The 69,962-nt window shown below is 38.9% G+C and overlaps 7 protein-coding genes across 10 annotated transcripts; 5 read left to right on the forward strand and 2 right to left on the reverse strand.

Annotated features, from left to right (window-relative positions):
* Positions 1–20,897: 20,897 nt before the first annotated feature.
* LOC121751098 (NAC domain-containing protein 83-like) lies at positions 20,898–22,039 on the forward strand. Its single transcript, XM_042145815.1, has 3 exons — positions 20,898–21,150; positions 21,223–21,476; positions 21,557–22,039. Exons 1-3 carry the CDS (start codon positions 20,970–20,972, stop codon positions 21,716–21,718), a joined length of 597 nt encoding a protein of 198 aa, XP_042001749.1. The 5' UTR covers positions 20,898–20,969; the 3' UTR covers positions 21,719–22,039.
* A 536-nt stretch (positions 22,040–22,575) lies between these two features.
* LOC121751823 (pyruvate dehydrogenase E1 component subunit beta-1, mitochondrial-like) lies at positions 22,576–26,520 on the forward strand. The gene is made up of 15 exons (XM_042146617.1): positions 22,576–22,769; positions 22,887–22,962; positions 23,125–23,187; positions 23,475–23,555; positions 23,653–23,679; positions 23,765–23,827; positions 23,913–23,999; positions 24,351–24,476; positions 25,072–25,205; positions 25,297–25,369; positions 25,447–25,512; positions 25,633–25,671; positions 25,785–25,909; positions 26,010–26,124; positions 26,202–26,520. Exons 2-15 carry the CDS (start codon positions 22,912–22,914, stop codon positions 26,250–26,252), a joined length of 1,101 nt encoding a protein of 366 aa, XP_042002551.1. The 5' UTR covers positions 22,576–22,769; positions 22,887–22,911; the 3' UTR covers positions 26,253–26,520.
* A 170-nt stretch (positions 26,521–26,690) lies between these two features.
* LOC121751822 (probable serine/threonine-protein kinase At1g54610) lies at positions 26,691–30,982 on the reverse strand. 2 transcript variants are annotated; one of them, XM_042146615.1, is made up of 8 exons: positions 30,772–30,982; positions 30,111–30,473; positions 29,654–29,938; positions 28,240–28,557; positions 27,875–28,102; positions 27,531–27,631; positions 27,335–27,458; positions 26,691–27,216 (listed from the first exon to the last, which is right to left on the reverse strand). In XM_042146615.1, exons 2-8 carry the CDS (start codon positions 30,411–30,413, stop codon positions 26,863–26,865), a joined length of 1,713 nt encoding a protein of 570 aa, XP_042002549.1. In that variant the 5' UTR covers positions 30,414–30,473; positions 30,772–30,982; the 3' UTR covers positions 26,691–26,862. The 2 variants fall into 2 exon arrangements, with proteins under 2 accessions (XP_042002549.1, XP_042002550.1); XM_042146616.1 differs by having other exon boundaries at positions 30,824–30,980.
* Positions 30,983–34,897: 3,915 nt separating this feature from the next.
* LOC121750666 (DNA-directed RNA polymerases I and III subunit RPAC2-like) lies at positions 34,898–36,628 on the forward strand. Its single transcript, XM_042145246.1, has 4 exons — positions 34,898–35,120; positions 35,700–35,804; positions 35,983–36,059; positions 36,292–36,628. The coding sequence occupies exons 2-4, from the start codon at positions 35,704–35,706 to the stop codon at positions 36,447–36,449; spliced, it is 336 nt and encodes a 111-aa protein (XP_042001180.1). The 5' UTR covers positions 34,898–35,120; positions 35,700–35,703; the 3' UTR covers positions 36,450–36,628.
* Positions 36,629–37,851: 1,223 nt separating this feature from the next.
* Positions 37,852–40,781, reverse strand: LOC121753235 (ubiquitin-conjugating enzyme E2 27-like). The gene is made up of 5 exons (XM_042148449.1): positions 40,437–40,781; positions 39,885–39,933; positions 38,447–38,606; positions 38,178–38,261; positions 37,852–38,098 (listed from the first exon to the last, which is right to left on the reverse strand). Exons 1-5 carry the CDS (start codon positions 40,615–40,617, stop codon positions 37,991–37,993), a joined length of 582 nt encoding a protein of 193 aa, XP_042004383.1. The 5' UTR covers positions 40,618–40,781; the 3' UTR covers positions 37,852–37,990.
* Positions 40,782–44,009: 3,228 nt separating this feature from the next.
* LOC121752976 (protein DEFECTIVE IN MERISTEM SILENCING 3-like) lies at positions 44,010–49,269 on the forward strand. 3 transcript variants are annotated; one of them, XM_042148092.1, is made up of 8 exons: positions 44,010–44,186; positions 45,122–45,259; positions 45,410–45,524; positions 46,868–47,096; positions 47,407–47,598; positions 47,713–48,036; positions 48,257–48,482; positions 48,965–49,269. In XM_042148092.1, the coding sequence occupies exons 1-8, from the start codon at positions 44,136–44,138 to the stop codon at positions 48,989–48,991; spliced, it is 1,302 nt and encodes a 433-aa protein (XP_042004026.1). In that variant the 5' UTR covers positions 44,010–44,135; the 3' UTR covers positions 48,992–49,269. The 3 variants fall into 3 exon arrangements, with proteins under 3 accessions (XP_042004026.1, XP_042004027.1, XP_042004025.1); XM_042148093.1 differs by having other exon boundaries at positions 45,410–45,491; positions 48,959–49,269; XM_042148091.1 differs by having other exon boundaries at positions 44,011–44,186; positions 48,959–49,269.
* A 4,632-nt stretch (positions 49,270–53,901) lies between these two features.
* On the forward strand, positions 53,902–58,687 carry LOC121751887. Its single transcript, XM_042146696.1, has 7 exons — positions 53,902–54,108; positions 54,631–56,304; positions 56,402–56,653; positions 57,057–57,137; positions 57,477–57,582; positions 57,720–57,928; positions 58,435–58,687. The coding sequence occupies exons 2-7, from the start codon at positions 55,063–55,065 to the stop codon at positions 58,489–58,491; spliced, it is 1,947 nt and encodes a 648-aa protein (XP_042002630.1). The 5' UTR covers positions 53,902–54,108; positions 54,631–55,062; the 3' UTR covers positions 58,492–58,687.
* The last annotated feature ends 11,275 nt before the right edge of the window (positions 58,688–69,962 follow it).

Here is a 69,962-nt window from a genome sequence, read left to right on the forward strand (position 1 = left end):
ATGAAGTATGATGAACTCTTGGCTCGTTTAGTGGAGCTGGAGTCCAACAATAAGGACTTAGAGTGCATAAAGAAAGATCTGGAGGCCGAGCTGAATACTGTCATCGCTGAGAGGACTGCATATGAAGATTTCATCTGCGGGCGCGGGGGAATGACTATATCTGAAGTTAGAATCAAGTTGATGAACTGTGGGAGAAGCTTCATGTACTCCGGAAGAACAATGTGCTGGAGAGCTCGGCTTGCCAACAAGTTGTGAAATCATTGCGGCGCTTGGCTTCTCTGTACGACATCATTCTTTCCCGGCGTCCCTCAATCGAGAGATTCCTTAGCCGTTTCCCGCTAACAGATGCTCACAGTCCAACTCAAACCTCTAATCCACTTACTCAAAATTCTACTCCAAATCAGCAACGGACTCAGGAGCAACCGGAAACGTCAAGACAAGAACGCCCTGAAGTTCGTAGAGGAGTTGTGAATATGAGTGAGCAAGATCAGCGAATGCTTCGTGAAGAGACTCTTCGCCGCCGAGGTGCTAGAACTTCCCGGACTCAGGGAAGAGGCGGTAGGTCGATCAGAGCATCTCGTCCACCTACTTATTCTTCAACTGCTCGGAACGCCCGAACTCAGCATCATGAGGATTTTTCGGATAGGTGGCTCAACTTTAGCAATCGTAGACAGTAGAATAGTCCTTTGTAATGGTGTAACGCATTCTCGTAGGGCAGCGGAATTGTATGCCCAACAAGACTTAGTAAATGAAATTTTTTCATTTCGCTTCTATCACTGCGTATTTACAGTTCAGCGATTTTTTATTTCATTTATTGTACTCGTCCTCGGTCTTATGAAGTAAACTCTTCTTTGACCGGACTTAGTTAGTGTCCTTATTTGGCGAGTTTTATCGCTTGGATTGGACTTTCCCTAGTTAACCGGAGTGGTTTTCGGCTTATTGCAGTTCGTTTCAGACGAATTGCTTGTTTCTTAAGCTGAATTGTGGAATCTTGTATCTTCCTTAGAAGCTTGGACTCACAATTGTCTTTAATACATGCTCTAAAAAAAGGGGATCAGCCTTTAAGGAGCAATATACCTCAGTAACATTTATAAGAGACAAAACGCACATAGAGAGACAAATAAAAAGGACGAAAAAGATTTTAACCTTTTAAAAAACGACAAGTATAAAGAACAATAAAAATATGAAAGCACATAACCCTAGGACCGAACTAGACACAAGACTGACCGGACCTTGTCTCTTATAAATAGAACTTCTTGAGGTTGGAAATATGCCATGTTCGGGGTACTTGTTCTCCTGACATGTGAGTTAATTTATAAGACCCTTTTCCCAGGACTTCTGACACGATACGGACCTTCCCATGTGGGTTCAAGTTTGCCCAGCTTTTCTGCTCGGCTTACTTCATTGTTTCTCAATACGAGATCTCCCACTTGAAACTGCAGCTTTTTCACCCTTTGGTTATAATACCGGGTTACTTGCTCCTTGTACTTGGCTTCTTTTATGAAGGCCAATTCTCTTCTTTCTTCGGCAAGATCTAGTTCGGCTCTCAGTCCGTCGTCATTCAGTTCTGTTGAGAAATTAAGGGTTCGGGGGCTGGGTATGCCGATCTCAACCGGAATTACGGCTTCAGTGCCATACACTAGACTGTACGGAGTTTCACCGTTGGAGGTTTTTGGTGTAGTTCGGTAAGACCATAGGACTTGAGGAAGATTTTCTACCCATTGTCCTTTGGCTTGTTCTAACCGAGTTTTTAATCCTTTCACCAAAGTACGGTTTGTTACTTCCGTTTGTCCGTTTGCTTGTGGGTGAGAGACTGAAGTGAACCGCTGTTGAATATTCAACTCTTGGCACCAATTCTTGAATGTTTTGTCAGTAAACTGAGTCCCATTATCTGAAATGAGGATATGGGGTATGCCAAATCGGCAAACTATGTTCTTCCAGACAAAATCTAATGCCTTTGAGCTTGTTATCGTAGCTAATGGTTCAGCCTCCACCCACTTTGTGAAGTAATCCACGGCAACGATCAAGAATTTCATTTGCCGGGGAGCTTGTGGTAGTGGTCCTACTATGTCTATGCCCCATTGCATAAAAGGCCAAGGGCTTTGCATAGTACATAGATCAGTCTGCGGCGTCCTTGGGATATTTGCATGGATTTGGCATTTCGTACATTTCTTAACTAGCTGTACTGCTTCTTGTACCAAAGTTGGCCAATAATATCCCCATCTCAGAACTTTTTTAGCTAATGCTCTAGCTCTGATGTGGCTACCGCAAGATCCTTCATGAACTTCTCTAAGGATGTAATCCGTCTCTTCTGGTCCTGCACATCGCAATAACGGTTGAAGGTAGGACTTTCTATATAGGACTCCTTCATGAAGTTCATACCGACGTGCTCGGCATGTGATTTTCCTTGCTTCTCTCTTATCCTCGGGCAGTTGTCCTTGATCTAGATACTTTAATATTGGCGTCATCCAGTTTGGTGAACTGGTTACTGAGTGTACTTCAGCTTCATCAATGCTTCTGTGCGGTAATTCCTCCACCTTTGAGCTCGGATATGAGGCCAACTTACTTAAAGTATCTGCTCGGCTATTTCCCGCTCTGGGAATGCGGATTATCCGAAAATAAGAGAAATTTCGGCTAATACTTTGCGCTTTGTCCAAGTATTTTTTCATCCTTTCACCACGGGCTTCACTTGTACCCAGCATGTGATTCACTATGACTTGTGAATCACAATGAATTTTGAGAGATTTGACAAGTAGACGTTGCGCTAACTGAAGTCCGGCAAGAAGGGCTTCGTATTCGGCTTCGTTATTAGTGGTTGGGAATAAGAACCGAAGTGAATAAGTTACTTCGTGTCCGTCGGGAGCGATAAGTAGAATACCAGCTCCACTTCCTGTCTTATTCGAAGCTCCATCTACGAATCCAATCCAACAGTCCGGCGGCTCTACTTCGGGTTTCTGGGGCTGTGTTAGTTCATCATTGGTAGGATTTTTCTGTTCGGCAATAATAGGGATTGCCTGATCGAACTTTGCCTCTACAAGAAAATCTGCCAAGGCTTGTCCCTTGATGGCTTTCCGAGGTAGATATTCTATTGAATGTTCTCCCAACTCTATGGCCCACTTGGCAATTCTGCCTGATGCTTCTGGCTTAGTCAAAACTTGCCGAAGTGGAAGATCGGTTAAGACGCATACTTTGTGAGCATAGAAATATGGCCGCAGTCTCCTTGCTGCATTTACTAATGCCAGAGCAATTTTTTCCAGAGGTTGATACCTTGTTTCGGGACCTCTTAATGCTCGGCTTGTAAAGTAGATAGGACGCTGTTTTAGGCCTTCTTCTCGTACAAGCACCGCGCTAATGGTTTGATCTGATGCTGCTAAATATAAGAATATCACTTTGGCATCTGTTGGAGCAGAGAGAGTAGGAAGTTCGGTTAAATAACTTTTGAGTTCGTCAAAAGCCTTTTTCTGTTCGGCTCCCCACTCAAACTTTGGTGCCTTCTTCAAAACATTGAAGAACGGCATTTGCTTTTCGGCTGCTTGGGAAAGGAATCTATTCAGTGCGGCTAGACATCCAGTTAGCCTTTGCACATCATGTATGGACTTCGGCATTGCCATGTTCTGAACAACTTGAACCTTTAGGGGATTTGCCTTGAGTCCTTCCTTTGAAACCCAACAACCCAGAAATTTTCCCGAATCTACCAAAAAGGTACATTTTTGGGGATTGAGTTTGAGGTTGGCTTTTTTGAGCACGTCGAGAGTGGATTTGAGATTGTTTTCGTACTCCGAAGTGCTTCTGCTTTTAACAACTATGTCGTCAACATATACTTCAACCTCTTTTCCGATCAGGTGCCGAAATAGCTTATCTACCATCCTTTGATATGTGGCTCCGGCATTCTTTAAACCAAATGGCATCTTTTATAAGCAAAAATACCGAAGTCAGTAATGAAAGCCGTTTTTGAAGCATCATTCTCATCCATTAAAACTTGGTGGTATCCTTTATACAAATCAAGAAAACAGAAAATTTCGAAGCCTATCAGAGCTTCTACTTTTTTATCTATGTTGGGAAGGGGGTAGCAATCTTTAGGACAGTGCTTATTTAGATCCGTAAAATCTATGCACATCCGCCATCCTCCTTCTTTTTTTCTTGATCATCACAGGATTGGCCACCCAAGAAGGATATTTTACTTCAAATAATACATCCGCTTTCAGTAATTGGCGGACTTCGTCATGGATGACTTGATTTCTTTCTGCCGCAAAGAGTCTTTGCTTCTGTTTTATAGGCCGGACTGAAGGATCAATATTTAACCGATGTGTAATTACCTCGGGAGACACTCCAGTCATGTCCAACGGAGACCACGCAAAGACATCTTTGTACTCTTTGAGGAGCTGGATGGTCTTTTCCCGGAGTAGAGGTGTTCCCGCGAAACCGATCTTGACCGTTCTGGATGGATCATCTTCGTATAACTGAACTTTCATCGAGTTCGGCTCCGGTGTGACTTCGTTCATTTCGCCTGCCTCTGACTCCGGCTGCTGTGATTGCTATGCTTGATGGTGCCGATCTGATTGTTCGGCACTTTTAAGCGCAATCTGCAAACATTCTTTTGCTCTCTTTTGATCACCTCGGATGACTGCTATCCCTCCTTTAGTGGGGATCTTGATTGTGAGGTGATAAGTAGAGCAAATGGCCCGAACTGTGTTGAGCCAGTCTCTTCCCAGTATAATGTTATACGGGGATCGAGCTTTTACCACAAAAAACTCGATCACCGTACTGGAGCTAGTAGGCGCTCTTCCTACCGTAATCGGAAGGCTGATAATACCTTCAGGGCGGGTGTCCTCCTGGGCGAAACTTTTCAGAGGAAGTGGGGCCGGACTGAGCCGAGCTGGATCCACTTCCAGTTTATCAAAACATTCTTTAAAAAGAATGCTAACCGACGCTCCTGTATCCACAAACACTCTGTGGATCAGTTTGTTTGCCACTCCAGCTTGAATGACAATAGCGTCTTGATGAGGAGAAATGGCCGGGACGGGATCTGCATCTGAAAATGTAATTACTTCCTCCTTCTTCAGCCTTTTATGTGTTGGCTCCTCTCGATTGAAGCCTCTGCGCTCTGATTTTAGAGACGATTTAGTCTTCCCGGCTGGGAGAGCGTCAATAGTCTGGATTACTCCATCATATTGCGGCTCGTCATCGTCTTCGGGATCCTGTTGCCTTTTAGGATCCTGAGGAGCGCAGTTCGCACTTCTCTGTTTCTTATTCTTTTTCGGCGGCTTGCTTTGGTATTTTTTTAACGTCCCTGCTTTCACAAGAACATCAATATCGGCTGCCAAATTTCGGCACTCCTCGGTATCGTGACCGTGGTCTTGATGGAAGGAGCAATATTTATCCTGACTTCGGCGCGTGGCCGATTTCGTCATCGGCTTTGGTTTTTCGAACATATCAGAATGCAGTTCGAAAATTTCCGCTCTCGACTTGTTCAATGGTACGAACTGAGCGGGTGGTTTCTCAGGATTGAGACGTGGTCCCAATCTGTCTTGTACCGGTGCCCTTTGAATTCTTTCAAAAGGAGTTCGGCGAGGATGTCCCTGATCGCTATGATCGGGCTTCCTCTTGTCTCCTCTGGAAGAGCTGTCTAAAGACCGTTTCCGACGGTCTGCCTCATCAGCACGAGAAAACTGGTCCGCAATGTCCCACATCTCTTGAGCTGTTTGCGGACTGCATTCAACGAGCTTTCTGTAGAGAGCTCCTGGCAGAATTCCATTTTGGAATGCCGAAATGACAAGTAGATCATTGAGATCATCTACTTGTAGGCATTCCTTGTGGAATCTTGTCATGAAGTCGCTAATCTTTTCATCGCGACCTTGACGTATAGAAAGCAGCTGAGCCGAAGTGATTCGGATTTCAGCTTTCTGGAAGAACCTCCTATGAAAAGCATCTATTAGATCTCTGTAAGATCTAATGCTGCCTTGAGGGAGGCTATCAAACCACCTTCTTGCGTTCCCGATGAGCAGCTCGGGAAACAGCTTACACATATGAACCTCATTGAGACCTTGGTTCGCCATATTATACTGATAGCGTCCCAGGAAATCATGAGGATCCACTAACCCGTCATAAGTCACTGACGGAGTTCGGTAATTCTGTGGCAACGGAGTTCTGGTGATATCATCCGAAAATGGAGTCTTCAGCGCTCCATACATAGCGAATCCGACATCTCTACGGTATGGTGGAGATGGAGTTCTCCTGTGATTTCGGTAACAAGGAGGAGAAGGAACATATCGGTGGTGAGGATTCTTTCTCCTGGAAGATACGACACTACTGCGGTAGTGACTTTCATGTCTGGAGGGGGAGGGAGAATCCGCCGTTTTCTTCTCCGGCTTCTGGCTCTTTTGCAGGAATGTTAAGAACTCATCCTGCTTCTCAGCCAAGAACAACTTGACAGCCTCATTCAAATCGAGCTGCTGGGGAGGCTCGGTGCGATGACTTTTTGAGTGGTTTGTTCTTTCACCGTGAGAACTGGAGGCAGATTTCTCCCGAGGCTGTTTTCCAGACCTACGGGCTGGACTAGCTTCCTCACGTTCATCACGGACGGAAGTATGGGTATTATGTGATCTGGTACGCATTTTTTGGTGGAAGAGGATCAAAAACTCGCTTTTATCACAGTTTTGGTTTTCTGTGTTCCCACATACGGCGCCAGTGATGATTTAGCGAATTTTTGATGGGAATAAATGCAAGTAATAAATGAAGATCACAACACTGAAAATTACGTGGTTCGATTTACTGAGGTAAATCTACGTCCACGGGAAGAATAGAGGGCAAATTTGTATTGCTTGATCTAGCTTACAGATTACAATACTGATTTGCTATATGAACTTCAGGATCTAGAGAACTTAACCCTGGTCTATCTGATCTAAGTTCTATTTATACATTCGAACTAAGATCGTGGTTTGCAGCCCTGGTAGGGGGGGTTGATAACTGCTTAATACCACTAAATAGATCGTGGGTGTAATGGAGGTCGTGGAGATCCTGCATGGGTCCACTATCTCCTTGTTCGGTCGAATACTGAGACCGAACTGCTGAACTTTGCCGATCAGCTTTTGCCGATCTGAGAGTTGAGCTCGATTGGTCGGCTTTTACCGAGCTATAGGCTGTGACCGAACTCTTTGGTTGTGCCGAACTGATACTCTTTCTTGGGTTTTGGGGTGATGGGCCGTCACTGCTATTGGGCTCGCAATTATTGTTTAGTTGTTTAGTTCATATCCCATCAATTATATACCTTCATAAACTACACCGCCACACGCAGTCACAATTTCCCATTTACGATGAAGTGCATACTTTTGCTAAGTAATGATCCATTGAATTGGAATAAAATATTAAAATTAAAAAAATTATATAAATGAAACAAAACAATGAAAATACCTAATTTTTATAGTGCATTTTGTCTCAAGTACTTATGGCATACCACATATAGATAGCACTAGTACATCAATTATATACTATTGGAATATGTAATTTTTATATAGTTGTTTTCGTAAATAATTTTAAAATGTTACTATGTCTTAGGCACATTATTACTAGACAAACAAACATACCTGAAACTGATACCAGTAAACAAATACACCCACACGGCTACACATAGGTGACAGGTCGACAAGTCGAGTTGTTACTAATTAATTAGTGGTACTTGTCTACCTGATTCTCATTAAATTAAAAGTGAGTATATTCGATATGTACTTTTTAAATTTCGTTGGCACGATGTTTGATCAAGGGCATCCACAGTGGGGCGCCCTATGGCGTGCCACGTCAGCAGTTTTATCCTCCTACCCTCCCACCTGCAATGACGCGCCCTATATGTTTTAATATTGTTTTATTAATTAATTTAAATGTTTTTAAATATATAATGCAAATTAATTTAAAAACACAACAAGTAACCAAAAACCGGCAAATATTGCATTAATAAATACACAAAAGTTACACGATTCAAGTTGGCTAATCTACGCAATTCTCAACTTCCGACGCAACTCATCGAACAACACCCGGAGAATTTCAGCTTCAGCGGGGTCTGTACACTTCTTGAGGGCCTTGTGCATCTGCAACAACGTCTTCGCCATCGAGGCTGCTGCCAACGACTCATACGCGGCAGCCGTCGCGCTCGGGGTCGGGATCGGGACCGGGATCGGCGATGGCGCGGCGGCGGTCAAGGATGATGTCGCCGCCGCCTTCCCCTTGGCCTTCGCAGCCTTGACGCCTATGGGACGCAGGGAGGACATCGGTGTGCCGATACTATCGTCCTCCATGTACGTTCGATTGAGGTCCACAGGACGAGTTCCGCTTTCGCTGCTCGTGTAATCACCAGCTTCGGTGGTCTTCGTCCTCTTTGTCGCCCCGGTGTGCAGAATCCCGCCTTGGAACTTCTGCTTGTCCCTCAAGAGCGCCCAGATGGCCTCGTGCTTGAAGTCGTCGTACATGGACTGGTACGACAACAGCGCTTTAGCGCGCACGTCGCTCAAGCTCTCGCCGCTCCCCTGCTCCCTCGCGCACTTCTCGTACTCCGACGAGAACATGTTGATTTGTTTCTTCACCTGGTCCCAGTGCTTGCGGAGCTGCTCCCGTTAGCGCTTGTACTCGCTCGGCGGCTTCGCCGCATTGTAGCATTCGGCGATGCGCTCCCAGTACGTCTGCTGCCTCTGGTTGTTCGTGAATATCGGGTCCTCCGATATATCCACCCAACACCTTGCCAATACGAGGGTTCCGCTTCTTTTTCGCGGGGCGGAAGCGGATGGGTGGCGTCGGCGGCGGCGGATGGGGTGTCGGCGGCGGCGCGTCGGGAGGGGGCGACGGGTCGGTTTGGTGACGACTCCATGTCAGACAAACCGTACGATTCCGTGCTGAATTCAGGATCGTACTGTGCGTTGGCGTCGAACGGCCGATATTTGCCGGGTTATGTACCCGGCCAACGCGCCTCCCCAAACATCGGACTGTTGGGACTTGCATCCATTTCATCGAAATAATAAAAATGTGAGTTTCGAGAGTGAAATCGTGAAAATGAAACATTACAAATGAATGTGGGGTAGGGGTATTTATACAAAAATTAAAAACGCGTAGCATCGTCCGCGACCATCGTCCGCCGATCCCGCAATGGGGCGCCCGATGGCGAGGACGATAGCCCATCGTCCGCACCCATCGTCCGCCGAGCCCATAATGGCGCGGACGATAGACCATCGTCCGCACTTCAACCGCGGACGATGCATCGGGCGTGGGCATAGGGAGCGGACGATGGCGGGCACCCACAATGGGGTGGACGATGGCAAGCATCAGGCGTCCGATTGTGGATGCCCTAAACACATTCCAACTCAACAGTATTTTCTCTATATGTTATCAACTTTCAAAATAAATGTGAATTTTCTTGCTCAACATCAAAATTTATGAATACTTTAAACATTAAAAATAACTATACTGTAGTGTGATTTTGGCTGAGCAGAAATTGAGCTTTAAGAACACATACAGACAAAATGTGGTTTTTATATGTAGTTAGTAATCCTTTAGCTGGCTGCCGGAGTGGAACTGGACTCTTTTTTTTTTATCATTTAAAGTGGGTCCTATTTGGATTCGTGGGGCTTTTACCCGCAATATAATAAAAAGATTAAAAAAACCCTTTATTAGTCCTTATGTAGTAGAGACATTTCTTTTTTACACGAGATTTAAAAATTGCGTTAAAAGTGATCAATTTGTCAATATTAAGATGATATGATTCAAGAATACGATAAGGATAGATGTAGGTGTTCAAATAACAACAAATAATCATATAGTATTATTTTTTGTCATAAGCATATTATACGTCAACTTCTATGTTGACCTTCATATTTAGAAAGTTTAAGGGCCCCGTTTGGATTTGGTGGGCTTTTGCAAGCAATAAAATACAAAGAAAAAATTATGAGCGACACAAATTAATTTTGGCCAGAAAAGGCAATATCCACATGGATGACACTTCTTAATCAAATTATGACTGCTAATTTAACTAAATTAGACATCATATTTCAAAGTTAATTAGTTGCCCAGAAGCTCAAGCATAATGCGAAAGACATTGCCTAATTTAAGTCGTCATTTAATTTATTAGTTTTTTTCATTATTAAATTTTTTTTCGTTTAGAAGGAAATTTTCAACGCTAGCTAGCCCTTGTCGATTATTCAACCCCCTCATAAATAAAATAGCAAGTATATTCACCAAATCAACACACGCCATGTATTGAAGTTTCTTGTATTACTCTCTAACCGTGTGTAATCCTTCCCAAATACAACTACTAGTACAATGTATCTGTGTGTGTGTGTGTATGTGTATGTGTGTGAAATCTCTTTAAACCTCCTAACCTCAAGGAAATGTATGCCCTCACAAAAACACTTAAAATGTATTTGTGTGTATGTGTGTCAGAGAGAGAGAGAGACTGCCATATTTATATTTGCATAATTATACATGAAAATACTACACCGCTACACAAGACCACAGTTTCCATGTTAATTTACACTTGAATTTTTTAAGATACTTTCTCTCTAAGTTCCACATTTCCATAAACTGATCCTATAATTATAAATACCTGTATTTCCCATCAACTATCCAATATTCATCAAACAACTATCAGTTAAACAAACTAGCTGAATTTTGATAGAAGGAACAATGGGCGGTAAGCAGCTACTTGCGAAGAACAAAGTCAATTTTCCAAACCCTGGTGAGTCCAATCCCGATCAGAAACCAAAGAGCAAAGCAGTCATGGGTCATACCATGCCTCATCAAAATGGTAGCAATAGCAATAGCAATAGTTATAATTATGGTGCAGGGGAGAAGATCCTTCAGACAGGTCAAGCTTCATCATCAGTACCACCACCCTCCAACAACGCCAAAGATAAAGTTCGAATCTTTGGAAGCACCAACAAGAACTAGAAGAAGTAATTATAGGAGTAATACCCATTTCTCTTCAATATGCATATTTGGTTTCCATTAGTTTGTGTTTCTTGTTTTCCCCTATTTTTCAACCCATATCTTTCCTACCTTCAAAATTAATGTAACTTATTATTCTCTATTATTATATACTGTACATGCGATTGTTATTCCCTGTGTTATTACAATTCTCTCTCTATATATATATATATGTGTGTGATGTTGGGAGATTTCACAAGAAGAAATACAAATTTAATAAGTAGAGTAAAGTATTTGATGAACAGAAAGATGACACGATGTGCATAAACTAAATGCATACAAAAAATAGCACCATGCTATATTATTTTTCAGTCATGGGATTTTTCGGATGCATTGACTTTTGGAATGATTTACAAAATATAATTTTCAGTTTGGCTGTCCCAATCCAAAAACGAAAAAAGGTACTACCAAGTTTGCTAAGATATAGTGGTGGGGGCAGATCATTGAAGAAACAAAAATAGTGGGGGCAGATCATTGATAAATATGTACACCTATTATACGACAAATTATGAGATTAACCCTATTTTTAGTATGTTTTAAAATCTGAACCCCACATCCATTTTCATAAGACTCCTTCTGTAATAACCATTACTCAATTAATTTAATAATTGAGTAAATGATGTCATTTATTCAATTATATAATTAGTCGAGCTAGTAAGGTGTGTATTACACCTTCCAAATCTATCTCTATCTCTATCTCTATCTCTATCTCTATCTCTATCTCTATCTCTATCTCTAGAAAATAAGTACTACTAGTATAATCTTGGCTAGCAATTTTTCTCAGACCATTTCAATACTATGTATTATGACATTACAGACAAGTAAAAATACAATGATCTTCAAACAAATTTATAATTAAAAAGAAAACATTTCATTAATAAGTTTCGATGCACGTGTATCATTAACCATACAAATTGCCATATAGCTAAAAGCACGATTATTAATTGCTTTTAGCCCAACTAAAGTATTTTATTTCTAAGCCCAAATAATTTGAAGCTGAGCCCATACAGAATCCATCAACATGCACCCTCGGCCATATCTTTCAATTGGCCCACATAGTTTGTGCGGGTCGGACCCAAGTGTGACCGAACCAAAAACCCTACTTAGGGTCTGGCTCATTTACCTTTGTATATAAAATGAGTAATAGTAGTAGTTACTTATATATATTAATATTACTTTTATTCATAAAAATGTTACTTCTAAAAATAGTACGTACGTATATCTGTTTCACCTACAAAAAAGAGCCTTGATTGCGACAATATGAGTTTGATTGTGAAATCGATAAAATAAAAGAGAAATGCAACCCACCTCTTTAGAGAAAAAAATTACTATAAATAGATAGAGACTAATTTTGGTAGACATTTGATGGAGTACGTACTAAACAAGCCCAACAGCAGTAAAGCCCATCAGCCTAAAGCCCAAGAAAGAGTATCAGTTCGGCATGACTAAAGAGTATCAGTCCGGCATGACTAAAGAGTTCAGTTCGGCACAACCAAAGAGTTCGGCCCCAGCCTACAGCTCGGTAAAAGCCAACCAATCAAACTCTGCTCTCAGGTCGGCATCAAGCTCTACTCTCAGATCGGCAAAAGCTGCTCGGCAATAATTCAGCAGTTCGGTCTCAGTATTCGACCGAACTAGGAGATAGTGGACTCATGCAGGATTTCCACCTCCACTACACCCACGATCTATTTAGTGGTGTCAAGCAGTCGTTAACTCATGCAGGATAGTGGACCCATGCAAGATCGCCACGATCTCCACGACATCCACTACCTAGTAAATGGTGCTGCATGCCACGATCTTGGTCCTTTGTATAAATAGAACCTAGATCAAATAGATAGGGTTAGACTCTCTCGCTTTCTAGAGATAAAAATACAAAATAGCAAGTCTGTATTGTAAGCTGTAAGAAAACAGATCAAGCAATACAACTCTGCCCTCATTTCTTCCCGTGGACGTAGATTTACCTCAGTAAATCGAACCACGTAAAATCTCTGTGTCGTGATCTGCATCTTCCTGCATTCATCACTAACGTCAGAAATTCGCGGATTCATCACTGGCGCCGTCTGTGGGAAACAGAGAACCAAATTTGTGATAAAGCGAATTTTTGACCCTTTTTCCACCCCAAAAAAATGCATACCAGATCACATAACACCCATAATACCGTTCGTGATAACCGTGAGGAAGCTAGTCCAGCTCGCAGGTCTGAAAAACGGCCTCGGGAGACATCTACCTCCGGTTCTCACGAAGAAGGAACAAGCCACTCCAGGAGTCATCGCACCGAGTCTTCCCAGCAGCCCGATTTAAATGAAGCTGTCAAGCTGTTCTTGGCCGAGAAGCAGGAGGAGTTCTTAACCTTCCTGCAGAAGAGCCAACAGCCGGAGAAGACAACGGCGGATTCTCCCTCCTCATCCAGACATGAAAGTCACTACCGCAGTAGTGACGTGTCTTCCAGGAGAAAGAATCCTCAACCCCGACATGTTCCTGTTCCTCCTCGGTACCGGAACCACAGGAGAACTCCATCTCCTCCGTACCGAAGAGATATCGGGTTCGCCATGTACGGAGCATTAAAGACTCCGTTCTCGGACGATATCACCCGAACTCCTTTGCCGCGGAACTACCGGACACCGTCAATGACTTATGACGGGCTAGTGGATCCTCATGACTTCTTGGGACGCTATCAATATAACATGGCGAACCAGGGTCTCAATGAGGTCCATATGTGCAAGCTGTTCCCCGAGCTGCTTATCGGGAACGCGAGAAGGTGGTTCGACAGCCTTCCTCAAGGCAGCATTAGATCCTACCGAGATCTAATGGATGCTTTCCACAGGAGGTTCTTTCAGAAAGCGGAAGCCCGGATCACTTCGGCTCAGCTGCTTTCTATACGTCAAGGTCGCGACGAAAAGATCAGCGACTTTTTGACGAGATTCCACAAGGAATGCCTACAAGTAGATGATCTCAATGATCTACTTGTCATTTCGGCATTCCAAAATGGAATCCTGCCCGGAGCTCTCTACAGAAAGCTCGTGGAATGCAGTCCGCAAACAGCTCAAGAGATGTGGGACATTGCGGACCAGTTCTCCCGTGCCGATGAGGCAGACCGTCGAAAACGGTCTTTAGACAGCTCATCTAGAGGAGACGAAAAGAAGCCCGATCATAGCGATCAGAGGTTTCCTCGCCGAACTCCTTTTGAAAGAATTCAAAGGGCACCGGTACAAGGCAGATTGGGACCACGTCTCAATCCTGAGAAGCCGCCCGCTCAGTTCGTACCCTTAAACAAGTCAAGAGCGGAAATTTTCAAACTACATTCCGATATGTTCGAAAAACCAAAGCGGATGACGAAATCAGCCGTGCGGCGACCTCAGGATCAATATTGCTCCTTCCATCAAACCCACGGTCACGATACCGAGGAGTGCCGAAATTTGGCTGCAGGTATTGATGTTCTTGTGAAAACAGGAACGTTAAAAAAATACCAAAGCAAGCAGCCGAAAAAGAACAAAAGACAGAGAGGTGCGAACTGCAATCCTCAGGATCCGAAAAGGCATGAGGATCCCGAAGACGACGACGAGCCGCAATATGATGGAGTAATCCTGACTATTGATGCTCTCCCTGCCGGGAAGACTAAGTCGTCCCTAAAAGCAGAACGCAGAGGTTCCAATCAAGAGGAGCCAACACATAAAAGGCTGAAGAAAGACGAAGTGATTACATTTTCAGATGCCGATCCCGTCCCAGCCATCTCTCCTCATCAAGACGCTATTGTCATTCAAGCCGGAGTGGCAAACAAACTGATCCACAGAGTATTTGTGGATACAGGAGCGTCAGTCAGCATTCTTTTTAAAGAATGTTTCGATAAAATGGAAGTGGATCCAGCTCGGCTCAGTCCGGCTCCACTTCCTCTGAAAAGTTTCGCCCAGGAGGACACCCGCCCTGAAGGTATTATCAGCCTTCCGATCACGGTGGGAAAAGCGCCTACAAGCTCCAATACGATGATCGAGTTCTTTGTGGTGAAAGCTCGGTCCCCGTACAACATCATCCTGGGGAGAGACTGGCTCAACACAGTTCGGGCCGTTTGCTCTACTTATCACCTCACCATCAAGATCCCCACTAAAGGTGGGATAGCGGTCATCCGAGGTGATCAAAAGAGAGCAAAAGAATGTCTGCAGATTGCGCTTAAAAGTGCCGAACAATCAGTTCGGCACCATCAAGCATAGCAATCACAGCAACCGGAGTCAGAGGCAAGCGAGATGACCGAAGTCACTTCAGAGCCGAACTCAATGACCGTTCAGTTATACGAAGATGATCCATCCAGAATGGTCAAGATCGGCTTCGCAGGAACGCCTCTACTCCGGGAAAAGACCATTCAGCTCCTCAAGGAGTACAAAGATGTCTTTGCATGGTCTCCGTTGGACATGACCGGAGTGCCCCCCGAGGTAATCACTCATCGGTTAAATATTGATCCTTCAATCCGGCCAGTAAAACAGAAGCAAAGACTCTTTGCGGCAGAAAGAAGCCAAGTCATCCATGACGAAGTCCGCCAATTGCTAAAAGCGGATGTACTATTCGAGGTGAAATATCCTTCTTGGGTGGCCAATCCTGTGATGATCAAGAAAAAAGAAGGAGGATGGCGGATGTGCATAGATTTTACCGATCTAAACAAGCACTGTCCTAAAGATTGCTATCCCCTTCCGAATATAGATAAAAAAGTAGAAGCTTTGATCGGCTTCGAAATTTTCTGTTTTCTTGATTTATACAAAGGATATCACCAAGTGTTGATGGATGAGAGTGACGCTCCGAAAACAGCTTTCATTACCGATTTCGGCATTTTCGCTTATAAAAAGATGCCATTCGGTTTAAAGAATGCCGGAGCCACTTATCAAAGGATGGTAGACAAGCTTTTTCGGCACCTAATCGGAAAACAGGTTGAAGTGTATGTCGACGACATAGTTGTCAAAAGCAAAAGCACTTCGGAGTACGAGCACAACCTCAAGTCCACTCTCAACGTGCTCAAGAAAGCCAACCTCAAACTTAATCCCCAAAAGTGTACCTTTTTGGTAGATTCGGGAAAGTTTCTGGGTTGTTGGGTTTCAAAGGACGGACTCAAGGCAAATCCCTCAAAAGTTCAAGTTATTCAGAACATGGCGATGCCGAAGTCCATACACGACGTGCAAAGGCTAACCGGATGTCTAGCCGCACTGAATCGATTCCTTTCCCAAGCAGCCGAAAAGCAACTGCCGTTCTTCAAGGTGTTGAAAAAGGCACCAAAGTTCGAGTGGGGAGCCGAGCAGAAAAAGGCCTTTGACGAGCTCAAAAGTTATCTAGCCGAGCTTCCTATTCTCTCTGCTCCAACCGAAGCCGAAGTAATATTCTTATACTTAGCGGCATCCGATCAAACCATTAGCGCGGTGCTTGTACGAGAAGAAGGCCTAAAGCAGTTTCCCATCTACTTTACAAGCCGAGCATTAAGAGGTCCAGAAACAAGGTATCAACCTCTGGAAAAAATTGCTCTGGCGTTAGTAAATGCAGCAAGGAGACTGCGGCCATACTTCTATGCTCACAAGGTATGCGTCTTAACCGATCTGCCTCTTCGGCAAGTTTTGACCAAGCCAGAAGCATCAGGCAGAATCGCTAAATGGGCCATAGAGCTGGGAGAACACTCAATCGAGTACCTACCTCGGAAAGCCATCAAGGGACAAGCCTTGGCAGATTTTCTTGCAGAGGCCAAGTTCGATCAAGCAATCCCTGTCATTGCCGAACAGAAAAATTCTGCCAATGCCGAACTAGCACAGCCCTTGGAATCCGAAGAAGAGCCGCCGGACTGCTGGAGCGGATTCGTAGATGGAGCTTCGAATAAAACGGGAAGTGGAGCTGGTATTCTGCTTATCGCTCCCGATGGACACGAGGTAACCTATTCACTTCGGTTCTCATTCCCAACCACTAATAACGAAGCCGAATACGAAGCCCTCCTTGCCGGACTCCAGTTAGCGCAAAGTCTGCTCGTCAAATCTCTCAAAGTCCATTGTGATTCACAAGTCATAGTAAATCACATGTTGGGTACAAGTGAAGCTCGTGACGAGAGAATGAAGAAGTATTTGGACAAAGCGCAAAGCATCAGCCGAAGTTTCTCCTATTTTCGGATAATCCGCATTCCCAGAGCGGAAAATAGCCGAGCAGATACCTTAAGTAAGTTGGCCTCAGATCCGAGCTCAAAGGCGGAAGAATTAATGCATCGAAGCATTGATGAAGCCGAGGTACATTCAGTATCCAGCTCGCCGAACTGGATGACGCCGATCTTGCAGTATCTGGATCAAGGACAATTGCCCGAGGATAAGAGAGAAGCTCGGAAGATCACGTGCCGAGCACTTCGGTACGAACTTCATGAAGGAGTCCTCTTTAGAAAGTCTTACCTCCAGCCGTTATTGCGGTGCGTAGGACCAGAAGAGGCGGACTACATCCTCAGAGAAGTTCATGAAGGATCGTGCGGCAGCCACATCGGAGCTAGAGCTTTAGCTAAAAAAGTTCTAAGATGGGGATATTATTGGCCAACCTTGGTACAAGAAGCAGTGCAGCTCGTCAAGACCTGCCCGAAGTGCCAAATCCATGCAAATATCCCAAGGATGCCGCAGACCGATCTATCCACTATGCAGAGCCCTTGGCCTTTCATGCAATGGGGCATAGACATAGTGGGACCACTTCCTCAAGCTCCTCGGCAAATGAAATTCCTAATCGTTGCCGTGGACTACTTTACGAAGTGGGTGGAAGCTGAACCATTAGCTACGATAACGAGCTCGAAGGCATTGGATTTCGTCTGGAAGAACATAGTGTGCCGATTTGGCATACCCCACATCCTCATCTCGGATAACGGGACTCAGTTCACCGACAAGACGTTCAAGAATTGGTGCCAAGAGCTGAATATTCAACAGCGGTTCACTTCGGTCTCTCATCCACAAGCAAACGGACAAACGGAGGTAACAAATCGTATCCTGGTGAAAGGGTTAAAAGCTCGGTTAGAACAAGCCAAAGGACAATGGGTAGAAAATCTCCCCCAAGTCCTATGGTCCTACCGAACTACACCCACAACCTCCAACGGTGAAACTCCGTACAGTCTGGTGTACGGCACTGAAGCCGTAATTCCGGTGGAGATCGGCGTACCCAGTCCCCGAACTCTAAATTTCTCCTCAGAAATGAATGACGACGGACTGAGAGCCGAGCTAGATCTTGCCGAAGAAAGAAGAGAATTGGCATGCATAAAAGCAGCCAAGTACAAGGAGCAAGTAGCCCGGTATTACAACCAAAGGGTGAAGAAGCTGCAATTTCAAGTGGGAGATCTCGTCTTGAGAAACAACGAAGTAAGCCGAGCAGAAAAGCTGGGCAAGCTCGAACCCACATGGGAAGGTCCGTATCGGGTGTCAGAAGTCCTCGGCAAAGGGTCTTACAAATTGGCTCACATGTCAGGAGAACAGGTACCCCGAACATGGCACATTTCCAACCTCAAAAAGTTCCATTTGTAAGAGACAGTCCGGTCAGTCAGTCTTGAGTCCTGTTCAGTCAATGTGCTTTATTTGGTTTACTTGGTCTTTATTTGTCTCTGTGCGTTTTGTCTGTGTGTTTTGTCTGTCTCTGTGCGTGTCGTCTCTTACAAATGTTACTGAGGTATCTTGTTCTTCGAAGGCTGATCCCCTTCTTAGAACATATACAAGCCAACGATTGTGAGTCAAAGCTTCTACAGAAGATACAAGACCACAATTCAGCTTAAACAAGCAGTTCGTCTGAAACGAGCTGCAACAAGCCAACGATTGTGAGTCAAAGCTTCTACAGAAGATACAAGACCACAATTCAGCTTAAACAAGCAGTTCGTCTGAAACGAGCTGCAACAAGCCAACGATTGTGAGTCAAAGCTTCTAAAGAGGATACAAGACCACAATTCAGCTTAAACAAGCAGTTCGTCTGAAACGAACTGCAATAAGCCAACGATTGTGAAGTCCAAGCTTCTAAAGAGGATACAAGACCACAATTCGGCTTAAAAATCAAGCACTTCGTCTGAAACGAACTGCAACAAAAGTCCGATTCACGCGATAAAACTTGCCTGAATTAGGACAAGGGAAAGTCCGATCCACGCGATAAAACTCGCCGAATTAGGACAAGGGAAAGTCCGATCCCCAAATTAGGACAACGGAAAGTTCGATCCGAGCGATAAAACTCGCCAAATTAGGACGCAAACCAATTCCGGTCAAAGAAGAGTTCACTTCATCAGACCGAGGATAAACATCAACTTACCCCGTACCTTTATCCAGAATGCCGAAGTGATTCACTTCACTTTTCGGGGGGGGTAGTGATGGAGTACGTACTAAACAAGCCCAACAGCAGTAAAGCCCATCAGCCTAAAGCCCAAGAAAGAGTATCAGTTCGGCATGACTAAAGAGTATCAGTCCGGCATGACTAAAGAGTTCAGTTCGGCACAACCAAAGAGTTCGGCCCCAGCCTACAGCTCGGTAAAAGCCAACCAATCAAACTCTGCTCTCAGGTCGGCATCAAGCTCTACTCTCAGATCGGCAAAAGCTGCTCGGCAATAATTCAGCAGTTCGGTCTCAGTATTCGACCGAACTAGGAGATAGTGGACTCATGCAGGATTTCCACCTCCACTACACCCACGATCTATTTAGTGGTGTCAAGCAGTCGTTAACTCATGCAGGATAGTGGACCCATGCAAGATCGCCACGATCTCCACGACATCCACTACCTAGTAAATGGTGCTGCATGCCACGATCTTGGTCCTTTGTATAAATAGAACCTAGATCAAATAGATAGGGTTAGACTCTCTCGCTTTCTAGAGATAAAAATACAAAATAGCAAGTCTGTATTGTAAGCTGTAAGAAAACAGATCAAGCAATACAACTCTGCCCTCATTTCTTCCCGTGGACGTAGATTTACCTCAGTAAATCGAACCACGTAAAATCTCTGTGTCGTGATCTGCATCTTCCTGCATTCATCACTAACGTCAGAAATTCGCGGATTCATCAACATTCAAAATGAAAAAATAGGACTATTTATGATAGTACGTAAGACCAAATATTGTATATTACTTTTATTTAGTAGTATAATAAATGAACATAACAACCAACTGTGGTTCATATCCTGATTACTGATTGATAGTACCATATATTATATATATGAAGTTAAGAGTGAATTAGTAAGAGTTACAAATTGAGGTTTAGACACACAGGAATATACACGACTAAATTATACTCACGCAGTACAAAATATTGGTGTGCATGTGATTTGCTGCTTTTATATATGAGCTGACTTTATGACTTTAGCAGCATTTGCAAAAATGAAATCTTCAATAAAAGCAACTTCTTCCTCATGAAGCAAACAACACATTCAACCCTACTTGAAGTCAAATTCATTTCTTCTTTGATTTCTTTTCCAAAAAGCACTATACTTTTCCAGTCTCTGTCTTTTGCTTTCACCTAACTCATTTTTAGCATACATACTCACAAATTACACTCATATGAAGACCTATAGTTTGGACAAAAATAAGTAATATAGTATAAAGTTAGGAAGAACTACATCTTCGCATATATATTGGGATGAAAATATAGGTTAATTTGATGTGCTTTACTACAACCTAATTGTTTTCAATATAAGAATCGAATAAAAGAATTGGTGTTGGAGTATTGAACTTTAGATGTCAGCACGTCAGTCCATAATTTAAAATGATTGATAAGAAAGCCATCCTCACACATGTATTAAGATAAATGCACAAAGCAAACAGAAAAGGTTGAATTGTTGGAAATCAATACTTCTTTTTGTAGAAAAGGTGATCAATCAACTTATATGGTAGTACTACTATTATTTTTATTATCCAAAATGCACGCTCAATATCTTAAGTTACTTAACCAAAAAGAAACCACTAGTTTGAATATCATGTAACACTAGTCTTTCAATTCCATCTCTATAAAGACCTCCATGCAACATTGCAACCACACTACAATTAAAGACTCTATATATCTCTAATGGACAAGCTGAATTTTGTTAGAGATGGAGGGAGAAAATTGCCTCCTGGATTTAGGTTTGAGCCCACGGAAGAAGAGATCGTGTTCCAGTACTTGTCGCGTAAAACATTCTCACATCCTCTCCCGGCTCTTGTGATTCCAGAAATCGACGTTTTCAGTATGGATCCATGGCAGCTTGCAGGTAAATTTGTTATTGCATTAATTATTTGCATGCATATATGGTTTTATATACTAATTCAATTTTATTGTGAAGGTGATTCGGATTCGGAGGAGGATATGTATTTCTTCAGCAATGCTCATGGGTGTGACAATGAGAGTGAGAGAGTGACGCCTTCGGGTGTTTGGAAGGCGAATGGATCGTCGAAAAAGATCATTAATTCTTCGAAAAGAATGCCTATAGTTGGGATTAAGAAATCGCTGGTGTTCTACATGAGATCAAGCACCAAGATTGTTGCAACTAATTGGATCATGCATCAATACTGCATTGCCCTTCCACAACAGGAACAGGTTCATATATACATATAAAACATTAATTTCCCTTTATTTCTCAGACAAAACTCATTGTGTTATGTTTTTCACTTTGTCAGAATAATTGTTTGGTTCGAATTGGAGAGTGGAGTTTGTGCCGTATATTTATGAAGAAAGGAGGCAGGCAAGTTGAGGATGATGATGCAAATTCTTATTCTGCTTCATCATCTTCTCCCAATTATGACCCTACTATTTTCAATGAGGTCTCTTCATCTACATAATTTAGAAAGTTAACCATTTTGTACTGTGCTGCAACTTTAGACCAACAGCACTAGAGTAAAAAAGGTAGCCTCATCTCATTGAGCTTTGTCTTTGTAAAGCTTCATTTGCATTGGCTAGCAGCAAGAAAGTCATATTAATTTTAATATAGTAGTACCATCAGTGTTAGTGGTTTCCTACTTTCTATATTTCTATATAGTTTCAATTTAGTTTGATGCTAATGCACTACTTTTATATACTTTTATCTAGTCATGTGCTGATTTATTGTTTTATAGTACTCCTTTGGTTAATATATAATGCACACGTGTTAATTTCCTTTAAAATCGGTGGTACTGGTATGTGATTATGATAACATTAAACATTCTACAATTGACATTGATGGAATATTAGGAATTATTTTTTTATTGGCTTTTTTATATCCCTCTAAACAAATATAAGTGGAATACATACTTTTTTATGTCAGCTGTGACTATTATATTGGATGCGACAATTAGATATAATGATCTTTAATTAAAGACGATAAACTTAATTAAGATCAATGCTTTCGTGTGAGACCGGCCTTCTTCCCAATTATTTTAATTTTTATTTTAAATCCTTATTAAAGTTGATTCGAGGACTAATAAACTCTAATTGAGGAAATTAATAAATCTGAATCGAAACTCTGTTAAAATTAAATTTAATCAAATCTAATAGAATTTGAAGCGTTAATTAATTCTATACAAGTAAAACTAATAGTATAACTTAATTAAAATGTTTAAATGTCGTGGCCAAATTGTAAAATTGAGGAAAGGTGATGCATCAACAGATAAATAATCATTTACTCCATTATTTTAGATCCACGTAACTCTACTCATGAGTTTAAAGCGGCTTGGACCGCCAAACGAAAAACACGTAGTTTCAGTTCTATCAGTCAGCATCACCAAGGAAATTATACAACAACGGAATACACTACTAATATTTGCCCTGCATCCAAATTTCTCTTCGCAATACGGAAAGCAAATCAAATCTTTTCAGGCCCCATTTCCCTTCTTGCTTTCTACTTAAATTGTATAGGTCTGTTGTATGTTCATTACGTATTGGAGTATCGGTTTTCTGGTTCAAGATTATATTTTTATGATGGGAAATCTGATTTTTATTAATATGTGATTGCTTTCTGTTTGACATGATCAGGCATTTGTGGTGAAGAGGTTTTAAAATGTTGGGAATTTTAAGGCAAAGGGTGGCTGCCAAACTCAATCATGCTCTGGTAATATGGTGCTTTCTAAGTATTGATGATTCTGGCTATTGAGAGATACAGATGGAGGGTGTTTATCATTTAGTGGAAGCACTTTATTATTTCGTTGCTGTTTTCCTTTGATTTAGATGTACAATTCTTTTTCATTTTTCTGATTTTTTTTTTAATTGAAAGAATTTTGAGCAAGGGATTGGAGCAGTTGCGTTGAGGGCCTATTCTTCTTCCTCGGCCAATAAGGTAATGAGACTCTCTACGAATATGAAATAGTGTGTTTGATGAAGCATTGATGAATGGCTGGTAACTTTGATTTTCTGGCAAATCATTACGCTTTCTGCTGCATTCGATGATTTATGACAATATAGAAGCAATTTTACCATCAATGTTCTTTTACTCACCTTCTAAGGCTAGTATCAGAAAGTTGAAATGTATATCTGTAGGATCCATAGTTTGTGTTGTAATTTGAGGCACCATGTTCTTGTCATGTTAAATGATGGAGTATACTAATTCTTTGCCTTTTTTTGTAGATGACAGTGCGCGATGCTATAAATTCTGCACTTGATGAAGAAATGTCTGCTGATCCCAAAGTGTTTATGATGGGTGAAGAGGTACCGTTGAAGTTTTAATGGGGTTTATGAGTCGAAAAAGGCTATTTCTATGTTTTTTGGTTTTTACCTTGCTTGTTGACTTCCTTGATGCTTTCAGGTTGGTGAATATCAGGGTGCATATAAGGTTAGTCTTGTTTTATCGTTACCTTAATGTTTTATGAAGAATCTACATGTTACAAATAGCTTTGATTTATTTTGTTCTGTATTAGATCACCAAAGGCCTTCTGGATAAATACGGTCCTCAGAGGGTTGTTGATACACCCATCACAGAGGTTGGATTTTGTCATGTAGTCATGATTCCGTTTGTTTTGACTGTGTTGTCATAATATAATGCTCGACCATGTACTCTTGTCTTAGGCTGGGTTTACTGGGATTGGAGTTGGTGCAGCATATCATGGTCTAAGGCCCGTGGTCGAGTTCATGACTTTTAACTTCTCAATGCAGGTTAGATCTTTCAACCGTATTTGTTATGATGGAAAGTGTTCTTTCTTAGTTTGGTTATTCTATCAGTTAGAATAGAGGAGTCCATTGACCAGCGACGTTTTACTTTTTCAGTTCGATTAATTTGAGTGGCATTTGTCAACTGATATATATGTGGACATGTACTTGGGAGAGTGCAGGACTTTTGCTTGTATTTGGCTTGTTATTACTTATTTATGTTGTTTTCTTCCCACCCCAACTTTCCAACACTCTGTTGGATGCATTTTAAGACTAGCAATGTTACTAAACATTGAGAGTTTGACTGATCAAAGATAATTGATGGTGATGCTGAGAATGTAACCATGTTTATTTCAGGCCATCGACCACATCATCAATTCTGCTGCAAAATCGAATTACATGTCTGCTGGGCAGATATCAGTTCCTATTGTTTTCAGGGGCCCGAATGGTGCTGCATCTGGTGTGGGTGCTCAACACTCTCAGGTATCAATTTGGCTACTGCTTACTGCAGCTATGCTAAAATGTACACTATTTAGGTTCCTCTTCTCAATGTGATGTAAGTTATAAGTGGTTCTGTACCTATGTCTTGAACTTAACTTAGTGTCACGAATCAGGAAAGCGGCTATTGTAGCTGCTGAAATTGGCTTTCTCTTGGTGCCTGTGACCTAAAATGCAACAAGTAATGTTTAAGAAATGCAGGAATTGGATACTTTCCCTTCCTTTGACAAAAAAGCAAGGGTCCAAAATTTCGAAAAACAGTGACAAGGAAAAGAATGTATCAAAAAAAGAAAATAAAGAGAAGTGAGAAGTGGATACCATTTTATGACATTACTGATTATTATGTTATGCTGATAAGCTATGAGCTATAAGCACTCAAGTTATTCTATAATGGGCTGGAAGAGTGTGTGCTGAAGGCCTCTTTCTTGGGTTATTTTTTTTGTTTATTACGGGACAGAACGATAGACTGAAGAATTAGTTGTCGAGTAGGCCTCTTTCAGCATATCCTGGTTGTGGAGATAAAATTTGGCACAGATTAGTTCTTTCATTACAATCTGAGTCTTGCACCCCTTTCTTTCAGTGCTATGCAGCATGGTTTGGTTCATGCCCTGGACTAAAAGTATTGGCTCCATATTCTGCGGAAGACGCTCGAGGCTTGCTTAAAGCTGCCATAAGGGACCCTGATCCTGTTGTATTCCTGGAAAATGAACTGCTGTATGTCGCACTGCATGATATCGTTTGTGTCAATCCTGATATATGTACATACTACATTGACATATGTTTTCCTGGGGATATAACTTTTCAGATATGGTGAATCATTTCCTGTCTCAGCTGAAACGCTTGATTCCAGTTTCTGTGTGCCTATCGGAAAAGCTAAGGTATATCCTTGAAGTACATTCTGATTTCTTTATATGTCTTAGTTATTAAAAACTTCTTGCCTGTAAAACATTGGCAGATTGAACGTGAAGGAAAGGACGTAACAATCGTTGCTTACTCAAAGATGGTCGGATTTTCTCTCCAGGTTTGTCATATATATCTGTCAATGGATTTTTATGAATTGTTGATATGCTTGGCATGAATTTCCCTTATATAACTCTGAAATTATTACAGTATAATTTGTGATTTTTCGTTTATATGTTAGGCTGCTGATATTCTTGCAAAAGAAGGGATTAATGCAGAGGTAACTTGAAGAAATCCACATATGCCTTTACCTGTTCATAATTCCATATGCAGAGTTATAAATAGAAATTTTTTTATTTTAATCTTTTTGGATGGTACCATTTGTTATCGCAGGTGATAAATCTCCGCTCCATCCGCCCTCTTGACAGAGCTGCTATAAATGCTTCTGTTAGGAAAACAAATAGGCTTGTGACTGTCGAAGAAGGATTCCCTCAACATGGCGTCGGTGCTGAGATCTGGTCATTTTCCTTATTATAATGCATCATCTTTCTCTGTCCTTTAGCCAAGCTTCCCCCCTCTCCATCGGTTTGTATTTAATCATCGTCTTTATTTCTTCAGTGCTACTGTTGTGGAAGATAGCTTCGAGTATCTTGATGCACCTGTGCAGAGGATTGCGGGGGCTGATGTTCCCACGCCTTATGCTGCGAATATTGAGAGAATGGCTTTTCCACAGGCTTGTGCTTCTTCTTTTCCACTTTAACTAAACAACCTTCCAACTCGAACTTAGCTCACATTTCTGTATGTTGTCAGGTCGAAGACATTGTTCGTGCAGCAAAAAGAGCCTGCTACAGGTCAAGATAATCAGCTACATAAGGATTCTGTGTTCTTCCGTGAAGATCATTATTTTGGCACGCCTCTCTTTCGCAGGGAAATGTTCGATGATTCCCCAGTGTCACGGCTGACAAGATCGCGACACGGACACCCCACGACAAAATAAGTTTCTAAGCAATGCTTTTCTTTTTTAGCAATTTTGGGGCATGTTAATCTGTTGCAACAATTTAATTGAAGGAATAGGCAGATGCTTCTGTACTCTTTTCTGGAGGGCTTTATTATATTATCCTTTTTCTTTGGTTTGTGTGTGAGTGTGTGTTAAGTTTTGTAAATGATTTTCTGGTATAAGATTATGCTGAAAATGGAACTGTTTGTTAGTGGCTGAAAAGCTAATTCAAAGGCAGCCTGAGTAGTGACTTTTGATATTTTCAGAAATTAAAAAAAAAAAAAACTTACATAAATGCACAATTGCAGTACAAATGATTCTTAATGATATGGATTTGCTATGTTGCACTTTAATATACATAAATCAAATAATGCAAACAGATGACCTTGAATGGAAAATGATGATTCTGACTACACAAAAACACACCATTCAAAATTTTGTGTACTACATACTGTGATCTTCCTCTGAATCTCTCTACCTTCGATCCCTGCTATTGTCCAAAACTATTCGCCTCCGACTGAACCCGAAATCCCAGGCAAAGGAGGAGGGATACAGCGCGTTCATGAAGCTCCGAGCAGGAGCCCTATGTGGCTCCTCCTTATCATTCCTGCTTCTTGAAGTCGCAGCTTTCGATATGGTACTCCGTAGAGATCTTGAAGACCTCCGGTCAAAGATTGAAGATGCGAAAGAAGTTTCAGCTGCACTGAACGATAAAGGGCCATTTCGAGATGCATCAAGAGGATGATTGCCCACAGCTGCATCCTGATGAGGTGGAGGAAATTTGTCGCTCTTGCTTTTGGCTTTGGCATCGGACATCATTCTCAATCTCTGCACAATATGTCGATGAATCAAATTTACAACTATTTGTTGTTTAGCCCACAAAGAAAGAAAGAAAGAAAGACAGAAAGAAAGAAAGATAGATAGAAAGACGAGTGTTTTGACATACGTCTAAGTTTGGTTGCAGCTCTGCATTTGCTTCTGGAACTGGAATTGCTCGACTGGATTTGTCACGTACTCTAGTTCTTTTATTTCCCTCTGTGATGTGAGGTTTTTCGCCTAAACCACGTTGCCTGCACAAGCAGAACGTAGATGGTTAAAATGATGTGAACAGTGACTACAAAAAGTAAAGAAAGCAAGAGTACCTTCTAGATTCTTCATCTCTCAATTTTATATCCATTTCCTTGCTTGGAGGGAATTTTGGTAAACTTGACGGCTCACATGCATAAGGTTCGGTGGTGAAAAACTGGCCATAGACGGAATATCAATTACGACTGAGAGAACATGCCGATATTAAATGCAAAGAGTATATCTGAAGTAAACAAAACAAGTGGTTTTGCTTAGATTGTAATGTATTGAGATACCTTAACATTGAAAAAGTTGAGGTTACAGAATTTAGCAGCAAAGATTAAGATAACCATTTACCATAAAGTTTCTCTTTTCCCTTTTTTCGATTTTAACTTCTATAATATGGTTGAAGGTTGCTTACTTCACTATTTAACGCTTCAGTGGCACTGCAACGTGCATCGGGATCAATGGCAAGAAAAGTTTCTGTGAGAGAGAGAGCAGATGGTGGAAAATCCTTGAAGGTTTCTGCTAAGCAACGTTTGTAAGGTTGCTGGGGTTTATAAAGAGTTGCATTCGGCAATCTTGATTTCCTCCAGTATTCCTCCGGTGGAGAACCGCATAATTTAAATATCTTGTGCAGTTGTTCAACCTAAGTGACAAAGAAAAATATGAAACTCTACTTATCATTCATTTAGAATATGAACAAAGCATTAGAGTAAAGAGCCATAACATAGAAATGACTATTTAACAGCTCAATAAGAAACATCATGCAACTAACGTACATACCTCTGTACGCCCCCGCATTATAGGTTTCCCGGCAAATAATTCTGCTAGAATACATCCAGCGCTCCACATATCGACACCAACACCATAACGAGTGGCCCCAAGCAAAAGTTCAGGAGGACGATACCAAAGGGTCACAACACGGCTTGTCATGGGCCGCTTGCTTTCTGGATTGAAGAAAGAAGCTAGTCCAAAATCAGCTATTCTTAAGGTCCCTTCATTGTCAATAAGCAAGTTAGAGCACTTGATATCACGATGTAGAACACCATTGTTGTGGCAGTGCTCTAGACCAGAAAGTAATTGTTTCATATAGCATTTCACCTGCACTGGAAACGTAAGTGATCAACAATCATCTATCTGTGTGATTAAAGCAAGGTGAGATTGGTAGAGAACTGAGGCAAATAAGATAACATCAGATGAAGATAGTTTTTGTTTAGAAACACAGGAGAAAGCTATGAAACTGGGAAATGTTGTTTCTCAAACTTAGTGAGGTTTTGTACAACCATATAAATCGGCATCCATTTGAGAGTTCATGTCTTTAACGCATATCTTTTTGTAATCATAGAAACGAAAAAAGTTGAAACCCAAGGGCCAAGTACTATATAACTAATGCCATGGAAAATTGGCATACTGTATTAGAGGAAGTAGTACTTATTAAGAACCCAAATTAGTCTCACATAAATGAATTGAAAGCTGAAACTTCTTTCCCAAGAACACCTCCCTATTCCCAGTTCAAAATTTTCTCACAAAGATTTTTTAAACAAATAATTTGACGGCACAATGGACAAGAGATAGGTACTAATATTAGCCACTTATCTTGTTTTCCTTTAAGAAAGGCAAATAACAGGCTATTAACTGTATCCAAATGTTAGACGCACAATTTCCGCAAAACCAGAAAAAGTTGCAGTGTAAGTCAAATGAGAACTGTTAATTGCATTAAAATTTAACTCAAACTGTTTAAGCTATGTCATACCCATATGCTCTAATGACCACTAAAAAGGAACTCCAAGGATTGGGACCAGTGATGGAGAAAGGTTTATCAGTAGCATCCAAAAAGCACATGATTCAAACATACAAGACAAATATGAGCATATAATCCAATCACCAAGGTCACACCACAACCCAGTAGTACAAAATCATCTGTTACTAAAACTGTGCATCCGATGGGAGCCTAAAGATCCAAGAACAAGAGAGCTGCCCATATAAGACCCTCGTCATAGACATTTACCGACATGCCTCGTCTTAACTAGAAACAACATGTATTATTCAAAAATGCCAACCAGACAATGCCATAACCCACAAAGACACACATTCACTAGACCTGCAACACGAACATGTCATGATGGCCAATCATGCAAAAGCATTGCACGCGGGCTAACTCAAAAAGGCATTCAACTTTTCCACAAAACTAACTTACCTGGGGCTCAGTGAACTTGACATGTTGGAATGCAGTAAGACCAGCAAGATCATGCTCCATATACTCAAAAATAAGATAGAGACTGCTCGACATCCTAGAAATCGCCACACCTTCAAGCTTAATCACATTGGGGTGATCCAGCCTTCTCAACACGAGTATCTCTCGTGCCATGAACCTGACGGTCTCGGGCTCCAAGTTATCGAATCTTACTTTCTTCAAGGCCACTATCTTTCCAGTGACCAAGTCCTTAGCCTTATACACATTGCTATAGGTCCCTTGCCCTATCTGCACAATTTCACCTAACTCTTTAATTCATAATCTAAACCATATAATTCATCAAGCAAGAAAACCCTTTAAACTCAATCAATTTATGCAGGTGTGTGTCCTTCTTCAGATTGTTGTACCTTGTCAGAGAAATTGAGCACTATTCTACATTGGTTGCATTACATGGTTGTACCTTATCAATCTTCTCGAAGGTGCTAGCGCGTCGAGGTTTCCAATCCTTGATAGCGTGGCCGGCGACGTCGTTTAGCCACGAAGGCCACTCCTCGCGGCCGGTGGAGACACCCCTCTTCAGCCGGAACTCCAGGGGGAGCGGTGCCGCCGTCGACGTCTCAGCTGGAGCCTCCACGATCTTCTTATCCTTCCTTCTCTCCGCCACGGCGGCGGCGGCGGCTCCCGAATCCCGGCCCACATCACCGTTTTTCCTCCGGCGATCTTCTCTTTTCCTGGAAACTCCTTTTGCAAGAACACACCCCATAAATTCGGCCCCCTTTCAGCTCAATTATCTAAACTGGCGCTGCTCATTTTACCAGAGGCCCTGAGAATATTCCGGCACAGAACAAAATAAAAATCGAATCTTTGTAGTTGTGAAATTACTAACAAATTGCAAAGAACTACTCCGCAATTAGTGCTCACTGAGGAGCTACAGAGAGAGAGAGAGAGAGAGAGAGAAGATGATTTTCGATTTGGAGAGATGGATTGAAATAGAAGCGTAAAACGTAAAAAAAAAGGAGATGAAGCATCAAAATTGAGAAAAAATAAGAACGGAATTGAGTAGTCAATTCGGTTGAGTAAGAAAAAAACAGAAACAATTAATAAATAAGTATAGAAGGAACCAATTGTGTCGTGGCTGTCTGCAACTCTGCATTTATTGCGCTGTGGTCTTACTTTCTTGTTGAAAATTGAGCATCGGTTTTCTTTCTCCTTCAAAAACACGACTTACTGTGTGTGATTTGAGAGAGAGAGGTGAATTGCAGGGGGGAGGGAGTGTTGGAGGAAGGAAGGATGATGGAAAAGGAAACTCATGTAAAAAGAAACGAATTTTCGTCTCCATTCATAAAGTAGAATTCCTTCAAATTAAAATCAATTTGATTTAGTTATACTAATAGTGGTCCCAACTCCTAAGTGCTAACATACTTAACAAATTACTCAAAATAAAAGGGGTTTGTTACTCAAAATAAAAGGGGTTTGTTACTTCACAATGGAAAAGCGATTTGATTTTTTACCATGTTTTGATCGTTTTTCACAATATATTAGTAATAGTAAGAAAAAAAGCATATACTGCGGTTGTGAATATCTGTTTAAAAAACCCAACTAAAAAACCAAAAGTTCTGCCAACTACGTACAAAAGCATAAATAATTTTCTAATACTATGATTTTATTGAGTTGACAAAAAAAAAAGAATCTCACATATATCTCATGTCAACGCAGATTATTGAACTACGGAATAGCTAGCGCGCCAACTCGGCAATAATGAATTTTGCAATTAATGTATAGTAATTAAAAATAAGAGTTAAAATAATCAAAATCATTAAAAGATGTCATTTTTATATTAAAAGTTTGCAATAGCGCGCCAACCTCGACAATAATGAATTCTGCAATTAATTTGTTTTTATTGTATAATAAAAGAAAAATCTGAGTTAAAAAAATCAAAATCATCAAAAAATAGTAGTCATTTTTATATTCAAAATTCCGAATGCCCTCCATCACATGAAATAACAAAAATTCGGTTTGCATATGATTAAATAGTATTTGACACACTTATTTTTTATGCTGCTTTTATGGAGTAGTATGAAATCATGATAAATCCATGAAATAGTTACCTATGTAGAGCAAGAGGTAAGTTCAATTAGCGTAATATGTTTGCTTTAGGATAATGTTTATTTATGTAAATATTAATGCTTATTCTAATACGGTTTATTTTGATGTACAATATCCTTATTTTCATAAAAATATCATATATCAGTATGTATTAATTCCTTATAATTAGCTAAAATAAAAAAAAAGTTGATCAACTAGTTACATGGATTCATTGAAAATTTTTGGTAAATATTTTTTTTAATTTAATAATTGAAAGTGTCACCTTCCCCTCCAAAAATAATTGTAATGTCTTTTCTTTGAATACAAAAATAACGCTATTATCGTTCTATCTTTTCAATTTTAAAACACAATTTACACGTAATCGTAAATACTCCAATGGATACAGTTAGGGATGTCAATCAGGCTGGCCCATCGGGTTTGAGCCGGCCCTACTCGGGTTGCGGGTCAATCGGGTGCGGGCTAATCGGGTTGTGAATTCTTTCGGGTTGTAAAAGTTCAACTCTAACCCTAAAAGCTCGGGTTTCGGGCTAGCCCAACGGGTTAATCGGGTTGCTACCGATAAGATTAACATGTGATCAATTCAATAAACAATGATGAAAATTTGTTATATTTATAAAATGTAAAATATTTAATTATGATAAATTTGAGTAATTGAGATATATGGTCAAACTCAATCATAAACATGATCAAATACTAATATTTGAGATATTTCGTGAAATTTTAATGCATGTTTTAAAAAATTAAATATTTTTTAAGTGAATTTGAAGTTTTAAATTTATTTATCAATTATTATATTAATAAAAATTCAATATATAATTTGTATATTTAATATAAAATTGAAAGTTATTTTTGTAGTTATCTATATTATAAAATTAATCAATAAAATGTCGAATTAGGAGTAAAAAATAGAATAATACAAAATTTCATCGGGTTTTCGGGTCAGCCCATCGGGTTTTTGGGTCTAGCCCTACGGGTCGCGGGTTAATCAGGTGCGGGCTAATCGAGTTTTAATTTTATCGGGTTAGAAATTTCCAGCCCTAACCCTATAAATTTGGCGGGCTATTCGGGTCAGAAATCCGTAGATACAGTCATACAACTAATGTTATTCTTCAACAATTAAAAATAGTAAGTGGAGTAATTAATAATCATTGTCTGAAGAAAATTTTTGTCGTACTAATAAGATGATCACAGTCGTCAACCGTCATAATTACCCTGTTGTGTTCACTGCCCCTACTTTAATTTTTCTGCATAATCAATCATTTGATACTCTTAAAAGTTAAAGAAAAGAAAAATATTCACTTTCCAAAATTGTTTATTCCATGACATGGGATCACTGTACCTTCAATTTCCATCAGTCGTCATCATTATCGATTCTATATGTGGGTGAGAGTTTAATTAATCTATACAGATTTCAATGTAATATGATCGAAATATTAGTACTTGATTAACATAAATCAGTTCTAGGTATCCGAGTTAGGGCCACAAATCTAGAGTGGTTAAATTATCGGCATATTTATTTACTTTTTTCTAACAAAACTGTATTAATCTAGTACTAAATTACTAAATCATTTCTTTATAAATGAAAGAAGTGGTACTTAATCTACTACATTACTAGTACTTAATCTTTTCATAATAACCCTTTGTTAGTGGTCCCAAGTTAATCACGTGTTAATGGGCACAAAAGGTCTAATCACACTATAATCAACTTTTAACTTCATATCATTAATTTATTAAATGAGTGATGCCCTACGTTTCCTTTTGTCGTGGTAAATATATACTATCTCGTATTTTTTTTTAGTGTAGAAAGGCGTTGATCAATTAGGTATTTAATCCGTTTTACTTAATTTAATGAAAACAAACACCAACGTTTCTTTTGATTGTATGCTTTATGCAATAAAAAGGGCTATGGATTAGAGGGTACAAATACTACTCCATAATAAACTTGCAGTATAGTGGCTAGATCCTTGAGCCCACTTGTAAAAGTATATGAAAGTAAAACTTGAGTTTGGAACTGAGTTCAAAAAATGACATGATCTTTAGGAAATGTCAAGCAAAGAATCATGACATAATTTGTAGATGAAGTTTTAAATATGTCATGTGCTTTTGAAATTAGTGGGAATATTTGTTTTGCCTTAGTAATTACAATAGATTAGGATCAAAGCAAAAATTGTTAAACTATTCGAACTCACTGCCTCCATATACCACGCCCCTTGTGCGAACTTTGAAGAGTTCTAATTTTCAAGCCACAAAAGATTTTATATTTTGCATCAAGTCTTTTATTGTTTTATTGGTCTTGAAGGGAAAGAAAAATTTTGTATTGCTCTGCTACTTTTGTTTGGGTTGTTGTTTTTTGGTTAGATAGTATTTTGATTTCATCAAAAAAGAATGAATGCAAATAGAAAGGACATTCCAATGTATTTGTTCATGAGAGTCTCTCATTCTCGCAAAGAAGAAGAATAATTGGAGTACAAGTTATTATAGAGATGTGTATTATGGTGTTTGTATAATGTAAGATTTCTATTACAAAGCTTTTAATACTATGAACTTTTCAAGTATGGTGTGGTTTCCTTATCATTTGATTTGATGGCTGATGCAAGTAAAGTGGATTTATATGTTATGTGTCCACCAAAATGTAGTTAGTGAAGAAAAATGATCAATCATATTGTAACCATTTGCAAAGTGTAATTTCTCATTAAGTAATAAATACATGTATAATTTGAGAGAGAAAGAGAAAGAGAAAGAATATTAGTATTATTCTGATTTCTGCACATTCACATTCATAGCAATATCTTCATTTTTTTCAGAACAAAAAAGCGCAATGAAATTCAACAAATGAGAACTCACCACACGTGTGAAACTTTGAACTCCAAAATTCAAATTTGGCGTCAAACTATACTTTCTACTCCTTTTTTAGGTGCAAATACAATCATGGTTCGTGCTCCAACAATTTTTATTTCTAGAATAATAAAGAAATATTTTTACAAAATCTACACATTTCAAATAAAGTTGGAAATAACTAATACAGTATGACTTGAAAATATACACGTAAACATGATTGGGCCTAGGAAAAGCCCAATAACATTACTATAGTATTGTAGACTAAATCCAGCCCACTGAATAAATTAAAACTCAGACCTAAATTAAAATTCTTCCGTCGTCTCTCTCAATTTCTCCCTCTCTAATCCCTTCCTTCTTCTCAATTTCCGACGAAACTCGCCAATTTACAATCACTACCGACGTCTCAGCTCCCGTTTCCACCTTTTTCGCCCGTGCCAGCACGTCAGCTCCCCGCCGCTGCCTTGGTGGAGTTGTGCTCGCTGCCCTCTTCCAACATCAAGAGGCCCTAATCCTATCTGTTCATCAGGTAAACTTCTTCTTAACCGACGCTTCTTATTTTTCTTCTCATACCAGTTTTTTGTAATGACTAATGAGGTTTCTCTGAATTCGAGCTCATGAATATAAAATTTGGAATAATAAATTTGCCAGATATTGAAATTCGAAGCTGTATTGAATTCAGGGGGGTTTTCCATCCTAAGATGGTAGCAGTGGGTGAGAAAGAAAGTAATTTTGATGTACTTGTGTTAAATGTATATTTTCTGGATTTCTCTACTTTGTCATCTCTGATTCCTAGAGAGATAAACCTGTTTCGAGATGAAAACGCTTCACTCAATCAATGATAGCAGTATATGATTTTAATTTTGCTCTCTCTGTTTTCTAAACTGAATTTAAAATTTGCTCTGTCTACTTTCAGCAGATCAACAGATGTTGTGAAATAATTGGGGGGCAGATTCGTTTGGAGATTTTAATGAGGAAACTGAAAAGGAAATAAGAAATATGTCTAGTCCAAACCCTGTCATTTAGTTTAGTCACTAGGAAATCTGTTCGTGTTGAATAATCGCCCAGCGCTAAATGGTTAGCCTTTCAATATGTTATTCTTTTCCAGTGTCATGGAGCACGGTTCGTACCAGGATCAGTCGCAAGCAACATTCACATTTACAGACGAGGACCATACTCTAGCAAACTCAATTAGATATATTCTTAATCAAGAGTAAGTTCTACATCTCTTTTTGTCTTGAATGAGTGAGGGGTGATGTGGTGTATGCATTCTTCATGCCCGCATAATCAGTCATTTTTTAAATAATATGATCATGTGTGGCATTGGCCATTAATTTTGCTCATTCAATATCGGGTCAGAGCACTCTAACGAGGAATAAATGTCCTTGCAGCCCCAGAGTATCATTTGTTGGATACAGCATACCACACCCTTCTGATGCTCGGGTGAACATAAGAGTGCAGACTACTGGTAAAAGCTTGCTAACCTTTCTTTGGGATGATATAAATCGCCCTTTCTTAATAATGCTATCTAGAATACACAAGTAATTGGCATGCTTGAATAGTTCCAATAGATGCTTATAATGTAAAACTTATCCTTTCCATGTTCAAATTGTTAGGCAACTGCCACTCATCTATCCAAGAAAGCATATTTTTTTGTTCCTTTGTGTGTGAATGTTCATATTTTTGCACAATGGCTGTAGGTGACCCAGCACGCGAGGTGTTGAAAGATTCGTGTGAGGATCTAATGCATCTATGCAAGCATGTTACGAACACCTTTGATCAGGCTGTTGCGGAGTTCAAGAGTAGGCCAAAAAAGACAGTCACAGAATCCATGGATATTGACCCTAATAACATATAGTGACCTTTTAAGCCATATTTTTGCGTGGAAGAATAGAAGATGTTATTATATTAATGATGGATGTTTTTATTTATGTTGTTTTTCAGTTGCTACCTTTTGTGATTATTTCGAACTCTTCAAGTTAGGAGGTGGTTATTTTTTGGCAAACAGATTTTAATTGATCCAGTATTTTATAACCATTGCAAAGTTGCATTCGATTATTTTGTGGTTGAAGTTGCAGTAACAAATACTAACAAAATCATTAGGTTTAAGTTGAACAAATTAGAGTTTCAGTAGTATTTGTTTTTTAAACCATGTTCTTCATCTTTCCTCTGTTGTCTTTTTTATATGAAAATGAATTTTCTGTCTTTCTATTTTATAAAACCTCTTCAAAAAACAAAAATTGATGCTTTTTTTTAGGAATTATTAAAAAAACATGTTTACAAAGAGAGTGTCCTCTTCTAATGCTTATAACATCATAATCTAAAACTAAGATTAAATCTACACCATTGGATTTTGAAATGAGTGAATAAGATTAAAGCTTACAAATTTAAATAAATAGTAGATAAAATATCAACAAAGGGGTAATATTGCCATTATGTTATCATATGATGATTTTCGTGGGTGTTTTTTTATATCAACATAGTGTATTACAAATATCAACAATATGACATAAGAATATCAACACACGTACAAGAAAACACAGTTTTATTGATATTTTACATACACTATATTGAGATTTTTTTGCATTTGTTGATAACATGTACGAAAATTTAAATATAATTTATCAAATTTCATTACCCGAACATCGTCGGAACATATGCAATTGAGATCTCGTTAGAATCATTATAAAATTATCTTTAATTTGATACTATATTTTTGCGAAAAAATAATTTAAATCGAAAGAGTTACGTTAATTTAAAGTTTTGAGATGGTTTTAATGAGAGAGAATTGACATTAATACACTTTAAATTTATTTAATAATTAGTTTAATTTAAAATATAATCCATGTAGCATTATTTCAACCGCTAGATCTCCTAATCATAACTAAAATTTGGTCTTAATTTGTGATTGCTAATTAGTTAGCAATTGATCACTCCCTACAAATACAAACGAGATATACTCACACCCCCAGGCCCCAACCATCCAACCATGTGATTCGTGTATTTGATAAAAAAAAAAGCTCTACAAATACAAACGAGATATACACACACCCCCAACCATGTGATTCGTGTATTTGATAAAAAAAAGTTAAATAGATGAACAAAAATAGACACTCATACTAATTTTATAATTGTGTTAATAGTAGTTGAATATTTACTTCAAATTCATTTTAGAAATATTTTTAGTATCTTCTTGATAGTTTAGCAGAAAAATCAACAATAAAATTGTGTTAACGGTATGTAAATAAAACAAATAATACTAACAATAATCAACTGCAACTTCTTCACCGTGGAATAGACATTAAAGTGTAAAAATTTGTAGTCCACAATTTTGTTTTAGTAGTAGTATAATATATCGATGCTGAATCAAGTGAGCAGTAACTTATGGCGCAGCTTCTATTAACTGGAGCAGAGCTTCTCCAGAGCCAAGTTCTCGTCGCCACCAACACTCTCGAGAGCACTTCTCACCAAAGCTTCAGAAAATCCCATCTCCACAAGCTTCTGCACCTGCGCAGATTGCAGCGAATTTGGGAATTGTGTTCATTTAATATGCGACAAGTATATATTCATCTGGATTATTACATACCTTTTCCTCAACACCATATGTTCTGGCGAATGCATTTGTCCAGTAATGAGCCGTCCCCACAAACGTCTGATAGTCTTTTAGATACTGAAGAGTGCAGAAGAATAACGACCAATAAACAAGTAGGGACGGTGAAAAAGAACTGATACCAAATCGGTTTTCGAGCAACACAAGGCTGCCATAAAATAGAAGTGTACATGGGAGAGCAAGAACATGGTAAAATTTGTAACATAAGTTCACCAAGAATAAAGATGAAAGCACAATGTCAGCACCTGTTGTGCTACAACAGCATCCTGGGGATCGTCAGGTTCGGGAGCAGATAATAATGCTTGAACAGAAAGAAGTGCTGTTTTCAAAGTCAGCGCTGGGCTCCATTGGTCTTTCAGGATATCAAGGCATATGGCACCACTTTGACTGCTAATATTTGGGTGCCTTTGTTGTAAACAAAGCCATTAAAGAAGTGAAAACATAAGTAACTATGCAAAGCATGATATCAAAACCTTAAATGCAACTGATAAGCAATGGAAAATGAAGTTAATTATGAGACAAGTGTGAAGTTTCCGCAGCAAATAGAATTTGGTTTATAATGAAATGTGATTTGCATGCACTCTGGGGGGCCACATATAGTGACGGTAACGTGTTCAATTTAAAATAAGTTCAATCCTCATTTTAAAAAATTGAGACACAACCCACTGAACCCAGACTGAAAATTGTGAAGATTTTGGGAACCCACTAAACATCAATCAGCTGAATTAGATTTCTCAATACAAAATTGCAAAACAGAACCAAAAATATATTTTCCACAAAACATTACTCATAATAGTCTTATGGATCAGATTTTTTAATACAGTCAATCTATGTATCTCCTAAAACACATGCCAAGACAAGCACAATATCTAAAGATACAATCACAGACTACCCTCACCATGAATGTAGTAGAAATAGACAAAGTAAGTACTTGAGTCTTTGTTTAGCCTTCATTCATTTCAAACTAGTATTTTATCATCAAGAAATAAATGCACATATCTAATTTATAATTTTACATTTGCTTATCTAATCCTACATCAGCCTAACAGTTGCTTTTTATTTCCTATGCCAAGGCACTACAAAGCAATTTAAAATTCCACATTTGCTTATCATAGCGGCTTGAGGTCTAAGTATCTCTAACTTATGTTTGAGCCTAGAAAGTACATATACAAAATTACAAACTGAATTACAGCCATGGTGAATATTGAATTTAAGGAAATCGAACTGGCAAATAAGCTAGGAAAACAATCCATACACAAGCTGGGAGTCCTGACCACACCATATTTTGAAAACTACCCATATGTTCCCAGTAGGTTTTTAGCTCCTAAATATGCTATCATTCATTACATCATATCCTTGAAAATTTAAGAAATCATTTACTATCAGAAAGTTGAACTGGAAAGATCCAATAAGCATAACCTCAACCTATACCACTCCATTAATATGTGTATCCCCCTCAACAAGTTCAATGAAAGAAAACCTAGTAACTGAATGCATCATATCGTTTCACTTTCATAGAGACGTGATATTGTTATATGCATGAGCAGACCAGTACACGTAGAAGTTTCAGATGTTCGTTCAAATTCAGTCGTTCCGTAACAAGCAAAACAGCAGTTAAGACTACATATTTATGCATCAAACATTAGGGGTAGAAAGAGCACAAAAATGTAGGTTTCACCATACCACACTTTAGTTGCAAACCGCATTTTGGGAGGCTCAAAAGGGTAACCATCTGCAAAGAGGAGGAAAAAGAATGAAATTGCAAATATTTGGTAATAAACTTAAGATGAAGAGTTACATTTCACGAAAACTTAAGAATGCAAAGAAGTTCCCTATTTCAAAGTTTCCAGCTATCATGAAGGTATTATGGAGTAACATACACCTAGGAAGTAGGAATAAGAGGATAATATGTGTCACACTCTTGAAACTCAAGAGTTGATTTCCAAAGATAATCAATCAATAGTACCATCTTTTATTTAATACGGAGTATTTCTTATTAATGTGAAATCTTCAAAGCATCAACCAGCCATTTAGAGACTCGGATTAAAAACATGTACTGATTTAATAAAAAAACAGAATCCCACACACACACGTGATACAACATGAGCAATTCGCTACACATAACAGCAGTAAAGCAATTCGCTACACATAACAGCAGTAAAGCAATTCACTAATCCGTTTCAATAATTCGTTCCTAAATTCGATACACTCTAACAAAGGGAAATGAAATATTACCAGGCAGAGTAATGTCTATCTTGAAGGTGCCGCCTTCATACGGTGTACCAACAGGACCAGTGATTGTACCAAGCAGGTGGGAGAGATTAGTGTCACCCTGAGGGCTGACCTTTATCCCAGAAACCTCAAAGTCTTTATTGCATTCCTGCAATTCCTTCTGAACCCTACCGAAATCTACCATTTTCCGATGTTTTTCCGTATACTTTTTCCCCAAATCAAAATGAAAAATGTGAAATTGAGGCCCTAGAGAGGTGTTTTGTGAAGGTTTTATGCTCCACCTCGGCTTCTTTCTCTCTTTCCTAATAGGAGGAGAGAAACAGCGTGCTGTGCACTGTGAATTTACTAATATCCTTATTTTTGTGTTTATGTGCCTCATTTTTTAAAAATAATTATATTCTCCAGTCCTCGAATAATTCTTTTGTCCCGCTACAATTTGAATATTCACAAAATAAGAATCAAATGTTCAATTTGAATCAAACCTTGTAGTATCATTTGATTACAAAAAAAATAATCCATCATATTCATTATTGGCATGTAATTGACATAGTTATGGAGAAAAAATTCGACCAAATGGCTAATATTGGTTTGGTTAGATTTAGCTTTTGAGGTTAAAAGTTTCAATGTTCAAAATTAGTAGTACTAACTTTTCTTTTTTCCTTCGTATTTAAGAATATAAAATATAAGTACAAATATACATGGTCAAATCATCAAATAATGAATTGTAATACAAGTACCTCTAGCTGCACGAAAACATCATTAAAATTTGTAATTATGAATTGAACCCATAAGAGCATCCACAACCGTGCTCTTGCCCGCGACCACAACCAGCATCCACAACCGTGCTCTTGCCCGCGACCACGGTTGTGGTCTGTGGGCCCGATCCCACTTTTCCTGCCTGCTCTCTGGCAAGAGAACAACACCCACAATTGTGCTCTTCCACAAGGACGAGCACAATTCAATTTAAAATTCAATTAAACAAAAACATTTCCATAATATGAAAATTCATTAAAAAAATCGAAATAACATTACAAATTACGAATAAATTTAAAAAGACATAATTAAAATCCTAAAAATTAAAAATTACATAATTAAAATCCTAAAATTAAAAAAACACTACTCGTTGCCGAATTTCGTCCACATGTGTTTGATTAGGTCTTATTGTAGCTCAATGTGGGTTCGGGTATCGCGCATTGTGTGCCTTGTCTCGATCCTCTGGCCCACCGTCGTATGCACACCTCGGCGTGGGGGAGACCTCGCGGTTGAGCTTCCGGCTTCATCCTCGTCGTAGAAGCTAGCCGCCCTCGGTCCTTCGTCGGCTATAATCATGTTGTGTAAGATAATACACGTGAACATGATGTCGGCGATATTATTCGCGTACCACATCCGAGCCGGGGCCTTCACAATGTTGAATCGGGCTTGAAGGACCCTGAAGGCTCTTTCGACGTATATCCGCGTGGACTCTTGACGCTGCGCAAAAATAACCCGTCTCGGGTCGTGCAGGTTGCTGAGCGTCTTCACGAAAGTCGACCAACTTGGGTAGATACCATCGGCGAGATAGTAACTCATGTGGTATGTATTTCCGTTGATGGTGAAGTCGATCGTCGGTGCTACACCATTCATCACATCATTGAAGAGTGGTGAAGAATAGAGCACGTTCAAGTCGTTGTTGGATCCGGCAACGCCGAAATATGCATGCCAAATCTATAAGCGGTAGTCGGCGACCGCCTCAAGGATAAGTGTTGAGCCGCCGCCTTTGTGACCGCTTAAGTGTTGCCCCCTCCAAGCAGTCGGACAATTCTTCCACCTCCAATGCATGCAGTCAATGCTGCCAAGCATTCCGGGAAAGCCATAGACTGATTTGTGAAGACGAAGCAACCTTTGACAATCATCGGTGGTGGGTACCCGAAGGAATTCATCACCGAAGGCTGAACGAACGCCATCGCAAAAAATTTTTAGACAAGGATTCCAGTGGACTCACCGATATGCAAATACTCGTCGAAGAGGTCGGCCGTTTGCCCAGTAGCTAGTTGTCGGATGGCACACGTACACTTCTGCAACGGCGTGATACTTTGCCGGCCGATTGTATCTAGACCTGTTTGGAAGAATTCAACACGTGCGGACAATGTGTTGATAATTCGCATAAACAAGCGCTTTGACATGCGAAAACGGCGCCTGAAGTAATCTGCCGGAAACCGCGGCTGGTCGGCAAAATAGCCGGCAACGAGCCTTTCGTGGGCTCCTTCCCGGTCACGATGGATGTAGCGGCGATTTGATTTAGTTCGTTGAGGAGGAGGAGGAGCGGGGGTATTCGCCGTGACATATGCTTCGTAAGCGGCACGATGTTGTTCGTTGTATTCTTGTTCTTCCCACTCCGCTTCCGCCATAAGATGGGTGAAATCCATTTAAGGTTTTGAGTGAGAGATGAAGGTGTAGATAGTATGTATGAGAATTATGAATGAGAGATGATTTGATGTGATAAATAGATGATGAATGTGTGTATTTATAGATGATTTTTGGGGGGGAAATAAAAATAAAATCAAAAAATTTCAGAAAACGGGCATATTTTTGGGATTTGAAAAATATTTTTTTATTTTTTTATCAATTTTTAAAATTAAATACCGATTTTTTTAAAATAAAAATACTCAAAGGCAACGGCTATGCCGTTGCCCAATCGCATGCCGCCACGGCACCTGCTCGCTGGCACAAACGTGCTCGATGCATCGAGCAGCGCCGTGCCAGCGGCGCGAGCGCAGCAGCGGACGACCTCCTTCGTGCCGCTGGAACGGACGGATGGACGGCGTCCGTCCACCGTTGCTGTCTTGCAGATGCTCTTAAGCATGTTAGGATATGGCAGGTAGGAATTTTGTAAAGCTATTATTCGAATATTTTTATTATTAGATTTTTTTGGATGCATTTAGTTTTAAAAAATAAAATAAGAAATTACTATTATTATGTCCAACCATTACACCTTCTATAACAGCTTAAAAAATTATTTTTCGAGGTTAAATCACATATTTCATCCTTCAAAACTTACGGTTTGTTACAAAAGCAAACATAAATCATGTTTATAAAAACGTTAATCCTAGTAAAATACTATTAAACAAATCTGTTTGAGTTATGATTAGATGTAATTACAAATGAATGCATATTACATTTCTATAAACCCAAAAATTTTCTGTCGAAAATGTGTGAAATTTATTTAGGGTTATTTTTTATCCGAACTTCATAATATCTTGCTATTTTGAGGATTAAAATCACTGCTTTAAAAACCACACATGTTATCTATTTTAACTTGACAATAGAAATCATTACACTATCCAACCAGTTCGAATCGAAAAAACTAGTCGATTCAACTGATTGTTGATTAAACTTATTTTTATTTTTCAATGACTCTGTTATTTTTTTCTTATAGCTATGATCACTGAATTGGATCAGTTACAAATTTTAACCCTGATAAAATTTGAGCTCAATTTCCGATTTATAGAGTTCAACTAATCTAAAATAAATAGAAAATAAATTGATAATTACATATACATACGACATTATACAGTAGCAGTCTAGCTGTTGATTCGAGATTCGACCCATTTGGCAGGTTCAGGTGCGCGGACTATATATAATTACCCTTCTACCCGCTTCGCTCTTCTTTCAACTCTCACTCTCTCTGCACCGCCCGCTCCACCGCTTCCGAGAAGACCTACAATGTTTGGTGCCGGAGGAGATCAACGGCCGATGTCCTTTGACATTGATCCAGTACATTCATTAACTTCTTTTTTTTCTTTCCCACTGATTTCATTTTTGGACCGTCTATACCAGTTATGCAACAATTGAGCTGACGAAACCCTATCAATCTAGAGTAAAATTGCTTTTCGGTTTGAATTGTGTGATTCTATGCTTTTTTTCCCAACTTTTTCGAGTCGTAATTCAATGCAGTTTTTTATGGTGGTTTCACTAATGAGTTAAGTCGAGATGAGGAATGTTATATGATGATTTCCTATTTATGTGTGTGAGGGAATTGGCTTCATTCTCAGTGTGTTGTTTTAACATTTATTGAGAACTTTGTACCTGAGGAGTTTGAGTCGTCTTGAAGAATTTAATTGGTGATTATTATGTCTCTCCATGTCACTCCATTTTTTTGTCAAATCTAAGGTTGTTATGATGTTGAATTTGTATATTGTTTGGTTGATAACTTCAGCGGTATATGTTGAAACTCATGGTTATGTCGTATAGCAAACAGTTCACTAGGTTGGATCACTGATATAAGCTTGCGTAAATATAGCTTGTACAAGTGTTGTTTTCTAGGAGTTTGTCTGTAGTTCATATGTTTGGTACAAACTTAATGCTCATTTGTTTGTCATGTTATTCTGGATCACTAGGTTGTTTGGTAAATCTGCAGTAATTTGTTTATTAGAGTAATATCTAGCAAGGAAAATTATCGTTGAGTTATCTATTTTTCTGTTTTTGCGACCCCAATTTAAAACAACTGAGCAGAATCCGGGAACTATGTATTAAATTCATTATGAATATTTTTTTCCTTTTGTTAAATCTTTATCTTGACAGAAAATTTTAACTCATACACCCTATCCTACCTGTCTTTGTGGACAGTGACAATATGCATTGACGTTGGTAAGCTTACACGTGTCATGAATTTATGATATTGAAGGTAAAAAATATTGTTTCTGTGACAGCTGGCAGTTGACTCAAATGCATTGATCGTCACTTACCCGACGCCTAACCTTGTTGGAGGGAATTCGCCTTTCCCAATGGAGGGTGTACAGCAATATACCCATGATTCTAATGTTGAATTGGTTGTTAGCCATTCTAAGGTTTGCCAACAGCTTTCTTACTATGTGTGGATGTACCAATTAATTGTGACTGATTGACTTGCTTTTCTTGGGTTTAAAAATGAAAATATACTTGTTCAATTCTTTGTGTAGTTCCTAGAAAATAATTGCATGAGTGTATGTGACTTGTAGAAACTTGAAGATGATCTGCAGCAGCTGGGAGAAAAAATTAAGCATCAGGAGGAAAATGTCAGCTACTTGAAAACTTTGAGGAGTAAGTTGGAAGACTCAATTTTTGATATTCTAGGTATGCGTTCCTATTTTCCAATGTTTTCTTTTTAACAAATATGTAAATACAGTGCCGAAACTCATGAAGTATTACCAAGTTTTTTCTTACCAATAATAAGTAATAATTGTTTAATATTCATATGAAAAACATGTGGTTGCTCTCCCTCAAGACTCAAATAAAATAATTATGAAAACAATTTTGCAAAAGAGTGCATTGGTAATCTCTCCTCCAACCAAGATAAGAGATACCATTAATGCGGGCAATCTCACGCATATATGGATATCTGCTCACAAAAATTGTGCAGTATCTCATGAGATCTCCTACTTGAAAATCCTAGAAACTCAAAGATCCGATACTACGATACTTAAATTATACTAGTAACTGGCGATGCCACTGTAACTCTCATAAAAGAATAAAACCTACTCCCCACAATGTGCACAGTCAGGGTTTATATAATTATATAGATTAATTAATAGAGTTATACTATTTAAAAGAAACCATGACAATAGGAAATATATCAGAACTAAATGAATTCCTAGAATCTGCATCCACCATCCCCTCATGCTCTTTCTCCAATCACTGCTTCTGTTCCTTTTCTTCTAGCATAAACCTTGTTTGTTGGGTTCCCATTGTTATCCTAGCTACTCTAGGTGTATCATATAATCCCCCGGGAAAGTTTCTAAAAAATACATAGATCTTTGGTATCATCATCCATTCTAGGATATGTCGTAAGACCAATAAGCTGGTTCTAGATGCTGCTATGCTATCAAAAGAATTTATATAACACATTCACCGGGATGTACATGTTGCCTCTTCCTGGACCCTTAGAGAGCCTTTTGTTGTGAAGATTATTGGTGTTTCATGCATTATGAAATTGTTCAAGTGGGATCCTCTAGATACTTGCCCTTGAAAAATGAAATAAATACTTTATTTCAAGCTTCATCACGGGCTATTTACCATCTAACAAGAAACGAAGGGTTCAAGTGCAGCAGGAATAAACAATATTGGGTCAATAGATTTTTATTCATAGATAAAAAAAATGTTGGATCATAATCATCCACAATGGGGCATGTCCGTTGAGTCCCATGGTAGCTTTCTCCCACACTGTTTCTGATGAATTCGTACCACACATTCCTCTAATTTGGAATTAGTGTGGAATTGATTATACTATGGAATCATGAATAATCATTGCTTCAGCTGTCTATTGATATCACAACCTACATTATTGTTACACTTTTACTTTTGTATCCTCTACTCATACTTCCCTTGATGGCTATGATATAGGTCCTGTTCAACAGTACATCATGCTCATTTTGGAATTTATATTTTTACATGTGTTTTCCCCCTTATTTTCATGACAGTTTCTATAGGGAAACATCATCCAACTTTATATAAAGAGGAAAATGGAAAGGCTTCATGTGGAGAGAGTGAGGAAGAAACAACTCAGCATATTATGAAGTACGAGAACTCTGCAGCTGCCCTTTTGTGTAAGATTAAAAGCGAAGTTCAGTTTTCTGATGATCTATTGATTAAAGATGTGGTTGGGGTTGTTGCTACACTTGGAAAAGTTGATGATGCTAATCTTAGCAGGTGGGTTTAATATGTCCGAATGGTCTTTTCTTCCAACCATATCATGCTGACATCATTCATCTGCAATTTCATGGATCATTTTGCTTGCACCAGCTGAAGCTCATAAATGAATGAACAAGGCTAGTTGATGTTTGGCATGTAGATTCTTGTACAATAGTTGCTGGATACCATCACAGCAGTATTATCTTTTTTGGATCTAGCCTCTAGGAAATCAGCATTCCTCAATAAAGAATGTGCATGAATCAATTGACTTGCTATAATTGAAAAACATGAAATGGTTGACTTTTTTAATATTCAATGTGTTACTTAGGATTCTTTCGGAATACTTGGGCCTACAAACAATGCTAGCAGTGGTCTGCAAATCCTATGAAGGTGTTAAGAACCTGGAAACATACACCAAAGACGGACTAATAAATAAAGGTTCCGGCATCCATGAATTTGCAGCTTCTAAGGGCAGACACCTGGATGGCCGATTTCATGTTATTTGTCTTGAAAATCTTAGGTATGTCCTTGTGCGCTTGATGTTGATGTCTTGAAATTTCTCCCTTAGCTTCCCATCATGAACCAACCTAACTTAACATTCTATGTTTTTTTTTTCAATCTGGATTTTTGTTAGACCGTATGCAGGTGCGTTGATAGCAGATGACCCTCAACGTAGGCTCAATCTTCTAAAGCCAAGGTTAATCAATGGTGAAACTCCTCCTGGGTTTCTTGGTTTTGCCGTAAACATGATTAAGATTGATAATAGTAACTTACACCCTATCTTCAATTCTGGGCACACTCTACGAGAGACACTCTTCTATAATCTCTTCTTGAATTTGCAAGTGTATAATTCAAGAGAAGAGATGCAAAATGCACGGTCTTCTATAACAACTGGAGCCATATCTCTAGATGGAGGATTGATTAAAAGTCCTGGCACATTCACCTTGGGCCATTATCGGTGAGAAGCTCCGCCTTCAAATCAGATCTGTCAAATTCTTTCCAGTAGTCTGCATTGTTGTCAATGCTGTTCATTCACATTACACAATGTGAACAAGTAACTATCATTATTTTGAAGCTTTCAGTTTATTATTCTTCTGTTGGTTAACTATAATTTCAAACAATCACTTTATTTCATTCTTCAGCTTATTTTGTTTAAACTTTCATCTTTATCACTATAGGGGAGATATAGATGTCAAGTTCCCCTGTGATCCCAAAAAGTTTGTCCAATCTGCAAACGACTCTGAGCTTGAAAATCGGCTGAAAGAGATGAAATGGAAGAAGGACCGGGCACTAGAAGATATGCAGAGAGAACAGGATTTATTGGACCAGGCAAAGTTCAAATATGAAATCAAGAAAAGAGAACTTGTCCGCTTTATTGCTGAAAGCTCATCATATATGACTCAGGTAATACTGAACTATGTGCCATTATTTATTCAACGAGCCTTTTTTTCCTTTAATCTCCTTTGTATGCGCTGCTCAAGTAACTGACTTTGCTTGTGCCTACACATTTTTTAACTGGTCACTGCTTGAAAAAACACGGAAACAATCCACCACGTAGGAATGAGCCCCAGCTATTATAACTTTACTTGTTGGCTGTTTCGAAGCTCTAGTCATTGCAGCACTTCAAGTCTCACATCTCTTATAACAGGGGTTTTATGCTTTGTTTTGTTAACTGGAATGCTCATAGCAATTGTTTCTTGGAGAGTTGGAGGAGATAATTGAATTTAAGAATTTTACATTAATTTTTCATGACTGCCACTCTGCCAGATATTTGCATTTCAAATTCTAATGAAAGTTTACTCTTTTTTCAAATATACTATCACTTCATATGCATTCTGTTTTCCTTTATATACTTAAAATATGATTCTTGATATCATCAGTATCAGGTGGGATGTGTATCAACCCCTAGATGATTTCATGGAGGCATGTACGGACCAGTGGCAAAGGAACTAGAAGAAGCACTTAGAGATCCTGCTAAATAAATTCAGCTTCTATTGTTTATTGAAACAATGTGCACACGAATAATTTTTTTTCGCTTGCAACATTACCTATGTTAGGTTTTTCCAAATCCCTACTTATTACAGAAATTATTGTCAGTTGTAGTGCCATTTTGTGAAACCTATTCTTCAAATTTGGAAGTCTTTGACAACACCAGATTGTTTTTATCTTAAAGGCATGTTTACTTGTGTTATACTGTTTGTTTTTCAGTGCCCTGGTTGGAGTGTTTTTCTTAAATAGTACTGTACTAACATTTTTCTTCCTGAATATGTTGCATTACATAGTTACAGCATGGTTTTGAATCCCATGTTTGGAGATGTTTTCTGAAAGACATTGAAAGCAAATGTGTTGAGTTACGTAGCTTTATGAAAACATATGCTTTTTCCCTCAAAAGTCAGAAAGAACATCCTCCCTGAATACAGCTGCCCCCACCCCCACTGTTTGCATAAGGTCTACGCCTCGTTTCCCCACATCGTTTTCTAGGCTCGGCATTAAAGAGTTTGGTCCTGGAATTTCTTCTACTATATCTTGCAATGTGAATGCGAAGTTTACCTGGTAGCATCCTTGAAGCTATGGGGCCTTTAGTAATCCCTCGCCATGATGTTCAACTTTCACAAATCACCAGCATTGTTGTCTGAAGTCAGTGCTTCGCTATATGTCGAATGAGCATGAAAGCAGATGGAGACGATATACTTTTGGGTAAGAAGTCTATACTTTTGGATGAGAACTCTAAAATGCATAAGTTATTACTCTGACTTAGATCTATACCTTGCGTGTAATGATCGGCATATGATCTATTAGTAGTGAAAGATTGAATTTTAGTTTACTGCATGGACAATGCAGTAAGACCAGTTATGAGGTGAAGATTATGTGTGAGCATTGTGGAACTTGCATGAGAAGTAAATACATATGAATTCATATTAGTGTGTTGCGCAGGATATACATATATGAATGACATAGGATTGATATTTATGAATCATGATTCTTTCCTTTCTCATTATGTATCAACATTTATAGTTTTAATTATAATATCTAATTCATTTTTTTTCCTCTTCCATTCACGTTACTTCTCATGGAACTATCCATGAGGCGGTTTCAAGAGGGAGAATTGTTGTCACCAACTTTCTGGACATGTGTGCAAGCTGTCTCGGGACCTTAGTATGAAGAATACTGCATCGGGGAATGCAGTACTAACCTTCCCTTGTGGTATTTGGTTTTATTTTGCATACAATTCAGTCAGATTCCATGAATTAAAGGGATATGACTCTTTTTAGTTTTTCCTTCCACAGTTCCACTTAATTGTGCAAAGTCTGCAGAGAGGAAAGAGCCTTACTATGAGAAGATGTTCCCAGGAACCAATAGTGACCATAATGCAGCTCCAGTAAAGAAAGGTGCTTAAATGAATGTTATTAGTCAGGTGCACCACTAGAATTCGCTTAATAGTAGGCAATATCTGCTCAACTAGAAATGGTAATATCCCATGTTGGACAATAAACATGTCCCCAGAATTTATTTTTTTCTGTGTGCATCGCGACGTAGAATCCTGAAAAGAATAGGTGTGTTGTAATCGTATTAGGTTGGCTAAATTTCAAAAAATTAAGACTTGATTTGAGTGAAGTGCGTACATAACTATTGAGGTCTCACAACTATGGGTGTAAGTAATCACGTTTCAGGTGTTTCTTTCACCTTTTCAAAAGAAAATTCCATTTTTTGTTTTTCTTCTTTCTCTCTTCTCTTGCACACTTCTATCTTCCTTTTTTTAGCCGTGCCACTCTCATCTGCTAAGTCTCCCTCTCCCTCTCCCTCTCCCTCCCTCCTGCTTACTCCTCATCTACTTTGAACATGTATGAATGGTCCTGATACATGAATAGTGTGATTAGTTTAAAAAGGTTTGAAAATTAAATATTACTCCCTCTACCAAAATAGTCTCATTTTGCCAATTTAGTATGTTTACATAAAGTAGTTTCATTTCTAAAAATGGAAAGTTTATTTCTCGTACTGTACCTACTCTTTCTCTTTTCTCTCATACTTTATCTAATTTTTCTCCATATCTTTTACTTTACAAATTTCTTATTAAAACTCGTGTTATCCACAAATGAAACTATTTTTTCTTAACGGAGGGAGTAAATTGCAAAATTTAAATTTGCATTTGTTGTTCCATATAATGTTTTTAACAATGCTCGAAATTACGTATTTAATTTAAACAAAAAATAAAAAGGAAAAAAATTACTTATTCTAATTAATAAACGTCGTTTTGAGCATCACCAACTACATTGTGTTGCACATGTATAAGACAATTAAGAAAATAGAAACTTTGTTAGTATTTTATTTTTTGTTTTAAAAGGCAAACTAGAAATCTCATAAGAGAAGAAAGATCTTAGCTGCTTGTTAGGCTAATAAAAATTTGACCAAAACTGATATTTAAATATTTATTCTCCGTTTATAATGAAAGTAATACTATGCTTAGTAAATATTTGTATTACTTTCATCCCTTATTAAGTGATGTATTTTTTAAACATAATTTAAGAAAATGATATTAAAAGTTAAGTGAAATAATAAATAAGATAGAGAAAAATGTATAGAGAATATTTTTTAAGGGTAAACTTTTACAAAAAATAAAATAAAATGACTCAAAATAAATACACTCTGAATTACTACGAAATATTTAGTGTAATATTAATTTAACACTAATACTACTATTTTAAGTTTCATATATCAAAATGCAGAAATGCCCAGACATTGTTGGTCCCTAGACTTATAGGGATGAGGTTTGAAGATTATTCTTTTTAGAGCATCTCCAGTGGCGGCCTTCCGGTAGGACGTCGGGTCGGACGTGCGGAAGGGCATTGGGGACGTCCGCCATTGGAGCGTCAAAGGTCGGATACGGACGTCCCGTGAGGACGTCGGGTGTCCTCGGACGTCGGCGCGACGGGCGGACGTCCGCCATTGTGGCGTCCAGTCGGACGTCCCGTTTTTAAATATATATTTTTTTAAAACTCTATATATACGGCTCGTTGAATTTTATTTCATTCGTATTCTCGGTCAAATTTTATTTCCGTAAATGTAAATTGTTTTATTTGTAAATGTATGATTTTTTTTATTGCGGGATGTCCTAGTGGGAAGGGCGATGGGAAGGGCGGATTGTGCAGGGGATGTCCTAGTGACGTGGCAGTGAGATGGGAAGTCCTAGTGACGTGGCAGGAGGTGTTTTTGGGATGTCATAGTGGATGTCCTAATGGGACATCCGCCCACTGGAGATGCTCTTATAAGAAAAAAAATGTTATACTATAGACATGGTGACAGTACGTAATTGAAAAAGTACTACTCCTATTAGTTATTTATTAAAAAAATATTATAGAAAATTTTATTAAAAAGTATCCTTTTACACAAAGCCCAAACCATGGATTATGGATAAAAGATCATCTTTGGCAAGCACATAGATTTAGCATTGTCTATCCAAACATATGATAACTTTCTAGCTCCAAATTGTTTATTGATAGATAAAAAAATAATAAGACGGCCAGACATTATTTATTTCAATTAAACTTCACACTTCTTTGAGTTTGGTTATTGTGGGTTCGGATGGAAATGAGAATGGGAATGAGAATTGTACATGCCCATTAATAATTCCGAAAGAAAGAAAAATATATTGAATAAATCTGAGTTATCCATTTTTTATCAAAAACAGAATGTTTTGATTGCTTTTTAACTATCTTAGCATTAAATTAGGCAATGCTTGTAGACTTAGTAATAAGAAATAGTAATACTCCATGTTTCTACTATTTAATGAATTGATTCCGAATTTCATAAAATACAAATATATTTACGCAATTGTCACACAAGTGAATTAAAAAGTACAGTAGTTAATGTTGTTTTATACTCTATTCGTCCTTAAAAATAGACACTTGTATATAGCATGAGTTTTAATGTGAAATTAGTAAAGTAAAAAATAGGTGGAAAAAAAGTACTAAGAAAGATAGAGGGAAAAAAAGTAGTACTCTTTCATTTCGGCTCGTCATAAACTACTTACACTATTTATAGTTTAAGTTAGAATTAATGTATTTAATTAATATGTTAGATTAAGTTAAGAGCTCCTTTATTAAGTGATATCTCATTACACTTAAAATTATAATTTAATTACACTAAAAAATCAATCCCAAATTTACGGTCTAAAATGAAAAGTGCAAGTAACACGGGACGGAGGGAGTAGTATTTAGTGGATTGTAAGATCTACATTATTAGTAATGTGTAATTGGTTAAAAACTTTTTATTTAATAACAGACTAATATGGAACAAGGGAAATATTCAATTGAATTCCAGGTCATAAGATATTTTAAAAGCCATTATACTGTACACCTTGAAAATTATTTTGAATAGTCTATCATTTTCATATGTTGCTTAATGTTATGAATGAATGAGTAGGATTCAGGACTACTAGTATTAGTTTGATAAACATGAACTATTCACGAAAAGAAACTCTATTATTTCTACTTTTACATAATTTTGTTTATATAGATTTTGTAAGTGACCACGTGTCTGCTGCGAAAATTATAGGGGAATTTAACTCAAAATGAAAAAAAAGAGTGTGAGGGATTTAATATAAAATGCTAAGTACAGAAATAGTAAAAAATTTGCAAGTGTTATTTATTTATTTATTTATAAAATGATAAGTACACGAAAAAAATTGTGAGCGTTAAAATATCCACTGCATCTCAACTTATCCAAATAATATTAAGACAACTTTAACTTATTTAAATTAGTAAGTTTTAAACATACAATAGACATTTTTAATTAAAATATCCAAATCAATTGAATGAAGGAAGATATATATGTATACATTACCCAAATGAAGAATTCTATACACAGGAAAGAAACAGATAGAAACGCGAGGCGCCGCTGGCAGATTTTGTGATTGCAAGATTCACTGCATTTTCCGTTTCCATTTTACTTTCCCAAATATAAAACCCCCTTTCCTAAATGTGTTAATCCAATCAAAGTTTTCGTGGTTTCCGATAGTTTGCAATTTCAACTGGTGGGTTTTTCCATCATCTTTTTTTTTGCACACATTCGATATATTTACTGGATTCTAATGTTGGTTAATCACTTCTCGTTGCGTTTCAGACATTTTGACTTTCTGGGGTTTTATTTTATTTTTAATTTTTTCATTTTGCATCGTATGCCATTTATAGGAGCTTGATTTTATTTGTTGCAAATGAATGTCTGATGGTCTTACCTGAAAATTTTATGGGGTCAAATTGTCATCTTTTCCTCTTTCTTTTTGCGATTATTGTTTCTTGCAGTCACTTCGAGTATATAATTTCTACTGTTGTTCAAAATAATGCTTTCTCTTTCAGTCTACAATTGAGCTTTGGATTGATTTTAACATTAATGACTGTTAGTTCTCTTTGAGGAAATCTGATAAGAATATGTACTATACTATATTGGTACCTTTTGCACTAGAAAAATCGAGTTAAAATTCCTGTTTTTGTCTCTATTTAGTTGTCTTTCAGTAAATGAATTACATGATTAAACAGCTCTCCTTGCTTCTTTGCAGGATAGGTAGAGATTCTGCTGAGTGAATAAATGATTTCGTGGTTTTTCTCCTTGTATGATAGAGAAGGCAATGCATACTATGCTACATGTTCTGCTTCTTATTTTGCTTTGCGTCTGAGTTTGGCTGCTGGGCTATTTGAAGGGACAACATCTGGGATGGCCTTGTGGCGTGTGGATAGATAGATAGCCATTTAGCCATATAATTGAAGTTTATGTAGGAATAATATTTGCAGTTCCTGGAAACTGAAGAATATAATAACGTTCTTCGGACTTTTGATGTTATCAAGTTATTGGTTTCCTAGTTTTCTCTTAAGAGGATAAAGACTGCTATTTGGTTTGATCATTGTCACTCTATTGCTAGATAGTTAGTGCATCAAATTAGAGGTTGTGGGGGCTGAGTAAAGACTAAAACCACTAACCTGCTCTGTAAGTCATGGGCTTGCCTCAAGTTCCATCTGGAAATGTAGCTGATGAAGTGTCAACTTCGGTGAGCTCAATGATGCAGATAGCCTCGCGGTTTGGAGCTGCAGGAAGCTTTGGTGTGAGTGAGAGGCACATTAGGCAGTATAACAATCGGATGACTAATGACTTTCCGAGCTCTTGCTCTTCATTTGGAGAACATGCAAAGGGATGTGGTGCAGTTAGTTTGCATCAAGATGGTGTGCCCAATTTGCAAAAAATGAGGATTGGGTCCATAGACAATACTAGCTTCTTGTCGCGTCATGGTGGCAAGAACATTCAGGCTCCTGCTTCGAGGATTGTGGGCTTTGAGCCTAACAATCTGATTAACTGTGTCAATCAGTATGAAGACAAGCATCCTGATAGCATTCATTTGTCTAATGGAAATAGTGTAACAGGCAATACAAATGAGAGCCCGAGTGCAATGGTTAGGAAAAGACTATTGTCGCCGTTGAATGGCATGGTTCTGCCTGATGGATTTAGAGGCGAGCGTCTGGAAATTGGGAACACATTCTACCCCGAGGATTTCCACTTAAGAGGTGGTAGTTACAGGGTTACCGTGAAAGAGAATAAAAAAGCTCACATTTGTAACTTGGACCATGACAGTCCTCCTAATTGGTCTTCACCTAGTCCATCTGAAGAAGATTGTCATGTCAACTGCAGGATCATCACCGATGGGCCCTTGTTCAGTAATCATGGATATATATCTCAGAATCTCCTCTCATCATACAATGGTCTTACATGTTCTAATGGAAAAATTGAAACACCCTCTAAGGATAGAGCAGTGAGTATATCACGGGATGCTTTTGTCTCCACTCCATTGTCTCTATCGCCTCTAGGACCAAGATTTTGTGGGAGAGTAAGAAATTCTCGAGGATCTGGGGATCCCAAACGAGAGTCTGATGAGAGCTGTATAACCTTTAAAGATGTTGAACAGTCTCTAGAAGGAACTATCTTGAGTTTTATGTCATCTCAGAGGGATGAGAATGTCATTATGTCAAGCAGAGGGCTTGGCGATGATGAATATTTCTCATTGAACTTTGATCAATTATCACCGGAGAGTTTGATATCCACTCGTGGACATAATAAAAAGTTTACTACTCAAAATGCAAAATTCGGTAGATCACTGAGCGGGTTATCAGTCAGAAGGTCGTTAGTTGGTTCATTTGAGGAATCACTGTTATCTGGTAGGTTAGCTTCTGGAATTTCCAACCAGGTGTGTTTTGTTCCCTGATACTACTGATTCACATAAATCTGAATATCTGATCTAATATGTCTGAATTTCACATAACTTTGTTATGTATCTTGTGCAGAAAATTGATGGTTTCCTTGCAGTACTGAATATTACCGGAGGAAAATTCTCACCTCATCCCCAGAAACTTCCATTTTCTGTAACTAGTGTTGATGGTGATAATTACATACTATACTACTCATCTATAGATCTTCCTAGACATTCATCTTCAAACAAATGTGATGGCCCAATATTGAAGAGAAGCCTCAGTGAGAATGGCTCCTCTGATGACAAAGCTCGACTGAGAATACCTGTGAAGGGCCGGTTGCAATTGGTATTCTCTGTCTGCATTTCCATCATTTTATTTTCTTGTATTGTATTCTGACCATGGACTTTTTAAGATGCATTTACATAGATGATGAATTTTTATTTTGATACTTTATGTCTCCAATGTTCTATAGCTATTGCCTATTTAGTATGTTTTGCATTTTGGAAGATTGTCTGAAAAGAATAACCTATCTTCATGGTGGTTCTTGATTGGTGTTTATGTGACATGGCTATATCTAATATCCAAAATGGCATTTTTTTTTCTAGCAGATATTCCAGCGTATTGCATTCTAGGGTTTAATGCCATTGAAACTTGTCTACCTTTTGGATGTCTTGGCTTGTAGTTTCTCAAATGTGATGGCCCCATTTGAGTTAGCAAATTTACCTTTAACAAGAGAGCTTCAATGCAGGTCCTAAGCAATCCGGAAAGAACACCAATTCATACATTCTTCTGTAACTATGATTTGAGTGATATGCCAGCTGGCACAAAGGTGGGTTTGAAGCTTATGAAATCGAACATTCTTCTTTGGTCTGATGCTTACTTCCTTACAACAGCAGTATCTGTTGATTCAATTTTTTGTTTTCAGAAAAGGACATTTTTTGTTTTTTTCCTCGTATTTTCCTAGGTTTCAGCTGTTGGTTAGTGATTTGTTTACTTATCTTAGCTACAACGGCTAATGTATTCTCCCTTCTGTTTCCTGTCCTGATTCTCAAAACTCAAAGCACTTTGAAGTTAAAACATAAGAATTATGTCAGATCATTTTCACTTGGGGCCATAACTTTTGACCAACTGTTGCTCGATATCTAATGTGTTCCCTTTCAACTTAAAGACATTTCTGAGGCAAAAGGCCACTTTGGCTGTGGATAGAGGTGGACAGAGAGACACTGCCACTGGTGAAACAAATGAGGGATCAGTCCCCACGCTCTCGGTATCAGGTGATTCCTTAGAGCTGATGCATGCAGCTTGTTAGATAATAATTGCGGGAATATAGATAACATTGCTTTCAGTTTGTCTGGTGAAAAAGAAAGTAAATCTGTATGTTGCCACCCAGAGGTTAATAAGAATACTACAGGTTCTGGTGTTCTGCGGTATGCCTTACATCTCCGTTTTGTTTGCCCCCACTCGAAGAAGAGCTTAAAAAATTGTATGAAATCTAAATCCGTTCCATCACCCCTACCGTCAAGTGACAATATGGACAGTCAAGGAGAACGCAGATTTTACTTGTACAATGAGATGAGAGTCGTGTTCCCTCAGCGCCATTCAGATTCTGATGAGGGCAAGGTATGTGCATTTCTTTATTGCAATATTACATTATCATAGTAATACAGAACAAGTGAAAGCCTGCCCTGTGGATAAGGTTTCTTATGTACCCCCCTGGTATCGTAACCTTGTCTTGGTATTTTCCTTCCAAAACTTAGTTGAATCATACCGTCTTACATTGGATATCTGTCGATGCTCATTATCTGGATATATTACTGCCAACTAAAACAAAAGCGCGTTACTGCCTTGAGAGTTGTCTGTTTGATCTATATAGATTAATGCTGTCTATGACGATCTATATATGCTCATGCATAAAATTCTCCTTTCTATGATTTGGATTCTGGATGATTTCTTGTTTGGCACGCGAATGCTTTGTGTTGCTAGATTCCCCGAAACATGCCTCTGCATTTCATTCATGATTTGTGATGTAGAATTTGTTCAAGTTGAGCCGTGATAGTCTATGTTAGCTACCGTTTTTCCATGTATGGAGCTCTTGTAGTAACGCGTGACTGAATTTGATGATGCAGTTGCAAGTGGAATACGACTATCCCTCGAACCCAAAGTATTTCTATATCAGTCAGTAACGACCTTGATTCGATGATTTCCCTAATTTGGTTGTTTTGTATATATTTGTACATACATGTTGTAGATGCTGATAAATGGGTTATCAAAACCCACATCACATGTAAATTTATGCCAAAAACTTGTTGATTGTGTTGTACAGACTGCACATTCAACATCTATTTATCGACAAAATAAATTAATCATTTGGAGTAGAAACAAAAGTTATGTCTTCCTGGTTTTAATTGCTAAATTGATGCTCTCTATATTTTTTATAACGTATGAATTTGCAACAAATTTACATTAAATATTCAACAAGTTATCATTAAAGTATAGATAGAAATAAGTTGGAGAGAAAGATGGAAATTGGATTTGTATGTGGAAATAGAGAGGAATGAGAAGAGAGAGTTCTCATGTTGAATAGCGTCTCATCTTAATTTGAAAAGGTTAATTAGCAAATGTATAATTATTCGTTCGGAGTTATATTAAGTAAAATAGGGGCTATGAGTTTTATGAATTTTGATATAGTATGATTTTCATAATAATTGATAGTAGCATTTTTTAAAGATGAGCAGTAATGGTTTTTCGTCTATGGTGATGACTCGAAGCCCCTACTTATTGAATGAAAGAGAAACATCCGAATAACTAAATTGCATTCCATATCTTAATAACTGAAATCCTTGTTATGGCATCTCTATAATTATTTGAACATCACCATATAATTACGAGTTAAGACAAACCTAATTTCACATCTCATATGTCAGTGTCAGGGAGAGCAAAAACCAGCTTGCTCGGACTAACTACACTAATTAACTTAGGTAATCACTTAATTAATTTTGGATAGATTCACACATGTTCTTGATGTTTGGTTTTATATTTTGGATTTCACCCGCAATTATATATATAGTGATCAGATATAACATCGTTCATAAAAAATAGAGATGATGTTATTTTTATTTTAGAAAAAGTTTTATTTTTAATGGGACAATTAAAAAAGGAAAATATTTCATTTGTAATGAGAAAATGAGTATATATATATATATATATATATGAGGTCCCTGTTAGGTTGAAATTTTTGGGGCTAATTGAGAACTAAGATGCATTTCAGCCACTCATTCACAATTTTCGCGCGATGTCAACTACAAAGACATTATGTCAACTACGATGTCAACGCAAACATTATTTATGTCAACTATTATGTCAACAACAACATTTTACAAATAATTAATGTCAACAACAAATATTTTCATGTCAACGACCTATATTATTTATGTCAACAACAACGTTTTACATATAATATATGTAGTAATGTAGATGTATGTAATTGACATTATATGTATGTAGTTGACATGAATTATATATGTAATTGACATGGATTGTACACATAGTTGACATTATATGTGTATAGTTGACATGAATTGTATATGTAGTTGACATTATATGTGTGTAGTTGACATGAATTGTATATGTAGTTGACATGGATTGTATACATAGTTGACATTATATGTGTGTAGTTGACATGAATTGTATATGTAGTTGACATAGATTATATATGTAGTAGACATTATATGTGCGTAGTTGACATTAAAAAATGCAGATAACTAAATTTTGAATTTAAGTCTTAGCAACTAATTCTCAACTGGGGAATATCACCAAACACCTAGAGTGCATTATGATTAAACTTGATTCCCCAATCCAGCTCACATCCAACACAATTGATAATCCAAACCCTAAAACTTCCAATTCCATAAACGAATCAATAATTAAGCTTGCAAAAAAGTTCAAATCCTATAACAATCGATTCTATCCCGAACTTGAAGAACCATCTGAGAACAGGACTCAGTAATCTGAGAGCATCCACATTCGTGCTCTTGCCAACGAGCACGGATGTGGGCCCGGACCCATTTTTACTCCATGTCCTTAGACAAGAGCACAACACCACATTTGTGCTCTTCCGCAAGGACAAGCTCAAGGGTCCCACCATTCTATTATTCAATTTAAATAAAAACATTTCTACAATATTAAAATGCTTTAAAATTACCCGGAATACTATTGAAAATTATAAAAACATAAAAATTACATAATTAAAATTCTAAAAATTAAAAATTACATAATTAAAATCCTAAAAATTAAAAATTATATAATTAAAATCCTAAAAAATAAAAATTACATAATTAAAGGCTAAAAATACCCCTGTGGAAGACTATTCATCCGGCTCTACCGCCAATGTTATTTGGAGACCCCGTATCATTGCCACATGCGATCGAAGTTGCTCGGGGGGTCATAGTTGACCTATTGGCCAAATTGAGTTGGGCCAAAACCTCCCACAACGAGTTGGTGGGGGGTTGAGGTGGCACAAAGGGAGCGGGATCGGGGGCGGAAGGAGTCGCGGCGCGACGGTGGTTGGCCGTCGACTTCTTCCTTCTTTGCGGCCGGCGTTGGGAACTACTCGGGCCTGCGTCGGGGCTACCCAAGTTAGCTCCGGCGAGCTGGGTTGACACCTCATCGGAGCCGGCGTCGGATAGGGATACCAACCTCGACCGTTTTCCGGAGGAGCTAGAGTAGGATGATACGCCTCCCCTATACTTCGGATGCACACACACCTCCTGCCAAACATGGAGGTACTTGAACGGTTTATAGTGTTGGGATTGGTAGGTCGCCAACGCGACATTGATGATGTCGACATCGCTTCTGCCGCTCCCCGCCGACCGCTCTTCCTGGAGGTAATACCCCTGGAACTTTTGGATTTCTTCGTTGGCTATGTATATGACATTGCGCACCATACTCTCGTTGCACTTGATTGTTCCAACCGGCTAGTTTTGATTGTACCGGTGACAGATGCGTCACCAAAAATGGTCCCCGGATTGGTTAGTGCCAATCTCCGGATCTTCGGAGATAGACAAAAACACTTTGAATAATTGATCCATCTCCCCCGGAGTGTACGGGGTGCGGACACCACGAGTAGGAACATGATGAGTTTGAGAGCCGCCGCTCCCTCCCGCTCTAGGTACGGGTGGTTCGGGTGCCCACCCGTATTGCCCCTCGGGGGCATCTTGGTCGTCCACCGGGTAAGGCCGATAGCCATTCGGAGCTTGCGAACTTTGGGTTTGAGGAGAGGCCGAAAATTCCGTTTCCGGACTAGGGAATGGTTGCGAGCCGAACCATTCGTGGTTCCAATCGCGGGAGTTGGAGGGTTGATCACCGGAGTCGGACATTTTTTTGTTGTAAGTGTGAAAGAAAGATTGAGAATTGTAAGAATGGAAATGAGAGAATTTAGATGAGAATTGTGTAGTGTGGTGTGAAATTTTGTGTGGAAGTTGGGTATTTATAGATCAAAATGTGAATTTTTGGGGGAAAAAATCGAAAATTAAATTAAAAGTGAGGAGAAAACAGATATAATTTTTTGGGAAGTGGGAAAATATTTTGTTTTTATTTTTAATTAGATTTTTTAATTAAAATCCGATTTAAAAAAAAATTGCCAACGGTATTGCCGGTGGCCAATCAGAGGAGGACACGTCAGCTGTTTGCTGGCACGGACGTGCTCGATGTATCGAGCAACGCCGTGCCAGCGGCGGACAGCGGGTGTCGTGCCGCTGGCACGGACTAACGGACGCCGTCCTTCAACCACGGGGGATGCTCTAAGAAGCAACACCAGTGATGAGGATATTTTTGGGTGTAAACGTCAACGTTTTTTCCATTCTGCAGCAAATTAAAATACACAAATCAACCTGAAAACTAAATGTTCACTTAAGTCGTAGACAAAATCAAGTTTAGTTAGGAATTAAATTACATGATTTTGATTCGAAATCAAGCAAAACGAAGCAAAGGCAATGAATTCTCAAACAGATCTAGCAAATTGATCAGAAACAAAGCAAATGAAAGCAAAACTTACATATTGGAGTTGATCAGAAACAGGAACGAAGCAAATGAAAGCATCTGCACCAGCAGCTTCAGTGCGCACGAGCTCGCCTTGTCCTGCTGCAGATCTCGTCGGAGACGATCTCCAGCAGCCATTTGAGCGGAGACGAATGAGGCAGCGGAGACGCCGAGCTTGTCCTGGAGGTACTCGACGATCTTCTGAGCGTCGGCGAGGGAGAGGTTCGAGATCTGGTCGCCGAGCTCGACGACTTTCTTCGGAGGATCGACGGCGGCGAGGGGGCGGAGGTGTGTGGTGCGTGTTAGAAGTCTCAAGATTGTCTTGATCAACCAAGAAGGAGATGACTTGATCAAGCCATCGATCAAGTGTGTTGAACGAAATGGCGACCAAGAAGGAGATGGTTTGATCAAGCCATCGATCAAGTGTGTTGAACGAGATGACTTGATCACGCCATCGATCAAGCGTGTTGATCATGGTCGTAAAGGCGGCCAACTTGATCAAGCCATGAATCATGGTCGTAATGGCCAAGTTGATCAAGCTGTGGATCGAGGCGCCAATCCACTGGACCTCACTGTACGTTGCATCGATGCGAATGCGACAAAGAAGATTGAAGCATGTGCTGTGCAAGGAGAGCCACGAGCTGAAGCCAAGGACAAGCCAAGCAAGACAACTAAGATGGAGGACCACACTTGTACTTGGAGAGACGTGTTGATACGTGGATTAAAGATGAAGGAATCGTTGCAGAGTTAGTTTTGATTAACAGAGTTAGTTTTGATTAACGTTGTTAAAGTATGAAGATTAAGGAGAGATTCTAGATCTTTCCAATATGCAGTATATGTAATAGGATCGGGATGTAAGTTAATCAATCAATGAAATAGCTGCCGAGGCTCTTCACCATCTATTTTGAGTTATGTTCATTTACATTTTTCTTCGCATGGTTTTCCACAGTTCTTTACAGTGCGGCGGCGGAGGTGTGTGGGGGGAGGTTTTGATGGGGAATTCGATGGTGTGGCGAGGAAATGTGGGGGCGGGGTGAGCGGTGGAGGGAGTGGGGCAAGAGGGGTGCAGAGGGTTACAGAGGAGAGCGCCGAAGCCATTGCTGAATTGGAGAGAGAGTGCAATAATCTAAAAAAATAAAAAATTACCATTATGCCATTTCATAATTAATTAATCTAAAAATATTTTTCATGTGGCAAATTCTGGACCACTCATTTAATAAAAATGAATGGATGATAATGTATCACAATTCTCAATTAGGCTAAAAAATCTCAATTGATGAAGACTCTATTTATATAAATCTAGAATGAATTATAAAATATTAAATAATGTAAAATCGGATAAAAGGAGACATAGCTTTGATGAGAAGAACATCCAAACATTTAAGACTCCGATTTGCGTCTAAAAATTGTACTACTCCTAGTTATTTCTTTGTCCATATTTTATATTACTAACATAAAAATGATTTCGCTATAGATGCATAAATAAACAATCTAAAGATTTTTACTAGTTTTTTTGTAACAACCCTAAAGATATAATATTGACAAACAACAATTCAAACATCGTATAGTATGGCCGACATTAAGATAAGTGGCTAAATATTGAATCTCAATTCTCCAATCTGTTAAATGCAAAATAATTCTATAATAAAAGAAAATTGACAAAACTAATTTATTTTGATGCCTCGAGGCTCTGGCCAGCCATGGCCCATGAGAGCCCAATAAGACTTTATGTAATGGGAAATTAAGAGCAAATAAAAGGAAGCAAGACAGGCTCATCAGCCTAACATTTTAATTAGTAGTTATTAAATGCACGACAAATGCTTGGTTGGATTTAATCACCACAAAAATGTTCGAAAGTAGATTGATAGCAATATTTTGTCCTATTTGGTTAAATATAATTTTGGAATTAAGGTTTCATTTATAAAAATAAATAAATTATTTAGGGTTCCTTTTGGAATTAGTTTTACTTGAGTTCTTTTGTTTTTCAAAATTAATCACTTCCACTCAATCCAATTCAATAAGCGGTAGTATAATTTTTTTTTAGTAAATGTCAATTTTGATCCTAAACATATGACCAGTTCAAAATATGAATTTGGTTCAAAAAATTCACTTTTTAAAAAATTGGTCCATAACAAAATGAGAATGGCGCCGAAGTAGTTCCTTTTTTAACGGTTCAGTCAAAAAAACAAACGGTCAAAGCGAATTTCACAGTTGCATGGCCGTTAGTTTTTTTTACGGAACCTTAAAAAAAAGACCAATCCGGCAAGAATTTCATTTATTATGGACCTATTTTTCAAAAAGTGAATATTTTGGACCAAATTCATATTTTGGTTATATGTTTAGAACCGAAATTAACCTTTATTCTATATTTTTCTTAATTCTTATCTAAGATGTTGTGTTCTCACTAGAGTTGCATTAGGATGAAATTGATCCTCTAATATAAAACTAAGACCTACTCATATTATAAGTTTCTAGATAAAAAAATGAAAAGCACATATCAAACAACACGAATATCATCACAACCATTCTGTAATGTATTTATAAAGCTATTAGTGTTGTATTTTTTTAATAAGTAAATACAATTATATCAAATTAAAAATAATCACTTTCCTTTTCATTAAAAATATCTTAAAACTTTAAATTCAATATAACTCTCTTGATTTAAATTAGTGGAGTATTTTTTTTTCACAAAACGTAAGATTCTAACAAAAAACAAATTGCACATATTCACGTGAATTTTTTTTATTTTTTTATTTTTTTTTATTTTTTGCATGGTTATTACTTATTATGCAATGTGGACCAAACAGTGTGAAACGTCTCGTATTGAGAATTTTGTATTGTTATACTAATATTTTTTAACCTGTCAAAAAGAAGAGAATAACGGCTAGTACCAAGTTTCCATAACTTGGTAATTGGTATTACAATAAATGAGTGAACTTTCCTAGATACATTTAATTAGTGATAGTTCCTAGTGTAATGGTGGTATTTCCTATGGTTGTAATTCCCCTATAAAAGGGAACATGTGTAACCTATTCAAAACATAACAGAAAAATACAATCAAAACCATTCTTCTATCTTTGCCACCATGTTCTACCTCCAATACAACGCCTCTCTCGATTACCATCTTTAAGATGGTATCAGAGCAGGTTGCAACGGTGTGGGACTCAGAAAATTCTCATCACCGTCCCGGTTATACCCTTCCCGGCCTTATACCTTTCCCGGCCCTTTTATTTTAAACCTGCAAAATCAGAAATAAAGCCATGTCAGGATCTGACTCAGAAGCTACAAACACCAACCAACCATTAATGAATTTCTCAGGGGAATTCGCTGCCCAATTAGCCGAATTCCTTAGGCAAATCAATATACCACCAAAAGCTCAAGAACAGCCCCCTCCACCCTCAAATCAACCAGAATCATTGGGGGAGATACACCTTCAAACCAAATTGAATGGCGACAATTATTCCCTCTGGACAACTTTGATGGAACACGCAATCGGAGGGAAGGGTCTGTCGTCTCACATCAACGGAGTTACCGACCCTCCCCCAACTAGTGATCCCGGTTATCCGAAGTGGAAGCAGAGAGATCATTGCTGCTTCAACTGGATTATAAACAACATCGAAGCCAATCTTGTCAACGAAGTATCACAATACGCAACGGCCCGAGACCTATGGGAGGGTCTGGCCATTACATACGGGAGTGGAACTGATCCGTTCCAAGTTTCGGATCTGCACAGGCAAGCGTACAACATGAAGCAGGGGAATATGAGCCTTGAAAACTTATGGAATAAGTTCCATAAGCTCTGGATTTCCATCGACGAAATGGATCCAAATCCGATGGATACTCCATCATCTATTCAGAAATACAACAGCAACACTCAAAGGCATAGATTATATCAGTTTCTATGGGCGTTGGATGAAAGATATGATGCATTAAAGAGGGAAATCTTAAACAAAGATCCACTACCCACTGTACAAAGCGCTTACGGATTGGTAAGACGCGAATCGGCTAATGAGCGGGTTTACAAACTCTCTGGAGATTCACAAGGAGCTGGAATAGGTGCCGGATTAGCAGCGATGAACCGGAGCCGACCACCACCGCCACCCAAGTTCTCTGCCGGATCTGCGACTCCAACCGACAAGAGCAAAATGACTTGCAGCCACTGTGGTGGGAAGAAGCACACGGTGGATACATGCTTCCACCTCCACGGATTTCCCGATTGGTGGGAAGACATGAAGAAAAGGCAGAACCGGAATCGGGGTGGAGGAGGCAGAGCAACAGCGGCGGTGACCGTTGGGGACCGAGCCACCAACACCGAGAGCTCGGCGGGCAACGTCGGTCAAGCCAACACGGTGGGGAACGGCGGCGGACAGCTTCCAGGTCCGGGTCGCCACAGCTTCGTCGCGACGGGGAACGGCGGGGATGAAAAAGCCGTCGCATCGGTCTCAATCGCCCGGGTCTGGTCGGAAGGTAACCCGGCGTCAACGGTGGCGTCAACGCTCACCAGCACCGACGGAACGACAGAGGCCGAATTGAGAGTTGGAGAGGAGAAGATGATTGAGGCGCCGTATGAAATTAGGGCTGAGGGATTTGGGGGTTATTTTAACAAATTTCGGAAATTCGAATCGCCCCCCCAGAAGTTTCCTAAATTCCCCCCCAACTCCCGAGTATCTAATCCTACCCGAAATCACCCCACTACTTCCTCACCTTTCAAATTTAACCCCAATACCACCACAAAACCCCAAACTTACCTCAACACTTCCGAAAATCCTAAAAATGCCCCAAAAATTTCCAAAAAATTCCCCGACAAATCAGACGGGCTAGTCTTTCAACCTAATATCCCGTGTCATAACCCTTTTAAAGCCTTAGCCTTTACCTCATCCACCACAGTCGAACAAAAGGAGCACAAATGGATTTCTGTGGGGCTACTGACACGGTCTCCTTCGATCCAAATGACTTCTCCACAATATCTAAACCGACTAAAACCTATGTCCAAACTGCCGGGGGGGATTTAGCTCGAGTCGAGGGGGCAGGCACTATCAATATTTCTCCAACTCTCCGGCTCTCTAACTGCCTCTTTGTCCCAACTTTTTCACACAAATTATTATCTGTTAGTCAGGTGACCAAGGAGTTAAACTGTAAATTACTGATGCAACCTCGTTTTTGCGTGTTACAGGATACCAAGACGGGGATGATAGTTGGGCGTGGCACTGAACGAAGTGGATTGTACTACGTGGATGAGATAGCTCAACAAAGTGCGGCATTACTAACCCGTGAAGCAACTACAACAAAGGCTTGGCTTTTACATCATCGGTTAGGACATCCTTCCATAGGATATCTGAAATTAATGTTTCCTAAGATGTTTTCTAGTGTGCACTCTCTTGATTGTGAAACTTGTCATTTGGCCAAGAGCCATCGTCATTCTTTTAAACTGAATAATACTCGAGTGTCTACCCCGTTTTCTCTGATTCACTCTGACGTTTGGGGTCCTGCCCCAATCAATGGGGGCCAGGGTCTCCGTTATTTTCTCCTGTTTATAGATGACTTTTCTCGTATGACTTGGGTCTACTTCTTAAAAAATAAGACTGAGGTTTTTGAAAAATTCACCCAATTCTACAGCATGGTCCAAACTCAGTATAAACAAAATATCCAAGTCTTACGGTCCGACAATGGGGGGGAATATTTAAATGCCAACATGAAATCCTTCTTTCTTGAAAAATGGCTTATCCATCAAACTTCTTGTGCATACACACCTGAACAGAATGGGGTAGCAGAACGGAAAAATAGGTATATCCTAGAAATCACCAGGGCTCTCCTCATCGAGTCAAAAATCCCCACATCTTTTTGGCCAGAAGCTATAGCCACCGCTGTGTACCTTATGAACCGTCTTCCAACAGGTATCCTCAACTTCAAAACTCCCATCGATACTTTTATCAACCATGAAGCCATACAGAAACCAACCTATCTCACCCTTGACCCGAAAGTCTTTGGTTGTACAGTCTTTGTCCACATCCCGAAACATGACCGTACCAAATTCTCTCCTTGTGCCGTTAAATGTGTTTTTCTCGGGTATGGGGTCAATCAGAAAGGTTATCGGTGCTATGACCCTATAAATAAGCACATGTATACTACCATGAACTGTGATTTTGTTGAGGGAGAATACTACTATAGCCAATCTAGCGGTCAGGGGGAGAGCCAACCACATAGACCAATTAGCGACCCACTAAATTGGCTATACATCCCAACGGACGCAATCCATCAGCCGGAACCTATACTAGGGGAAACCGAGCAAGGGGGAGATGAGGGGAAGGAAAACAGACCTATCATTGGCACAGAACTCAACTTAAACGAGGAAACAAGCCATGCCAATGAGCTATCAAAATCCACTAGTCAGGCCGCAGAGTTTGGAGACATCACCCAACCATCAACTCCGTCTTCGAATCCTGAGGTAAACAATCTTGCTGAACTCAACATAGTTCCTTTAGAAATCACTAACACTTACAGTGAAGGCCAAGAAGGGGACAGTGAGAAGCGGTATGAACTGCCACACAGAAGTACAAGGGGGATCCCTCCCAAAAGATACTCTCCAGATTGGAAAGGAAGGAAAACAACGTATTCAATAGCAAACATAGCTCAAAGACACCTCACAGAGATGGCCAGAGCATTCGAGGTTGCCCTATATGAAGAAGAAGAAATTCCTCAGTCTTTCCAAGAAGCTGTTAAGCACAAACATTGGAGAGAAGCCATGAAAAAGGAAATTGATGCCCTGATCAAAAATGGAACGTGGGAAAAATGTAGTCTACCAGAAGGGAAGAAACCAGTCGGGTGTAGATGGGTGTTCACCATCAAAAGACGTGCAGATGGATCAATCGAGAGATATAAGGCGCGATTGGTGGCCAAAGGATATACTCAAGTGTATGGAATTGATTACGACGAGACTTTCTCCCCAGTTGCTAAACTTGACACGATCCGGGCATTATTGTCAGTTGCAGCATGTAAGGATTGGTCGCTACATCAATTTGATGTGACAAATGCATTCCTCCATGGAGAATTAGGTGAAGAAAAGGAGGTCTATATGGCAGTTCCACCTGGATTTGAGACCGAATTTGGTTACAGGCAAGTGTGCAGATTAAAGAAAACTCTTTACGGCTTGAAGCAGTCCCCAAGAATCTGGTTTGGAAGATTTTGCCAAGCAATGGTCAAGCATGGGTTCAAACAGAGTCTTTCTGATCATACGCTTTTTACAAAAAAGAGAGGAGATAAGATAACTTGTCTCATCATCTATGTCGATGATATGATCATCACAGGGGATGACACAGAAGAAATCAACAACCTCAAGATCAATCTGTTTAAAGAATTTGACATGAAAGATCTCGGCCCTCTAAAATACTTCTTAGGAATTGAAGTGCTCAGGTCGAATCATGGAATATTCTTAAGACAGAGAAAATATGTCCTCGACATGTTGGCAGAAACTGGCCTCTTAGATTGCAAGCCTGCTGACACACCAATGATACCGAATCATGGGCTAAAAATTGTTGAGGGAGCTGAACCTGCAGATCGAGAGAAATATCAAAGGTTAGTAGGGAAATTACTCTATCTGTCGCACACCAGGCCAGACATT

This window comes from Salvia splendens, chromosome 10 (genome assembly GCF_004379255.2).
Source record: "Salvia splendens isolate huo1 chromosome 10, SspV2, whole genome shotgun sequence".
NCBI classification, from domain to species: domain Eukaryota; kingdom Viridiplantae; phylum Streptophyta; class Magnoliopsida; order Lamiales; family Lamiaceae; genus Salvia; species Salvia splendens.

Excerpts from the sequence above, each read along its gene's own strand:
- LOC121751098 (XM_042145815.1), top strand. The coding sequence starts at position 20,970 with ATGGACAAGCTGAATTTTGTTAGAGATGGAGGGAGAAAATTGCCTCCT. Across the intron at positions 21,151-21,222 it reads GGATCCATGGCAGCTTGCAG|GTGATTCGGATTCGGAGGAG; the intron begins GTAAATTTGTTA and ends TTTATTGTGAAG. Across the intron at positions 21,477-21,556 it reads CCCTTCCACAACAGGAACAG|AATAATTGTTTGGTTCGAAT; the intron begins GTTCATATATAC and ends TCACTTTGTCAG.
- LOC121751823 (XM_042146617.1), top strand. The coding sequence starts at position 22,912 with ATGTTGGGAATTTTAAGGCAAAGGGTGGCTGCCAAACTCAATCATGCT. Across the intron at positions 25,513-25,632 it reads TGGTCGGATTTTCTCTCCAG|GCTGCTGATATTCTTGCAAA; the intron begins GTTTGTCATATA and ends TTTATATGTTAG. Across the intron at positions 25,672-25,784 it reads AAGAAGGGATTAATGCAGAG|GTGATAAATCTCCGCTCCAT; the intron begins GTAACTTGAAGA and ends TTGTTATCGCAG.
- LOC121751822 (XM_042146615.1), bottom strand. The coding sequence starts at position 30,413 with ATGGGGTGTGTTCTTGCAAAAGGAGTTTCCAGGAAAAGAGAAGATCGC. Across the intron at positions 28,558-29,653 it reads TCAAGTTCACTGAGCCCCAG|GTGAAATGCTATATGAAACA; the intron begins GTAAGTTAGTTT and ends TTTCCAGTGCAG. Across the intron at positions 27,459-27,530 it reads AGAGATGAAGAATCTAGAAG|GCAACGTGGTTTAGGCGAAA; the intron begins GTACTCTTGCTT and ends CTGCTTGTGCAG.
- LOC121750666 (XM_042145246.1), top strand. The coding sequence starts at position 35,704 with ATGGAGCACGGTTCGTACCAGGATCAGTCGCAAGCAACATTCACATTT. Across the intron at positions 35,805-35,982 it reads AGATATATTCTTAATCAAGA|CCCCAGAGTATCATTTGTTG; the intron begins GTAAGTTCTACA and ends ATGTCCTTGCAG. Across the intron at positions 36,060-36,291 it reads CATAAGAGTGCAGACTACTG|GTGACCCAGCACGCGAGGTG; the intron begins GTAAAAGCTTGC and ends CAATGGCTGTAG.
- LOC121753235 (XM_042148449.1), bottom strand. The coding sequence starts at position 40,617 with ATGGTAGATTTCGGTAGGGTTCAGAAGGAATTGCAGGAATGCAATAAA. Across the intron at positions 38,262-38,446 it reads ATGCTGTTGTAGCACAACAG|TATCTAAAAGACTATCAGAC; the intron begins GTGCTGACATTG and ends TGCACTCTTCAG. Across the intron at positions 38,099-38,177 it reads CATATGGTGTTGAGGAAAAG|GTGCAGAAGCTTGTGGAGAT; the intron begins GTATGTAATAAT and ends CAATCTGCGCAG.
- LOC121752976 (XM_042148091.1), top strand. The coding sequence starts at position 44,136 with ATGTTTGGTGCCGGAGGAGATCAACGGCCGATGTCCTTTGACATTGAT. Across the intron at positions 45,525-46,867 it reads CTCAATTTTTGATATTCTAG|TTTCTATAGGGAAACATCAT; the intron begins GTATGCGTTCCT and ends TTTTCATGACAG. Across the intron at positions 47,599-47,712 it reads ATTTGTCTTGAAAATCTTAG|ACCGTATGCAGGTGCGTTGA; the intron begins GTATGTCCTTGT and ends GATTTTTGTTAG.
- LOC121751887 (XM_042146696.1), top strand. The coding sequence starts at position 55,063 with ATGGGCTTGCCTCAAGTTCCATCTGGAAATGTAGCTGATGAAGTGTCA. Across the intron at positions 56,305-56,401 it reads CTTCTGGAATTTCCAACCAG|AAAATTGATGGTTTCCTTGC; the intron begins GTGTGTTTTGTT and ends TATCTTGTGCAG. Across the intron at positions 57,583-57,719 it reads CCCCACGCTCTCGGTATCAG|GTTCTGGTGTTCTGCGGTAT; the intron begins GTGATTCCTTAG and ends AGAATACTACAG.